The 72,089-nt window shown below is 41.6% G+C and overlaps 1 protein-coding gene across 1 annotated transcript; it reads right to left on the bottom strand.

Annotated features, from left to right (window-relative positions):
- Positions 1–55,837: 55,837 nt before the first annotated feature.
- slc6a1b (solute carrier family 6 member 1b) lies at positions 55,838–68,484 on the bottom strand (the record flags this gene model as incomplete). The annotated part of the gene is made up of 14 exons (XM_083939449.1): positions 68,210–68,484; positions 67,736–67,867; positions 67,366–67,466; positions 66,840–66,949; positions 66,244–66,376; positions 65,302–65,436; positions 64,027–64,130; positions 62,275–62,399; positions 61,344–61,456; positions 60,907–61,038; positions 59,504–59,606; positions 59,228–59,328; positions 58,195–58,362; positions 55,838–55,951 (listed from the first exon to the last, which is right to left on the bottom strand). The coding sequence occupies exons 1-14, from the start codon at positions 68,454–68,456 to the stop codon at positions 55,838–55,840; spliced, it is 1,818 nt and encodes a 605-aa protein (XP_083795575.1). The 5' UTR covers positions 68,457–68,484.
- Positions 68,485–72,089: the final 3,605 nt, after the last annotated feature.

The following is a 72,089-nucleotide window of genomic DNA, read 5'->3' as shown; positions in this document are numbered from 1 at the left end:
GAGATCACCGGCTTCCAGCGGAGAGGTGGGAATGCAGCTGAGGGGCATGAACGGCATGCAACGAGTTGAACATGTTTTTCAATAGGTTCAACTCTAACACCTCCATGACCGGCGGCCCGTCTACTGCTCCTACAAGCAACAATTCCCCACCACCCCCTACCATACACCACCCCCATCACCCCTAACACCTCCCCGTCCTCCACTGACATTCACCACAGACCTTTTCACATCTCCCACCAACAGGACATCCTCTCAGCCGCCACAGCACCCCACCACCTCCTGCAGCAGACACCTCCCTGCCCCACCCTCATCACCTCCAATTCACAACCCACGACTGACATCCACCTCAGACACTGACCTCTCACATTATGAAGGTCAATGAAAGACTGGTCCTGGCATACCTCAAACCGCTGGTGTGCCCATCGCAAGACACACTGCAGTTTGCATATCAGCCCTGTGGGGTTGATGATGCAGTCATCTACCTGCTGCAGAAGACGTATTCCTCCCTGGACAGACCCAACTCCTCAGTCACAATCATGTTCTTCGACTTCTCCAGCGCCTTCAACATGATCCAGCCCAGACTGCTGAAGGCCAGACTGGAGAACATGCAGCAGGCCGCAGTTTGTGAGATTACGTTCCTCTTCACCACATACATATCTGACTTTCAGTACTGCACTCAGTGGTGTCATCTGCAGAAATTCTCTGATGACACGGCCATTGTGGGGTGTGTTGAGGGCAGGGGGAAGGCAGAGTACAGGGTCCTGGTTGACTGCTTTGTGATGTGGGGAGAACCACCTGCATCTGAACGTGGAGAAGACGAGGGAGATGGTCATGGACTTTAGGAGGAACAAGCCCCTGCTCTCTCCAGTCAGCATCAGTGGGAAGGGAGTGGACTTAGTGGACTCTTATAAGTACCTGGGTGTCACACTGGACAATAAACTGGACTGGTCAACCAATACACAAGCCATCTACAAGAAGGGCCTGAGGCGGCTTTACTTCCTGAGGAGGCTCAGGTCCTTTAATGTCTATCTATCTATCTATCTATCTATCTATCTATCTATCTATCTATCTATCTATCTATCTATCTATCTATCTATCTATCTATCTATCTATCTATCTATCTATCTATCTATCTATCTATCTATCTATCTATCTATCTATCTGTCTATCTTATGTAGCAATGCTTATAAAAAAAGGGCCAAAGTATTATTTAGACATACATTTTAATTTTATTATTGAATTTCAAAACATTACAAATTGAAAACTTTAACATTGTAAAACTCTTACCATGGACTCTTACCGGTTGTTAAGTCTGACGTAACACCCTTTCAAAATACGATTTCCGGGTCACATCGCTCCATAAAATAAAACAGATAACAACGGCCAAACATGAACATGAACAATTACGATTATCTCCTTCATCAGTTAGACATCTCTTTCATCTATAAGAAAGAGGTAAAATGACAAACTTGTTGTTTTTAAAAACTCAGATCTGTTCAAACAACAAGAACATAGCACTGCGGTGTTGTAGAAATATGATGCTTATAATGCAATATAGCCACCTATCTCCTCTGTGTTTTCTTCTTTGGTTCAGTCACACCCGGAATGTGGCGCCACATTGCTGTGCTCGGATAAAAGTCAGTGCAGCAAATTTTAAAGAGCAGTGACGCTTACGCTACATTGCTTCTGAGGGGAACTATTTTCTACAGCAGTTACGTGGGGGAGCTACTTCAGTGCGACACACAACAAATCAATGGTTTATTGCTAATGTTTGCTACTGGCATAATTTATCATTTTATAGCTACTGCGATGTTATGTTATATCATGCATGATTTTTTGCACGAGCACGACCATCGGGACAAACATTTACCCGCTCCGTGGCATGTAGCCCTCAAAAACTAAGTCGCCTGAGGAAGATTTAAGTTGCATTTGGTGAGTGATGACTGCTAGTTTACAGTCCTGGTGGCCAAGTTTGCCTTACCTTGGCTGCCGGTCAGGCCTGGTTCTAGTACAGTCTGGCCGCTAGTGGAGCCCAGTTCTGGTGGTGTATGGCCGCCGGTAGGGCCTGGGCCAGGTGGTGGTACTGTTTTTAACTGGTTCACATCCTACCTTACTGAGCAACGTTTCTTTGTAAGTATTTGTTCCTCAGGAACCTATAATATAAAGTGTCGGGTTCCCCAAGAGTGAATTTTAGGTCCAACTAATCTTTACATGCTTCCCCTTGGGGACGTCATCAGGAGGCACAGCATCAGCTTTCATAGTTATGCTGATGATACGGAACTGTACATCACCGTGTCTCCTGATGACACAGGGCCAATTGATGCCCTTTTTTAACTGTATTGTAGACATCAAGTCATGGATGGCAGCAAACTTCCTGCAGCTCAACCAGGACAAAACGTAGGTTTTAGTCATTAGTCCTAAAGGCCAGAGAGAGAAACTTTCACTAATGTTACAGGATTTTAAAAATCTGTAAAATAATCTGGGTGTTTTTGACTCTGAGCTCTCTTTTATTCCACACATCAAAGACATAACAAAGATAGGTTTTTACCATCTTAAGAATATAGCAAGAGGCTGCCCGTTTCTCTCTCAGGCCAACAGGGTGCACGCATGCATTTATCTCTTGTCATTTAGATTATTGTAATGCCCTGCTCTCTGGTCTTCCCACAAAGAACATGTACAATTTATAAGCTACAATAAGCTACAGAACCTCTATAGCCGCTCTATGCTGAGCCAGAGACAATAATAGCCAAGAAATAGCCTGTCTTGTTTGAGAACAGCTGACTCTAAATGGACTGCTGCGAGACTGATAGAATTCTAAAAACGGTATTCTTCTACATTAACAGGTATTAAACCTTTATCCAAAGTTTAATAAACATCCTGTTTTACTTGGTGTGGTACCCTAGATTTGTGGTAAGGTAAATCCTAAAAAGTAAATCCATAAGTAATTCAGTGATAAATCTTTTTAAGCCATAATACGTGTAGCTATCCTACATTATAATGGTGCCCCGTGTGAGGCCAATCAAACCACACTCTCTGCAAGTAGAGAAGTATTATTGTCAGAATATCAGCGGGTATAAAAATACCCTGTAATTCTGAGATTGGTTATGTTAAAACACTGTGTTTTAAGTCATCAACAGTGGCCGCCGAGCCGTCTGTATTGTGTGTGAACTGCTGCAAGATGCCCTGCGGTGAAATTAACTCTTTCTGTGTTATACTGAATACAGATTTTGACTGACAGCTAGGGTCGTAGAGGAGGCAGAGTCAAGAAACTCCTTCTAAAGACTACAAATCGGCCATTTTGCTGTAGATTGTGAGGCGGAGCAAGCAAGCGCCACCTAAAAACTACAGTCGGCCATCCTGTCTATAGTCAGTCAAGCTTAGACAGACCACTTGACATGATGAAATACTACATCTAGTGGTGACATTCTGTATTTACAACCTGGACCATCGAGGCAGAAGACTTAGGCCCACGTAAGACTGAAGTCTATTGAAAACTTAACCTTATAAAAACACACTGAAATTTGTCATACTGCATTGTTGAACTGATGTGCTTGTTGTGAAATTGCAATCATTGTAAACAACACTTTAATTAATAACTATTGTTCTTTTAAACCTTTTAGGTTTATGACAATTGCTCCTCTTCATTAAAAACTTTAAATATCTTAAAGTGAATAAATCTAAAAACCCTTAACAGCCAAGACACACTTTAGGAAAGTGTTTTGTAAACTGAAAGAACATATTCAAATAGCAATTGCAATACACACACTTGAGTTGTTTTAATTGCAATACACACACTTGAAGAGTTTAATTGTAAATACGCATTTGATATTGATTCTTATCATATTACTGATATAGTGATTGAATTAGGGATTATTTGACATTCACTGTCACACCTTTGTTTAGGTTTTCCCTTAAACGTTATTGTCTTGTGAAGCTGCTGTCACTTGCCTGAGACCCTGGTCCACTCTCCCTCCAGCCCTGACTAAGGGTGCACTTTTAATTGAGGTCCAATTGGGTCGGTTACAGTGAAGCATGACCTGTTCAACTGTGGCGCACCCGACACAGGAACCACTGTTGTAACTTCACAGGGCGGGAATCTGTTGGCCAACTATTTTGAGTTCACTTTTTGAGAGTGTTGCCTGCCAGGGCTGTGGAGAGGGGATTAGAGAACATACATTGTGACGTGGTACAACTGGACAGTGACGCCATGATTTACCTTTACAAGGAGTGTCACAAATGAGGCGGTAATTTCCCATTGCTTTCCAGTCTGCACGGTCCTCACTTCGATGCTATAGGAAGCCCCTGGGAGGAGTGTCTTAATTTTGATGGTTGTTCACCAGGCACTGTCAATTAATTTTGACAGTAAACATGGGTCTCAACTGTCCACTTCAGTGTCATTCTTCCAAGGACCAGCTTCTTGGAGTTACTTGTGGTCTGGTCTGTAGTCTGGTTATGCAGGGTGCCACCGATTTGAATTTGAAGTTTAGGCATCACAGCTACAACTTTTCCTCCTTCAAAACAAATGAGGTATTTAACATCTGTACACAGGGTGTTCAAAACTAGTTTGCATCACAGAATAACGTACAATTGTCTTGTCTCTTTTTCCACAACCTTACCCAGCCCTATTAGGATAATCAAATCTAAAATATTTACACACCTTGATAAGTGAAATTAGCTAAGGTAAATAAATCAAAGAAACTACTTAAACAAAACAAAATGTTGCTTGGTTCCTGTTAGATTTGCTTCAATGCTAACCAGTGTAACAGACCCCCAGGACCACTTGGAGACAGCCTTGATAGACCTCACCGAGGAGTTGGTACCAAGTTATGTAGCCATGCTACGTGACACAACACCTCCTGACCTGGAGCTTGTTTGTAGAACCATAATGACACCACTTAAAGGTAGGTCCTGCGACAAGACGCTAGCATCTCTGGTGTTGTTTGGCAAGCTTAGACATACCACACAACTGTTAGAACAGGCTACACATAGACGCGAGGTACAGCTACCAGAGAATAAAGCCCTCAAAACACAATTTGAGGAAACTAAGCGGTCTTTAGTAGAGACCGAAAGACGAGTTTCTGAGTTGGTAAGACAAACTTGAAAAACAGGAGGTACTCTCAGTAGAAGGCAGTAAACTTCAGCTTAAGTTGATGGTTGAGACTGAGGATCTCGTTAGACACCTTGAGTTGCGTGAGCGACAGTGCAATGATGTAGTGACGAGCTGAAAAAGGCACTGGCACATATTGAAAACCTTGACGCTCACCATTGAAAAGCAGCTAGAGACAGCTAAAAGCAAGCTTGAAGCTTCTGAAGTAGCTAGAGAAGCTGGACTCAGACATCAGGAGTGCAGAGAAGCTGACTTAGAGGAGCTTCTATACGCTGTTGAGATAGCTCAACAATGACAGAGAAAAGCAGAAGCTGAACTTCAGGATCTCAAGCAAGAGATGAAAACCAACTTGGAGCATAACGTGTATGAACAAGACTCTCCAGCTACCGCTCCTCATGAGGAGGAGGTAGAAACCAAACCCCCTGAGAACATTCCTGAAACATCTTGGTGCCCCCAGCCTCTGTTTCATATTCTCAAAATAGTTTGGAACCCCTCGAGCAAGGTAAGCATCCTTCCTCATCTCATGACAAAATCTATCTGATTAGGGTGACTTCCAACCAATGTGTTCATATGGTAACCTTCTCACGTCAAAGGTGACCGTGGTAACCTTTGTAAAGCTTCGAAGGATGATTTCAAAGGTTATACACCCACACCAGACTTGACCAATGCCTTGACAATCAGACAAGGTAGGCAAGAGACCCCTCAGGAGTACTATGAGCTTCTCCACAAGCTGTACTTTGGGTCTAGAAACAACACTGAAATGGGAGAAGAATAACACTTTAAGCAGCTTTTTGTTAGGAATCTTTATCCTATGACCAGCCATCATCTTGGTGTTATGGCATGTCCTGAAACCCCCAACAACTACGTGATCTAGCTATGAAGGGATTTTCCAAACAAAAACAAACTATGGTGAAAACTACAGAACCTACCAGTGTCTTGAACATAAACGCTCCTTCCTCAGACCTGGAGCTGGAAGCCAAGGCTGGCTCGATACTCTTTACATACTTACCAGTCAGCAAATAGGCAGAAAGGTTACTCCCCTCAATAACCTGTATCAGGATGAGACCAATATCCACAACTGTTTGACTCAAACCGCTATACCTCAGATTTTCGTCAGGGTAGGTCTCCCCCTAATCGGTGGAAAACCTGGCAAAACCGAGACTATAGGAATTATGACCGACTGTCCAGGGTGTACCCCGCCTCACGCCCGATGACAGCTGGGATCGGCTCCAGCGCCCCCATCCCCCCCCCCCCCCCGACCCTGACAGGGACAAGCAGTTGCAGATGAATGAATGAATGTGGGTCCTGGGACTACCCAGCGGGGTAGACAATACCCAGAAAGACGCCGTCGCAGTCCGTCTGTCGATGAAACAACAGACAAAAAGAACAAGCAAGCAGGCAATAACAAAGCCGACAAAACAACAGGTATGTCTAACAAACCACTGTTGGGTGAAAAAGACATTGAAAGCATTAGACACCTAATCCGGGGACTGAGTAAGGAGGAGAGGAAAAAGGTGGGACTGTTTACAGTGATGGCCGCCATGCCTGCAAACCCTGCCTCCTCTCCGAACACTACCCCTAACCAGCCTGATGTGGTGATAGAGGAAGAGTTGTATCTAGGTTCTGATGAAGTTAAAAACATGGCTCTGCCGAGTCCAGTGGCCCAGGTTACTACACCTAAACCACCAGGAAAGAAGGGTGAGGACCCAGTCTCAATTGCAGTCCTAGTGGTCCAGGTAAACCCAAATGCGGCCCCAAACAGAGGTCGGTCTGTCTTTCAGGGTGACCCATCTTTTCGACAGTTCTTAGGTGACTTACAAGGAAAAGGGGTTGCCAAGAAATTTAACCTGTCAACCACACTTGAGGATGAGCTTGAACATGTAGCAGCAGAATGCTTTTATATCTGGTCATTAATTGAGGGCCAATGGTAGACACCCATGGTAGGCGGAACGGAGTATAAATAGGGCAGCTCTCCCCGGTGCTTTCTTTTTGCGCTCCTGTCTGACGCGGCACTTCTGGTCCGGAAGTTTTGGCTCTCAGCAGGTAGGATTGCACGCTGCTCGTCCTAACCACGTAGCCAGGTATTGACCCTGTTGTTCTTAGAGCACATGTATGTTTTGCTGCAGAGCGGCTGAGCTGACATGCCCCGCTTGGTGTGCGCTGGTCCCGTTGTGCTGCGGTGTCTTAGTCGATACATGTTTAAGCTAACGTTAGCATGGTTGCAGGTAAATGCTGGTAGCCGCATGTGTCTCTCGCTCTCTCACTACCCTGTGTGTATTCGATCCGGCCAACAGGTACATTGTAGTTTTACTGTGGCACTTGGAACCGGTATGGTAGGCTCATTCTAATAATGTTTTGTGCTCTTTTTTAGATGAGATACGGCCATTGGGCCAAACGATCCATGTGATAAGAGAAGTCACGATCAGCTGACCGCTGCTGCTTTGCCACTGCCTTGCTGCTGCCTTGCCGCTGCTTTGCCGCTGCCTTGCTGCTGCCTTGCTGCTGCCTTGCTGCTGCCTTGCTGCTGCCTTTTGGTTAATTTGATTTAATTAGCTACTGCAATTCCTTTGTTTAGTACAGGAGTTGTTTAGTTTTGTTTGCATCCAGTCGGTGCTATTTGTTTTCTTTTTGTGGTTTATACCGGGCAATATATATTCTGTTTGGTTTAAATCATAATTCGCCCAGTGTCCATTTTTATACTAGTTTTGTTTCACTGACTATTCTTTTGTTTGTTTTCTTTCAGAGGCCGGTGGTGGTGGTGGTGCTACTGGCGTTAATGTGTCTTGTGTCCACCCTCCGCTCACCACAAACACAAGGCACTTCTTGACTCAGGGGCAGATGTCACCCTAATGTCCTCTTCGCTTTTCAACAGGCTACAGGGAATGGTGCGTCAATCCAACAGGAACGTGAATATACAACCCTGCTTACTAGAGATACAACCTTACTCATCCACAGGTGAAACTGAATGCAAAGGCGGCAATTCACTTCACCATCGGGCCTATGAGTCTCATTCATTCAGTGTACGTGTCTCATTTAGGGTCCATTCCTATTCTAATCGGTCAGGAGCTCCTCAATCGCTTCAAGCCCTTGCTTGATACAAGTGTTTACAGCTCTGGGCACAAATGAGGAGGCCTCTTCCTTTGACCCCTTCCCAAATCGCTGAAACTCAGAACTACATGCTTGAGACAGATGACCTCACACCAGTCTACAGGATCAGCCTCAGACAACTGACAAAAGCAGAAAGTCAGAAGCAACCATATGGCCTCAGGGAGAGCCCTCGATTCAATGAGACAACTTCTTATGCTCGCTGAAAACTCCTCTGCGATGCACACATTCTGACCACAGATAGTTAATTGCATCAAGCTTGAGTAAACTGACGTTGATAATGCGGTTTTAGCCCTCTGGTCTGATAAATCCGCCATCAGCAAAGGACTGTACCAGTCACTGACACGTAACAGCTCAAACATTCCTCTTACGAAGAAGCATTTCCACTTCCCTTGGACCCTATAACACAGTCTCCTCTTGAGGCTGTGGAGGTTTGCGCCTTAAAGGTTCAGTTGAACCTGAAAAGCTTAAACCATCTTTTTCTGATCATCCCAGATATTCCATACGTTGATAGCAACATACTGACTAGACTGGATGTGCAGGTGGACATGATTAACATTCTGTGGTCTCTGACAGGAGTTAAAGACAGTGACACTGATTATGACCCAGAAAACATGAAGTGTGGACAGACTATCCCAGAAGAAGACCAAGCAGAGAACGGTGTGCTGTTCACTAAGCCCTCAAGAGCTATAGCTCTCTTCTTGGCAGTGGAACTCACAGACGACTCTGCCAAACAGGATGAAATGGTTACCCAAACTATTACCGTCCTCTCTCTTGACTCGCCACAAATAACATTTTTCCTGGCACTCTCGAACTGTGTCAGGCAAGTGTCCTCAGAGACTGCTCTACTGAGAAACCAGACGAAGAGTTCACAGCTCAGGTCGAGCAGGTGGTGGCACAGGCAGATGCCCTAACCTGTGAAGACGAACCTGATAAACTCTGCAAGGTAGTCTTCAAGTACAAAGTGTCCTTTGCAAAAGATTCTCTCGACTGTGGTCTTACCACCATTCACTCTGTGTGTATCACAACCGCGCCTAATGCTCCAACAACCTTTGTGCGACAGTATAAAATCTCACTAGCATCCTATGAACCTGTACAGGAAATCATAGATGACCTATTGGAAAAAGGCATAGTTCGCACCCCTCCGGCCGGTGCTAAAACCAAATGGCAAGTGACGCCTGACTATTGACTATCACAAGCTCAACAAGCAGATTCCGCTGTCCCGATGGCCTTTGACTCAACTGGGACAGGAGCTTTTACTCCATGAACTTTTCTTCCATGGGCATAGCATCAGGGTTTTGGACTCTGCCTGTCCATCCTAATGACCAGCACAAGCTGGCCTTCACTTTCGCAAACAGGCATTATACTTTCACCAGGTGCCCCTTTGGTTATGCCAACTCACCTGCTGAATTTAACATTTTCTTGAACAAGGCGTGTCCCTATGCTTGCAGTCGTGGCACCCCCATCTACATGGATGACTTTTTTTTACGGAGTTCAACTCTGGACTCCCACTTAGAGGAAATAGACCATATTCTCAGACAGCTAACTGCAGCTGGAGCAAAAGTCTCCCTCCCTAAGTGCCAGTGGTGTAAAACCAAGGTGAACTACAAAGGCCTCCTTGTTTAGACAGTTGAACCGCAAGCAGACAGTGTTCAAGGGATCTTGAACATCCAAGCTCCTACAATTATGTCTGAGTTTCGCAGTTTTTTTGGGATCTTATAACTATTCCCGCCAGTCCATAGAGAACTATGCAGACTTAGCCATTTGTTTGTCTGGGAGGCGCCACAAGGGCAAGCCATGCAGGCTTTGAAATAAAGGCTGTGCTCCGTCATGGCCTATGTCAGCAAAACCTGACTGGCCCCCAAACTCAAATACAGCGATTGTGAAAAGGCACTGCTGGGGACAGTGTGGGCTGTCAAACACTTCTCCAACTACTTGGGTGGACAGAAGGGCATCGCCTCTTCTTGGCTTGCAATTACCTTGTAGAGATACATGATATGCAAATCTACTGGAAGAAGGTCAGAGGCCACTCTTGTGTCCCTAGACAGGACAAACTGCTCCTCACAGTGAACACTTATAGCAAGGCTCTTTGACAAGGCCATTCGCGAGGTAAACTCTACTGTCAGTTGTTGTGGTCATTTATGCTCACACTCAGCTAGTTACCACGTTAATGAATGACATGTTGTGAGACATAGGATCGTCAGTGGATAGTTTAGCGATGGGTAAGATTCCCCCATACCTCCTTCCCCTTTCTCTGGTGCAGGACACCCTAATAACCACCAATAGGAAAGTAGTCACCCCTCTTTAGGCCAATTTAGCATATTCGCTAGGGAGTGCTATTCCCATTCATGTCGATCCAGAACAGAGAGAGAAAGGGTTCATCATCAAACTTCCTATCATTGCTCTAGAGAACATTTACCGACTGAACATATATGTTAGAAGTGCAAGCTTTGCCACTCATCGCCTACCATGATAACAACCCCGGACTGTATTTGGCCCCAAATCTGAGGATGTGCACAACAGGGGGGATTGTAGGGACTCTTGTGACACTTTCTCCCACTCCCTCTACATTACAATACTCTCTCTCTGATTAAAAGGAGTCCTTGATGTAAATCAACCAAACCAAAGTCACACTTTACCTCTAAGAGTACCTCAAGAATATGAGTTGTCTTTAATGTGTCCTAACGTGATCAAGGGCATGTGGCAGATCTCTGAACAGGTGAGCCGTCCCGTGATTCTTAAAATCAATCCCATCTTTTTGCAATAATTTAAAAAAGTGTCATAGACATCCTAGGCGGCGGAACCCCAGGCCCAGGGCACTTCCGGCCCTTATATATTATTTATTATATATTAAATTAGCAGACACAGAGAACTCTTGCTCTCTTCTTCTGTTTTGCCTTTCTTCTCCTGCTGCTTTTGTCTTTCTCATGTTCCTGCGTGTTCCTCTTCTTCCCTGCTCATCTCTTGCTGCATTGCTCGTTTTTGTTATTTGCTACTAAAGTTACTTTTCCCTTTTTATCACATTTTATTGTGCTAGTATAAGTCTTTTATGTTAGCCATGAATTTTGGTAACCATAGTTAAGCCATTTCGTGCTGATTTTACTGCTTTGTCCGGCTGGCAGGCAGTATTGAATTATGCACGATATCAGCTTAACAGAACAGAGTCAGAACTCTTTTTTACCACCGAATAAACCAAGACTTCAAAGCCACCTGAAGAGGGCCCTGAGCCTCCCTGAGCAGTAAAGCTACAAAATATCCATAGCTGCCTCAGTTGACCTGCGTCCACGGAAGAACCCAGCCAAACAGCATCAAATCTTTGGTGAACCACGGACCCTCCGGCGGCTCAGCCTACTGTGAGACACCTAGGCAAAACGAACTCATCAAAAGTAAGGTTGATGTTCTTATCCCTGTTTCTGGTTAATTGTTGGTGGTTAGGGTCAGAGTTTTTGACCAAGTTCTGTTCGAGAAGTAAAGCCAGTCTTGGGCCATCAGTAATGTGTAAACCAGCCATTGGAATTAGTGTTTCAGATCGCTTCAAGTTCTGCCACATCCTTTTCTGGTTTCATGCAGGTTATTCCTTACTACTTATTCCCTACTTTAACAGTGTTGCATTACCATGTATTACCTTATCATTTAGTCAAAAGTTAATGGTCAATGCTTGGTATACGGACTACTGCATTCTAAACGAGACTGATTGAATTCTAAATCTAAATTGATTTGCTATATTAACAGGTATTAAACCTACAACAAAGTTTAATAAATATCCTATTTACTTGGTGTGGTGCCCAAGATTCGAGGTAAGTTAAATCCTAAATTTTGATTAGTCGAGATAATTCATCGTGGTGGAGATGTTTGTGTGTCACTGTGCACTGTAAGGGCTGTGTTGTCTGGAGCCTAGTGCTCCTGGTAGGGACTTCCATGGCAGAGTGATCTCAGGCGAGGGGCCGGACCAAGAATGGTTCACAAAGACTCCATGTACAAACGAGGAAGAGAAAGAGAGACCATGCCCGGAGGAAACCCGGGGCCCCACCAGGGGAGCGCCTGTTGGCCGGGCTTGCCATGGAGCCCGGCCGGGCCATCCTGTGGGCCCACCACTCACAGGAGGAACCGCTGGGGTCGGGTGCGCTGCTGCACAGGTTGCAGTGAGGGGCCTTGACGGACCAGACACGGGGAGCAGAGGCTGGCTCTGGGGGTATGGAATGTCACCTCTCTGTCAGGGAAGGAGCCGGAGCTTGTGTGGGAGGTGGAGCGCTACCAGTTAGATCTGGTGGGGCTTACCTCCACACACAGTCTCGGTCCTGGAACCGTACTCCTAGATAGGGTTTAGACCATATTCTTCTCTAGAGTTGCCCAGGGTGTGAGGCGCCGAGCTGTTGGAGTTCACCCTGATGGACGAGAGGGTCGCCTCCTTACGCCTGCGGGTGGCAGGGGGGAAAACTTTGACTGTTGTTTGTGCACATGCACCAAACAGCAGTACAGAGTATTCAGCCTTCTTGGAGACCCTAGATGGAGTCCTGCATGGGGCTCCAGTAGGGGACTCCATAGTTCTGCTGGGAGACTTTAACGCCCACGTGGGCAATGATGGAGACACCTGGAAAGGCGTGATTGGGAGGAACGGCCTCCCTGATCTAAATCTGAGCGGTCGTCTGTTATTAGACTTCTGCTAGTCACGGATTGTCTATAACTAACACCGTGTTCAAACATAAGGATGCTTATAAGTGTACGTGGTACCAGAGCACCCTAGGCCAAAGGTTGATGATCAATTTTGTGATCGTATCATTTGATCTGAGCCTGTATGTTTTGGACACTCGAGTGAAGAGAGGGGCAGAGCTGTCCACTGATAACCATCTGGTGATGAGTTGGGTCAGAGGATGGGGAAAGATTCTGGACAGACCAGGTAAGCCCAAACGAGTAGTGCGGGTGAACTGGGAACGTCTGGAGGAGGCCCCTGTCCGAGAGATCTTCAACTCACACCTCCGGCAGAGCTTTTCTGGCATCCCTCTGGAGGTTGGGGGCATTGAACCTGAGTGGGCAATGTACAAAGCTTCCCATGCTGAAGCTGCAGTGGTGAGCTGTGGCCTCAAGGTTTTAGGTGCCTCAAGGGTTGGTAACCCTCGAACACCGTGGTGGACACCGGTGGTCAGGGAAGCTGTCCGACAGAAGAAGGAGGCCTTCCCGGATATGTTGTTCCAGAAGAATCCGGAGGCAGTTGCAAGGTACCGACAGGCCAGAAGGGCTGCAGCCTCTGCTGTGTCAGAGGCAAAGCAGCGGGTGTGGTAGGAGTTCGGAGAAGTCATGGAGAAGGACTTTCGGGCGGCACCAAGGTGCTTCTGGAAAACCACCGACATCTCAGGAGGGGGAAATGGGGAACCGTCCAAGCTGTTCACAGTAAGGACGGGACGCTGGTGACCTCAGCCGATGAGGGCGGTGGAAGGAGCACTTTGAGGAACTCCTTAATCTGACTAACACACCCTCTTTTGTAGAGGCAGAGCTGGAGGCTGATGGGGAATCATTGTCAATATATCTGGGGGAAGTCACTGAGGTAGTCAAACAACTCCACAGTGGCAAAGCCCCAGGGATTGAAATGCTGAAAAGCTTTGGGTTTGGAAGTGCTGTCTTGGTTGACACGTCTCTTCAACATTGCGTGGAAGTCTGGGACAGTGCCAAGGCAGTGGCAGACTGGGGTGGTGGTTCCCATATTTAAAAAGGGGGACCAGAGGGTGTGTGCCAATTACAGGGGTATCACACTACTCACCCTCCCTGGTAAAGTCTACTCCAAGTTGCTGGAACCTCAGATTGAAGAGGAACAATGCAGATTCCATCCTGGACGTGGAACAACGGACCAGCTCTTCACTCTCGCAAGGATCCTGGAGAGGGCCTGGGAGTATGCCCTTCCAGTATACATGTGCTTTGTGGATCTGGAGAAGGCATATGACCGGGTCCCTCAGAAGATACTGTGGGAGGTGCTGCGGGAGTATGGGGTGAGGTGGTCATTTCTGTGGGCCATCCAATCTCTGTACACCCAAAGCGAGAGCTGTGTCTGGTAGTATTATTAAAACACAGAATATTTCAGGAATTAGACAGAGACTTTGCACTTCTGAAACCACATAAACATAATCACAACAAGATACAAATAATGCATACACTGTTACACATTTCCAAGAATGTCTTTCAACAGCCATTTGCGATGAAACATCGAAATTTAACTGTTTTTCACACTTTACTTAGTCCTGTTCCTTGTCCTAATCACTGAACTTCCCTCTGTCTCCAGAACAGAGACCGACCCTCCAGTTCAAATTGCGATCAGATTTGAAGAGGTCCTCCGTCCTGAAGTTCTTGGTTTTAATTACCCTAGGAGGGTTTGAGGTTGTAAAACACACCTTATCTCACATTGAAACAAGTATAAAAACGTCATATCTCCCACTCCCTTCCTGTGATGCTGAGCAGAAAAACAGAAACAAAGGACTCACAAAAGAGCACTTCCTATCAGGGTTCCTACACCTAGCTGTAAGCTTTGTCAAAGAGGAAAGTTTTACGTTTACTCTTAAATATGGGGACAGTTGCCCTCATTTATCAATCTTGCGTGAAAACAGGCGCAGGTCTGAGCCCAGAATTGGTCGTACGACAGGACACATGTGTGATTTATGAAACATTCGTATCTGACCAATCTCAGCGTACGAATGAGCGGGCCTTGATAAATGTGGCGGCTGAATTCGATCGTCATTAACATGTTATGCCCTTAAATATTCCTGGTTCGGAGGCCTCGCCCACTGAGGTCAAACATGGAGAGGAGAAACGCTGGGAAGAAAAGACACTTTTACGACACAGAGATCGGCATCCTGACATCCGAGATGGAGCAAAATAAAGATGTGCTTTTTGGCAGTCTTAAGAGTGGAATAAAAGGGGCCCATAAAAACGCTGTATGGAAAAGAAAAAATGGAGGCAGTCAACCCCGAAGCAGCCCTGTGCGTGTGTGCGCACTGTTGAAACTGCCCTCCTGCTCTGTAGCGGGGTTTGCCAGTGGGGTTATTAGGTATTCCGTTAGAGGATAACCTTTGTCACCTAGAAGAACCATACCAAAATGTTAATCATCTGATACCTTGTTTGATTTAATGCAATTTATTCAGGGTAGCCACTTACCAAGGAGATGACTTTGGCTCTGCAGTGCGCCTTCCTCCAGCCACGCGGCAACACATTCATTCATTCATTCATTCGTCTTCAACCGCTTGTCCCTGTCGGGGTCGCGGGGGGCTGGAGCCGAGCTGTTTTGAAATATAAAAGAAACCTGTGTCCTCTGCCACGTTTAAAAGCGATAGCTTGGCATCACAAATCACCTGTACATTTATCGAGTGGTAGTTTTTGCGATTGATGAATGGGTAATCAGTCATGGATGGTGCAATTAATTGCTCCAACAACAATTTTTTATTCGTTTTAAGAATCCGTTTTGATCAGTACTTAATATGTGACTGCTTATGCTTAATGACAGCTGAGGTTTGTTAAATATTTTCAGCCAGATTTTGCTGTGCTGCACCACAAATCCACAGGCTCAAATTTGCGTACACGATCTCAGACCTGATGTAGCTCCCGCTCACGTCCAAATTGATAAATGCTGAAGTTGGCTTGAAAATGGTCGTACGCACGTTTTTCTGCCGTACATTCGTTTGATAAATGAGGGCCATTGTCTGCTTCTTGAATAACACTTGGGAGTCAGTTCCACAGGAGAGGAGCTTGGTAGCTGAAGGCTCTGCCCCCCATTCTACTTTTGGAGACTCTAGGAACGACAAGTAGTCCTGCATTCTCAGCGACCCGATGGAGCCTGACCAATAAGCCTGAGTTTGACCTGGCAAAGTGCATCCCCAAAGTTGGAAAGAATTCATGTTTTCAAGGCTACGACAAAGACTGTCTGGAGCTGAGGGGATGCCTCCAAAAAAGAGATCATCTAAGTTGGCAGGAAATACAAATGTCACACTAAAGTGAGACGACTCGAAGTTGGTTGGATGGATTTTGATGAGGACGAGGAAATGTAAAAACAGGTGGAATCTGTAAATGGAGTCTACAGTCATCTGGACAAGCCTTTGAGTCACAAGCTGCCTGTCATGTTCTTTGACCTCTCCAGTGCATTCAACACCATCTGTCCGGCTCTACTGGGTGAGAAGATGGCTGCGTTGCAGGTTGAGGCCCCCATCTTGTCCTGGATTGAGGATTACCTGATTGGCAGACCACAGTATGTATGCCTACAGAACTGTGTGTCTGACAGGGTGGTCAGCAACACCCCAGTGTCCCCCCACTGGGGACTGTCCTCTCTCCCTTCTCCCCTCAGACTTCAACTATGGCACTGAGTCCTGCCACCTTCAGAAGTTTTCTGATGACTCTGCAATAGTTGGCTGCATTGGGAAGGGGGATGAAAATGAATACAGGACTGCTGTGGGCAACTTTGTCACTTGGAGTGACCGGAATCACCTGCAGCTCAACATGACTAAAACAAAGGAGCTCATAGTGGATCTGAGGAGGGTGAAAACACCTGTGACCCCTGTCTCCATCCAGGGGGTCCCTATGAACACTGTAGAGGAGTATAAGTACCTGGGGTGTACTTTAACAACAAGTTGAACTGGTCTAGAAACGCAGAGGCTGTCTACAAAAAGGGCCAAAGTCGACTATTTTTCCTGAGGAGGCTGAGGTCCTTTAACATCTGCTGGACGATGCTGAGGATGTTTCATGAGTCTGTTGTGGCCAGTGCGATCTTCTTCGCTGTCACATGCTGGGGCAGTAGGCTGAAGGTCGCAGACACCAACAGACTGAACAAAGTGATCAGGAGGGCTGGTGATGTCATGGGGGAGAAGCTGGACACCCTTATGACCGTGGCAGAGAGGAGGATGCTGTCCAGGCTCTGGTCTATCTTGTGGCAGATATTAGGCAAGGCAAGGCAAGGCAGCTTTATTTGTATAGCACTTTTCATACACAAGGCAGACTCAAAGTGCTTCACAGCACAACAGGTCATGAATTCAAATGCATTACAGAAAGACAAAGAGAATAAAAACATAGACAATAATCAAAACAGTGTGGACGTTAAAAGTGCGAAGATTTAGCAGAAAGCTAAGGTGAACATAAAAGTTTTCAGTCTAGTTTTAAAAGTGGTCAGAGTGGGTGAAAGTCTTACATCTTCAGGAAGTTTATTCCAGCTGTTTGTTGCATAATGACTGAAAGATGCTTTCCCTTGATTTGAGTTTACTCTGCGAACCACTAACAGATTGGTCTCAGAGGATCTTAGTGATCTAGAAGGCTTATGTAGTGGGAGCATATCAGTGATATACCTCGGCCCTAGACCATGTAGTGATTTATATGTGAGAAGGAGGATTTTGAAATCGATTCTCTGACGTACAGGAAGCCAGTGTAATGATTTAAGAATTGGTGTAATGTGCTCACATTTTTTGGTCTTTGTTAGAACTCTAGCAGCAGCGTTCTGAACAAGCTGTAGCTGCCTGACAGTTTTTTTGGGAAGACCTGCAAGGAGACCGTTACAGTAGTCTAGCCTACTGGTTATAAAGGCATGGACAAGTTTTTCTAAGTCTTGAGCTGACATGAGCCCTCTAAGTCTTGTTACATTTTTAAGGTGATAATAGGCCGATTTTGTTACTGATTTGATGTGACTGTTGAAATGTAAATCAGAATCCATAATAACCCCAAGATTTCTGGCTTTATCTGAGGTTTTCAGGGACAGTGATTGAAGGTGTTGGATGACTTTAAACCTTTCTTTCTTAGCACCAAAAACAATTATCTCAGTTTTATCCTCATTTAGTTGAAGGAAATTTTGGCACATCCAGTGTTTGACTTGCTCAATGAACTGGCACAGAAGATCTATGGGGCGATAGTCATTTGGTGATAGCGCTACATAGATTTGGGTGTCATCGGCATAGCAATGGTGGTCAATGTTATTATTTTGCATGATTTGTCCTAGTGGGAGCATATAGATGTTAAATAAAGTCGGCCCCAAGATTGAACCTTGGGGGACTCCGCACGTTACGTTGGTTTGTTCTGATACAAAGTCGCCAATGGAAACAAAATAGTTCCTATCTTGTAGATATGACTTGAACCAGTTTAGGACTGTGCCTGAGAGCCCCACCCAGTTTTCCAACCTGTCCAAAAGTATTGAGTGGTCGACAGTGTCAAATGCAGCACTGAGGTCCAATAGCATTAGTACTGAAGTTTTGCCAGAGTCTGTGTTAAGACGGATGTCATTTATAACTTTAATAAGGGCCGTCTCTGTGCTATGAAAAGGTCTAAATCCTGACTGGAGGTTGTTGTGGCAGCCAGTAGAAGCCAAGAAGTGAGTTAGTTGTTGGAGTACAACTTTCTCAATTATTTTACTTATGAATGGTAGATTTGAAATTGGTCTGTAGTTGTTGATAATAGAGGCATCTAGGCTCCGCTTTTTTAGAAGAGGTTTAATGACTGCAGTTTTGAAGGCCTTTGGGAAATTGCCCGATTGAATAGAGTTATTAACTATTTGCAATACGTCTGTTGATAGGCAGTCGAAAACATTCTTAAAGAAGTTGGTAGGTAAAGCATCGAGACAGCAGGTGGTTGGCTTTAGATCGGTCACTGTTTCCACTAGAGTTTTAGAGTCTATGGCATTAAAGCTTGCCATCATTGCTGTGTTATTTTGGCCTAAACGGGGTGGTGATCCAACTTTTTTGTTTGAGATATTGATGGCACGTCTGATGCCTTCAATTTTATCAGTATAAAAGAATGCAAACTCATTGCATTTCTGTGTGGAATGGAGTTCGGCTGGTATTTGTGTCGGGGGGTTGGTCAGTCTGTCGACAGTTGCAAATAGGGTTTTGGCCTTATTAGTGTTGGTGTTTATGATATTGGAGAAGAATGTTTCTCTAGCACGTTTTAAGACTAAATTGTAGGCCTGGAGCCTCTCTTTATAGATGTCATGGTGAATATGAAGTTTTGTATTTCGCCAGATTCGTTCAGCCTTCCTGCACTCTCTTCTCTGGGCTGTTACAACAGCAGCTTTTCTCCAGGGTGCCTTTTGCTTACCAGAAATCGTTTTAACTGTAACCGGTGCAATGACATCTATGATATTCACAATTTTGGAATTAAAGTTGTTAACAAGATCATCAGCATGGCATGGGTTTAGAGGTGGTAGCGAGGAGATGGCATTTTTAAAGAGTACATTAGCATGTTCATTGATGTAGCGCTTTTTGACATTCTTTGATTCTGTTTGTGTCTCCGGAATTAAATAAATATTAAAGAAAACACAGAAGTGATCAGACAATGAAAGATCAGTCACAAGAACATCAGAAACATTGAGACCTTTTGTGATAATCAGGTCCAGGGTGTGTCCTTTACAATGAGTAGCCTCTTTCACATGTTGAGACAGGTCAAATGTATCTAAAATAGTAAAAAGTTCCTTTGCACCCTTGTCATTCGAATCGTCAATATGAAAATTAAAGTCACCAGTTATAACTAGGCAGTCAAAGTCAGTGGAGATACTAGACAATAATTCGGTAAAATCCTCGAAAAAAATTTGCTGAGTATTTAGGTGGCCTGTAAATAATTAACAGAAGAATTTTGGGAGAGCATTTCAACACAGCACACAGGTATTCGAATGATGTAAAATCACCAAGTGACATCTGTTTCCCCTGAAATATGTTTTTAAATATAGCAGCAACCCCTCCCCCCCTTTTCCCAGATCTACATACATCAATAAAGTTATAGTTGGGGGGTGCTGTCTCGATCAGAATGCTTGCACTGTTATATTGCTCCAGCCATGTTTCAGTTAAAAACATAAAATCAAGTTTGGAAGTAGTAATGAAATCGTTGACTAAAAATGATTTGTTATTCAGAGACCTAACATTGAGCAGACCCATCCTAATGGTGTTATTGACAGGCTTCGATGTTGACTTTGATTTGGAGAGGATAGGAATGAGATTGTTTAGGTTAGCAGGGTGTCTACGTTTCCCAATGTTCACTCTCTTGGTAGTCACAACAGGAATGTAGAAGGTGCCAAGCTTTGACGTAGGCAGCCTTGGGCCCAGCTGATAATGTGGTCTACTGCTGAACCCTTTTCTGTATCAGTAGTATTCAGGACTGCTGTCAGGGCGGGGCGGGGGTGGCCATGAGGGGGTTTACGTAAGAGGGGTGGAGTAGGGCTGAGGGTTTGTGAAGCACGCCTTCTTGGAGGGGGGGGGGAGGTGGGAGGGAGGTGCCACTGAGATGACGCTGAGGGGGGGATCGCTTTGGTCGGTCAAGGGGGGTAAAAATAGGAGTAGGGCGGGGAGTGGGTGGGGGTAGCTCCCGGAACTCCAAGGGGGATAAGGGGGGAGAAAGGCTTACTTGAGGAAGGGAGAAGGATGGAGACCTGGATTTAGTCTTGATGGGTGTGGGGGAGGGATCTTCACGCCCATTTGAAATGAAAGGGGAGGTAGAGGGGGATGGACACATCTCCTCTTTGCTCCAGTGTCTCTCATGGTCAGCGCTCTCCTTTTGCAATGGCGGTCCTCCTTCGACGTTCATGATAAGCTGTGTTGTGTCTGTCTTTTCCGTTGGTTCCTCTTGTCTGTTGTCCTTGGCAGTGATGATAGATGGATGACGCAGGAAGTAAGACATGTTGGTCATGAAAAGCTTTACTCCCAGCTTATTTAGACAAAGTCTGTCTGCCTTAAAAAGATGCCTGCGGTCCCAGAAAAAGCTAAAATTGTCAATAAAATGCATCGAACGAGCAAGAAAAACGCTGGAGAGCCACTCATTCAGCGAGTAAAGTCGACTGAATCTCTCAGCTCCTCTCCTGATCGGAGGTAGAGGACCACTGATAAACACCTCAGCATTCACAGCGCTGACTGTTTCAAAGAGTTTATTGAAGTGCTCTCTCAGCTCCCTTGATTTTTGTTTTTCAATGTCATTAAAACCAATGTGCAGAATGATATTTTTCACATTTGGGTGTGCAGCCACAATATCCAGAATTCTTTTTTCCAAGTCGGACACCGTATCCTTCGGAAAGCAGAGTACTTTGGTGCTATTATTGCTTTTCATATCTTTTACAGAAAAGTCACCCACAATCAGATTTTCAGGCCCACTTGTTAGCTTTCTCGGTGGTTTTAAGTTAGCAGGTCTTACCCTTCTGAGTGGTGATGGTGGGTTATTCAGGCAATCAGAGGGGGATCCATTGTCGGGCAACAGTGGAGCAAACCTGTTCTTTAGTTGAACACTTGCTTGCTGGGGAAGTTTCTTGGTACTTTTCCTCTTCTCAGCTGTCCGCTGCTGTGTCCTACGTGGCAGGGGAGTTGATGAAGCGCTATGCCTGGATAGAGATGGTAGCGCAGGCCAACCGGTCAGATCAGAGATATCGGGGCGCTGGGTCCTCCCGGTTATCCGTTCTCCCTTGTCGCAGGGAGGTGGTCTTCTCTTTGGCTTTGCCCCAAGTGTGTTCCAGGGAGGATTATCGCTGGTAGATTTATTACCCTGTACAGGGACCTCCCGTTTCCTCGTAGCTTCATCATTGCTAGTTAGCTGGGCTCTGGCCTGCCCCTGTCCACTGTTTTCAGTCAGTGCTAGAGTGGTATTGTTGTCACAATATCCATTCACTTCTATAAATACTTCTAGCCGATTTATTTTTGTTTCCAACAGCAAAATCTTCTGTAGTAGTTTGTGGTAATCTTCCATAGAGAAGGGAGGCATCTTCTGGTGATTACCTTTAGCACTGTAGCACAGGCTCAGGCTTATCTTGAATGGTAGGCCTCCCTGCCTAGCGTTGAGGAAGTCGTAAAAATATTGAAAAATGCCTCTGTTATCTAAAAGAAATATAATCCCACTGGTTTTGTAAGTATCCAGGAGCTGTTGCTCTTTGTTTCTTATTGAGGAGAAGCAAATAGTAGCAGATAGTAGCAAAAAATGCAAGCAAAGGCGAGAGCAAGCAGAAAAGCGTCCGCACTGTAGCAAAGCAGGAAGCACATATTAGAGTTATGTCTGAAATTTTTTTTCCCCCAATGGTCGTTCCCAAAAACCCCAAAAGTTTTTCAAACTATTCAAGTCACATTGAGAGCTCACAGATACATGTTAATGTTTCTAATACAGTAAATTAGCTGTATAACGAAAGCAAGGTGAAAATGCTTTTTTTTAAAGACTTTATCCGTGCACCAAAATGAAAATGAGACAGCAGCCCTCGGTAGGAGTGGAGGGTGATCACACAACAAGCCAGCCCTCAGAAGTAGATCTCACTGACCAGAATTAAGCTGTTGAGGATCTGTTGGTGGAGAACAGAAATTCAGAATCAACACACCACCATGTTATTAATGATGGAGCTTCCACGAGTGGATATTTGGAATTGGACGAGATGGGATGGTCTGCTAACTCTGGGCGAAGACGAAGATTCTCAAAAGGTTATTTTTGTAGATGAGGGCAGGCTGGATGTAACTGAAGATGAACCAAACCTTGAAACAGTCTTTCCAGTAAAGGAGGATGATGCACCTTATCAAACAGTGAATCAGTCACTGTCTGCTCCAGTGCTTGCAGAGGAGGCAGATGTTTCCGCCCAAGCACTTTCTGAACCACAATATTCTCTTGTAACACTTATTGTATGAAGAGTTCACTGTCTCACTGACATGATCAATGCCTTCAAGCACCCCAAAATTGTGGCATCTGAGGTCTGCATCAAAATGCGTTTACCAAATGGAGAGCTTGAACAGGCGGAAGGAAGTGGTGTCTTGCGAGACTGCCTGTTGGAATTTTGGATTCTATGATGGCTGCACACTGGGAGTTGAAGTGAAAGTCCCCTTCTTCAGGCAAGACTTTCAGCAGGAAGAATGGCAGGCTTTAGCCAGAGTGTTTGTAGTACGGTGGAAACAGGTTCTAGGTGAAACTTGCAGTATCATTTCTGTAAGAGGTGCTGTATGGCTCGACGACCAGTAGTTTCAAGGATTCTTTTTTGCTGTACGTATCACCTGAGAAAAGATCTGTCCTTATGGAGGCTTTTGAGAACTTTAATTCTGTGGACACATGAATTACTGGATGTACTTAATGCACATGAATGTAAACAAGTCCCTACCGAGGACACTCTGCTCCCTGTTTTGTCACAAATAGGACACAAAGTAATTATTCAGGCCCCAATGTGTCTCATTAAGTGCTGGTGTCCTGTTATGGTTTCTGTAGCTAGTTTACTGCTAACAGAAGGGCTGCATCATTTCATTGCACAAAAAAAACAACAACCAGTGAAGGCACTAAACGTTCCAGAAGAGATGACAGCAGCCCAATCAACAGTTTATCGTTACCTGAAGAGGTACATTAGAGAAATTGAGTAAAGTGGGTAATGGATGTGGTGTAGGTAATTGATTTACAGTTGTCTATAGCAACCCCAGAATGTGAGCCTTGAGCGGTGTTTGTCATGAACTCCTCCAAAGCTAACTTGACGGCAAGTAGTTCACGGTTCCCAACGTCGTAGTTACGTTCTGCTGGGGACAGTTTCTTGGAGAAGAAGGCACAGGGGTGAACCTTGTTGTCCTTAATTGCTTTCTGCGACAGTACTGCATCCACTCCTAGATCCTAAGTGTCCACCTCCACAATGAACTGGCACAAGGGATCAGGCTGGACTAAAACAGGGGCGGAGGAGAAGCGCTTCTTCAGTGTCTGAAACGCATCCTCCGCAGAAGACAACCACACAAAGGGAATAGTAGGTGACGTTAAACTGGTCATCGGGGAAACCACCTGACTATAATTCCGGATAAACCGGCGATAGAAGTTGGCAAAACCCAAAAAATGCTGTAACTGCTTCCTGGATGAAGGCGACGGCCACTCTGTCACAACTTGTACCTTTGCCGGATCCGCTCTCACTTGTCCACTCTCCAGGATGTAGCCCAGGAAAGACACTGTCGAAACGTGAAACTCGTATTTCTCAGCCTTCACAAACAGCCTGTTCTCCTGTAATCGCTGTAGAACTTGGCGGACGTGCTCGACGTGTTCTGACAAGTCCCTGGAAAAAAATCAGGATGTCATCTAGGTAAACAAACACTGAGCGATTCAACAAGTCACGGAAGACATCGTTCACTAGAGTCAGGAATACAGCAGGGGCATTGGTAAGACCAAAAGGCAACACCAGGTACTCGAAATGATCCAGGGGAGTATTGAAGGCGGTCTTCCACTCGTCACCCTCCTTAATCCAGACCAGATGGTACGCGTTGCAGAGATCCAGCTTAGAGAAAACGGTGGCACAATGCAGCGGTTCAAAAGCAGAGTTAATAAGTGGCAAAGGGTATTTGTTATTAACCATAATATTATTCAGACCGTGATAATCAATACAGGGTCGTAGAGTCTTGTCCTTCTTGGCCACAAAGGAAAAACACGCTCCCAGCAGAGAGGCGGAGGACGGATAATCCCAGACTTGAGAAAGTCATTAATATATGTCTCCATTGACTCACGCTCAGGTCCTGATAGATTATATAAACAACTGGTAGGAAAAGTTGACCCGGATAACAAATCAAGAGAGCAATCGTACGGACGGTGAGGTGGCAAGGATTGTGCCTTCGTCTTGCTAAACACCTCGGCGAGGTCATGATACACTGGTGGCATGGAGGACAGATCAGGAGGTTCAGGCAACGAGGGACTCGGGTCACTGATGCACCTAGCTTGGGCCGAGCGAAGACAAGATGAATGACAACTGCTACTCCAACTCACAAACCTGCCTGTAACCCGGTCATTTACAGGATTGTGAGTAAAGTCCAAGAACTACGGGGGCATTAGCAGAGGGCATAACGTGAAAGGCTATGGTCTCAGTATGATTAGCAGCTAGCGACAGAGTTATGGGGATCGTCTCGACAGAGGTCTGGGCTAGCTCCTCACCACTGAGACCATTAACCCCTAGCGAAGAATCTAAAAGTACGGTCGGTAACTGGCTATTACGTACCAACTCGGAATGCAGAATATTAGTACCCCTGAATCGATTAAGGCTTGAAGAGGGTAATCTAATCTCTGTCCTCACAGCTCAAAACAATGTCCAGGTTAATACGTTTCTGAGGAAGAGCAGGGACAACAGATCGACTCACCAGAACCCTGTCTGCAACTGGTGAGCCTGGGAGTTTAACCGGACCAGGCAGGAGGCCATTTGATGGTTAGGAGCCCCACAGTAAATACACAACCTCCCTCTGAAATGACGTTGGCGTTCTGCCGGGGTTGGATGATTACGACCCAGCTGAATCGGTTCCTCCCTGGCAAGAGCGGAGAACTGAAAAACACTGGAGTTAGCTGGGTTGCTAGGGCGACTGATAACGGGGTGCAGCGCTACTGCGAGTGGGATATGAGATACGGAAGGTAATGGCAACTGGTTGCTGGTATCACAGTCGGAAACAGGGTGATCAAACACTGAAAGCATCTCACTAGAAAATTGCCGAAAGGTATCGTATTGTGTCTGAGGGTTATGCCAGAAAGCTGCTCCCCAGGCACGGGCCCTACCTGTAAGCAAACCTAACACATAGGCTATCTTAGAGCTATCATTAGCGTAAGTGAGGGGCTGTTGACTGAACACTAGTGAGCACTGAAAAAAGAAAATCTCTGCACTCACCCAACTTTCCATCATAACGCTCGGTACATAAGGTTCCCGGGGCAGAGGAACATTCACTGGGGTAGTGAGCGTTAGCAGAGGAAGCTAGGGAAAGGGACCACGCCTACCAGTAACAACAGACAAACAAAGGGAAAGACACAAGCAGGGGAAAACAGACAGAGTGAGACAAACTCACACAAAAGGAAGAGGGCCTGACAGGACAGAAATCCTGACAGTGTTCTCAAGGTGTTTAAAATGTATTGAGTTTTTTACACAAGTTGCTAAAACTTTAAAGAGGTTTACCTAATTTATTTTGTAACTATCAGTAGTCAGTAGTTTGAAAGCTGTTCTTATCCTGCATACTCAAATGAATTGATCTATATTATTATTACAGTTTTTTATAGCAGTGGCTCTCAAAGTTTGAACATGACGTACCACCAAAATATCAGGCTCTCTCAAGCCCCAACACTAAGACCAATATTAAAATTCAGAAGCGTAGGCCTACACTATTTAGCAACAGACAGGAAGGTTTATTTCTGATCAGAAGATTATTTATTGTGGTCTTCAGCCACAGCCACGCTGTAGGAAGAGGTAGCATCAGAACCCACTTCGCTCTTAACTCATGAACATGACTATATAGCAGGCTGATATTAAAAAAAAAATGACGGGAAATGTTAAACTTGTTTTAAATTACATTTAACAGATCTTAAAAGTTCAAGTATTTTCATAATGTTATATTAATTTAGTAATTAATGTTTCCTCTTTTATTTTGGAGATTCCTTCAAGTACCACCAGAGAGAGCTTGAGTACCACCAGTGGTAAAAGTACCACAGTTTAAGAACCAGTGTTTTATAGCAACCCCAGAATGTGAGCTTTGAGTGGTGTTCTGAAGGTGTTTAAAATGTATTGAGTTGTTTACATAAGTTGTTAAAACTTTAAAGATGTTTACCGCAATTATTTTGTAACTATCAGTAGCCAGTAGTTTGAAAACTGTTCTTATCTTGCTATTACATACAAATTACATTTTAAAAAGATCATCAAACCATTGTTACAACATGTTGATGTCTTCTCTGTTCCATATATGGTACTATATCTGTGAGCATATATGTACCTACAGTATATGTATGTGTACATATATGTGCATATAGGTACTTACATGTATATTAAGTACATTTAACACCACCCATAGTTATGTTACACGTCACTTTCTTAATGTGTTGTGATTTGTTATGGAGGACACAATACTTGATCAAATGTGATTAAAACAGACACACAGGAAACAAGAGCATTGATGATACAACCATCAAAATTAGACTTAAGATAATTGCAAAAAATAATATGTACAATATGCCATGTACTAAAGTACTATACATGTTTTGTATGCTTTTGTCAACTACCTGGGAAATGGTAGAAGGGAACTCTAATTTTGATTCTACCATTATTATTAGGCACAAATCAAACAAATCCAGGTCACATGGGGATGAACATAAAAATGTGCAGCTGTGTTTACATGCAGTCAGATCTTCAGTTAGTGGAACAAGACAGTCTTCTGCACCACATGTACATGACATCCGGTATCCCACTTGGCATCTTGGTGTTCTTGGAGGGCCTAATACGGTGAGCATTCCAAACACCCTGGATGTCATTTAATAGCTCCTGTTAAAGGAACAAGAACAATTAAGACATAGCTGAAACACTGTGCATTTTTTAACAGTGACCTTTGAATATAACAATGCAATAAAAGTTGCTTAAATTGCATTGTGGCGTGTCTTATTTTCACAACAGTTTAAAGAATTAATAGCTACACCACACACATATTAAATAAACAAAAACTCTGTGGCTTTGTCAATGAAATCCCCAGAGAAGAATGCCTCATCCTTCGGTTCTCCTAAAGCTGTGATCCAGGGTTTGATTCTTTCTTTTCTCATCACTCCCCACCAGGTCTCAATTCTCTGGTTCGCAGTACTCCCATGACATAGCTTCTCTCCGGTGCTCTATCGTCCACGTCATCTCTCCGTAGATACTGTTGAATGTCTCTGACAACCACGTTCTTAATGCCCAGTGCCCAGTCTGTCAGTCCGTACGAGCCTGGGGAAGCCCCCACAGCGCTTCAGTGTCTCCACAGAGTACCGTCCGATGACTTTCGGGTCGCTATTGGTGAGAGTGGTCCGCAGCCACGTGACTTTGTGTGAGAACCCATCAATGCAGCCGTTAATGCATATCCCGTATGGCTTTAGTTTGTCATATGAGTCTATGTACCACACAAAGTTAGGTCCCTGAGCAAAATATTGCCTCTTTGGGAACCAATGGGTTCCAGCAGAGAGAGGAGGATCCTGACATCTTCTTTTCTTATTTGAATTCCATGTTGTATACACTTTGTATACAGCCACCGATAAACCTGATCCTTTCCAGAGCCTTGCAGTTGGTCAACAATGAAATCTATCCCGGCATCCAAAGCGTACCTACACCGGTGCAGTGACCTGGCTCTCAATAGTCTGTTGAGATACCTCTCACTAATAATGAATCCCTGCAATGCAGGCTTTTCAAAATGTCTTTGTAGTTCATCCCCAGCCTAAAATAAAACTCTACCATACTATCCCTGTCCATTGTGTGACAGTGTGACTGTTCTTGTGTGAGAAGGTGCTCTATTTGCTTGTCCAGCTGTCCAGGAATAATATACTATTATGTTTTAGTATTTCATGCAAACCATATTCCTATTTCGTGACCATAAATTAGTATTTCGGGGGAACAAACTAATATTTTGTGGCTACAATTTATTTATTTTTTCCCGCATGTCATATCTGGGGCTCCGTAGTCAGACAATACTGTGTACAATGTATTTTTTACCCTTAACGTGAGGCCACTCACAATGTAACATAGCAGTCGCTGTTGCTGAAGAATTGTTAAAAACAGGCTTAATTGAATAATATGTTAGTATACATCTTAAAATATTCACTAGATCACTGATACCAACACATTTTACTTATAAGTACTTATAAAATAACTTTCATTTTGGAGCTTGAATGACATTGAGAAACATAAAAAAGACATTTCTGTGATGACAAAAAATTTTGTGCATTAACTTACCTCACGGACAAAAAGGTAACCCTTTTGTTTTTTCACCTCAAAATTAAAAAATGGCATAATTAGTATTGCTTACGGAGCCATTGTGCCAATTAAATGATTGGTCTGCTACACATATGCTCAATTTTCTCACACAGACAACTCATTTTCCTTTATTAAATAAAGGCAGTCTATTCATATAATGCTATAATAACACTGTCATTGGTGACCTATATTTATGGGGGTAAACCATTAATCATACAGCCTGAGGGGAGAGCAGCAACCTGCTATAAACCAAAGGAGGCTATTCAGTGGGGGTACCAGGGGAGCCCCTGTTTCTCTTTGGAACAATAACACACATTACTAAATGCTGGGCCTATGGAAGGTACACAAGGGATGTGTGTGTGTGTGTGTGTGTGTGTGTGTGTGTGTGTGTGTGTGTGTGTGTGTGTGTGTGTGTGTGTGTGTGTGTGTGTGTGTGTGTGTTGTGGTAGCCCGCTGGCCCCTTTGATACACAAAGGACTTGTTTGGAAAGTGAAAGATTAGGTTTAGGTTTCTGCTCAACCCTAAATACACCAGAGTATCTTTCCCCATGTGTTTTGGAAGTCAAAGTTTCAAATGAATTAAATCTAAGCTGAGCAAGGCAATGAAAACAAAAATGACTGCAAGATCTAAATGCAATAAAGTCAAGGCTGTAGTTTATAGGGAAAAATGTGAGCACACAAGCTATGTGAACTAATTCAAATTTAACTCCATTTAATCAGTTATGCCTTTAAGCGTATGGTAAACAAACGGTTGACAGGTCTGAGATGCTTCATAAAAAATACTGTAGTTTCTTAGAGACGACTGTCCGTTGGTCTGTCTTGGTTGTTTAGTCAGTTAACCACTTTGGTCCAGACTGAAATATCTAAACTACTATGGAATTAATTGCCATTCAATTTTTTACAGGAATTCATGGTCCCCAGAGGGAGAGAGAGAAATGTCTCGACAACTATTGAATGGATTATCATGAAACTTGGCACACACATTCATGTTCCTTTGGGATGTATTCACTTTGATGTTTTCCCCTAGTGTTCATAGAGCACCATTATCAAGTCAAATATTTAAAATGTCCAATAGTTAGCTTTATGTCTAAACACTTTCACAACTAATGAGATGTACTTCAGCCTCACCTGCACTTAGCGTTTGGGGCTAATTGGCACATGTTGACATGGTAACACACTAAACTAAGATGGTAAGCATTGTATCTAAATAAGACAATCTGTGCTTAGGGTAGCGTTTTAAGTAGTGGTTTAAATTACCTGTTTTTGTGGCAGCATAGTCCTTCTGTATCAAATGCCAAATGCCCCAACTTTACAGCTAAATCTCAACCAAAAAGAAGAAAGAAACTGACTATAAACAAGCATACTGCCAATATCAGTAGGACTAACTTTCATCACAATCTTCCCTGATGGAAGCATATTTGGTTGTGCCTCTGGCAGAGAATACTAACATCATTACGCCCGCCAACCAGAACAGCTTAACAGCAGGGAGCCATGTTCTCAATAACCACTCTCCCACTGTTTCTCGTTAGAGATTAATGAACTCTGTGTCAAGCAGCACTTAATTTCATTTTGCCCTCAGTAAATGTATATTCATCATTAATGGATAAGCAAACATGGGAACTTGTCTTACCTCATTGCTTGCACTGGGCTGTAGTGTCTTATATGGGGATGATTATTGGTTTTTAGCTCTTCAGTAAAATACCAATATGACATTTTTTTAAACACAAAATGTTACTTTTAACATTAAAGTGTTATATGCCATAAGTTTTAACATAAAAGTGTGTGTATGTGAAAATGTAGACTGTCACTGTAAAGAGATAGTTGCATCAATTTAATCATACACTCTCATACACAGTTCATATTAATGTGTGTCTTTAATTCTCAGTTTCCCCCTTTGCTTATGTCCACTATGTGTTTGCAACGTACAATGAATATCTCAGCGAATAAGTCACTATATTGCTAGTGAACACATTAATGAATATACATGGGCAGTCTATCAACAATGGGTATATTAATGAATATATGTACATCATAAATATGATAATGCCCTCCAAAAAAGCCATTAAGGACAGAAGCATCCAAAGCCAGACTTCCATCTGAAGGGAGCCCTGATGCTAATATGTGTTAAACAGCCAGGTTAGAGTATCCCATTAAGAATGGATGGATGGATGAATGGTGAGGGATGGATGGAGGGGACACTCGAGGTCATACTCATACTAGGTCATACTCATACTAGGTCTCTCTCTCTCTTTCTCTCTCTCCCTCTCTTCCCCCCCCCTCTCTCTCTCTCCCTCCCATGAGTCAGAGGCAGTCAGGCTACTCCAGATCCTATGGTCCACTGGAGGGTGAATCTGATCCAGCCAACTCCAAGTTGTGGCACAGTTAACAGACACATAGTAGATTCACAAATATCAGAGGCTGCATTGTTTGAGGGCAGCAGAATCAGTTACTATAGTTGCCTAATGCTAATATATTATATAATATGAATCGGAATACATGCATGCATGCAATAAATGACCTATATTGCTTTGTCTTAGGGTTATGATGAGTATGGATGAGTGAGTCACATGTGTTGAGGGAAAATTAGTGTTAACCTTTCTGGAGGTGTAATGGTCCCAGATTAATGAGAATGTTGGAATGGGGGCTGGTCACTCGACAACCCAAATAACCCGACATTCAAGCAAAACCTACCTAAGTACATGCATATATCTCTTTAATAACACTTACTCAGTATAATGTATTTACTGTATGAATTGTTAGTTCTACTGATTTCAATGCTGTGGGAAACAAACATGTATGATAATCATTAGCTCAGTTCTCTCACATACAGCTTCATAAGCATCATTCATGTGAAGAGGGATTGCTGTTTGACACTTTGGCCTGACTCATGACTACTGACTTTGTCCCTTAATCTTCTTCTATGTTTTATTTATTTATATCTAGCTCGTTTTGTCTCTATAAACTCTTCTCAACCTCCCTTTTCCTCACCTCTTTTTTGAGTCTATACTGTGTCTGATTTTTGTAATGCTCCATTAGTACATTCAATGAAATATGAAATACTGGTATACACGCTATACAGATTAAATTAAGTTAACAGTTTAGCCGACACATTTCTTATTAAATTCTTCTTTTCTGGAGGGTGATCGATCTTAGTGGTGATGTAATGCCGTTGGCATTAGACAGCCAATGTAGTGAAAGTCTCGTAGGATTTATTCCAATGACAAGCAGGAGTCAAAATCAGAGTACTAGCGGAAATGAACCTGTATAAATACTACTGGGCTGGTTAGGGAGAGATGGGAAGCAGGTGAATAAGTGATTGGGGTGGTCAGTGTGTGGATGGATCTGGAATGACATGAGTTAGTAACAGAGCAGTTTTCAGGCCACCAAAAAGCAACCAGAGTCTAAATGTTTATTTGGGTTTTTCACATTTGATTTGCCACACATTAGTATCTGTAATAGTTAAATCATCAATTAAGTCTGACGTTTTTACATGTCTTCTTTCACTTACTGCTAATTCATCACACCACCACTTAGATCGATTAGCTTCCAGAAAAGAAGAAATAACAAGAAATGTGTCAGCTAAACTGTAAACTTAATTCAATCCTTATAGAGTCTATAAAGGTATTTTATATTTCAGTTAATGTACACACACACACACACACACACACACACACACACACACACACACACACACACACACACACACACACACACACACACTCACATACACAGATTAAAAATAGTCTTTTGATGATGATCTGGCCAAGACATAACTTCTGTTTTAAATGTGTCAGACATGGCTCACATTTTGGTACCTCACCAGCACCTCTCCTCCCATAATTACTAATGAAAAGATCACGGTCTGCTGCAGAGTCAAAACTAATTAGTTATTGTTGTGCGACTACACGCCTGACCTGTAAGTCACTGCATAAGAAACTTAATTTAATTTAGATCCAGGCTGCACTGATTTAAAGAGATGGTTTCTTCTGAGACCAATGAGAGTATTTGGTGACTAACCGTATTTCATCATACATTCTGGGATAATATCTGCCCCCTGACCAGCAAAGGTCACGTCCGTAATATGTAGGCTACATAATATGAGACAAACCCACTCGATTTCCTACTTTATATTAGCTTGGCACTACTGTAGATTCTGCACACTGACCTAAAGCAAAAGTCCTGTGAGCCTGAAAGATTCAGCAGCCTGCAAACAATATCAAGAGTAATGAGTTAACTGCAGCATGAGACTATTAATATCAACAGTGCTGCTATCAGTGCCTCGGGCATAAGAAGGTCATGTTTACTGATTTCATGATTGTGTCTATGCATATTAGAAAAAAAATAGTTGTCAATTTTGATTCAACTTTGTGGTAATGAAAAATTTAACAATTATCCAGAGCTTTTAACCCCATGGGGCCAAAACTATTGACTTAACCAGACTGGGGTTAAGTGGTGCGTGTTGTTTGATATAACAAGCATTTAATTGATTTGTCCTCCAGCAAGACCAAATTATTTTTGAAGAAAACTAGCTGTCCCCTAAAAAATTTTGTTTTGAGAGAAACATATTTTCTTATGGATTCCTCGTACCAGCGACAGGCACATGTTGTGAAACAGTCACAGTTATTGAAACAAAACTATTTGGTTAGGTTTAGGAAAATATTATGGTTAGGGTTAAAATAAGCAATTATGTATGTAAATTAACATTTGTAGGTATGTAAGTTAAAATAAGTCACGAGCAGCGGTTTCCTTTGTCAGGCAATTCCTATTCACTGTTCGTATAAATAACTAGAAATAGTAATGCATTGTTTTCGTGTGTAATCCACTTATTTATTACTGTAGAAATGTCATCAAACACAGGACTTGTTCGTGCCCAACCACTTTTTTTTTGTAATGCTAATCAAGTCATTCAACGTAACATATTAAAAATAATGTAATGTTTCGTAAGATATCATACAAACCTGTTGGTGAGAGTAAGTTGCCTGGGTGAAAGTCCTGTGTTCAACCTCCTCCCCACGTTGACTACTAGGAAATGTATTTGTGATATGTCAAAAACAAATGTAATCTGGGACAAAAACTACCAAAACGTTATTGTGAATGCATGTTTAGTTGTTTGGGAGCATATTTTTTTTAAGGATACATGGCTATATAGGTTTATGCTTTTGGTATAAAGATAGTTTTGTATGTAATGTTTCACAATATCAGCTTAGCTGACACTGACAGCCCAACATATATTATATCCAAAATATGTAAAGATGTCTGAAATAATGACAAAATGTTTTCCAAGTAATGGCCATTATTTAAACAACTGCTATGACACTCCCCATTCCCTCAGTCAAGTTGTTTGAGGATCTGGGAGATTTGCAGCCTATAGAAACCCTTTGAAATGACGGATATGGCTCATGTCTGCGTACAATACCAACAAACTCAAATCTTGTTCTGTGGATTAGAAAATAAGTGAATCCTTCTTGAGAGAAGCACTGTTGACTCTTATAGACTTTAGTTACACAGAGCATAACACACCACAAGAATAATTCATATCAAACAGCATCTTAATTCTGCACATGGGCCCGAATGGTGAAATAAAGTATATTGTCTTTGTGTATTTGTGATGCCGGCTATAACTGCAAGTGTACTGTTTTGGAGGACATTTTGTCTTCCTGTAACTGTATTTCTTTCAGCTTCAAAGAGGTTGCAGGCCTTGGTGTATTTTTTTAATCCAGCAATAATGGGTAAATGGGTCTGAAAATTGTAGTGTATCTGTTTAGGGCAGCACACTGAGCTACCAAATGCACATTTGTAATGGCGCCATTGTGATCCTCTTAGCAGCGTTTTTGGTATAAAAATAGGTGCCAGAAGGGTTCAGTGAGGCTCAAGAGAACAGGAGAGAAAGAAAAAGAGAGACATTGCATTACATTGCACAGAGACAGACAGTCCTGTCATGGTTATTTGACAGCCAGTCTGTGCTTCTGTGAATCATGTTGCCTTGTTAGCTATTTTTACAATATATTTGGTAATTACTGGTAATGATGTCTCATGTTTTTTTCTGATTTGTAATAACTATCATTGAATTTGTTGTTCAATAGTGTTAATACACTTTCACAATTGCTTCTAGTAAAAACCTCAGAGACAAACACCTCTGTTCAACCTTTATTGGATGTTTAGTGTATTTCGCATACACACACAGTAATGTGAACAGATTCCTTCTTTTTTACTGCATACTTATAGCATATCAAACATGGCTTTTGCTCAAGTATTGTGATGTGTTTACAGTGAGCATAAAATACCTGTAATCGTTTAACGCCCCCATGCATTAGTGAGCTGTGAACACCAGAAAGAAAGAAAGACAGAGATTATTGGTGGAATAAAGTTCTTTGACCAGAGGCTTTCTGGACAGCTTCTCTGTATTCATGGAGTGCAGTCAGCCCCCCCCCAGCAGATACAGCTACAACAGATGCAGAGGGTGAAGAAGAAGGCATAGTGATGCAGACTAGCATAGCATAAAGGCATCATGGATCATCAGTTTCCAACGCTGCCGGGCCTTGTGCTTTTCTCCCAACGCCACTCAGGGCATTCACTAACTTTATGAAAAGAGCCATGGATTAATTCCTTCAGCCCTCTGGTGCCCACTGCACTATGAAATGCAGTAAATGCTAAAGACTGAATGCTATGAGAGCTTTCTTTTCAAAAACCCATCGCCCTCAGCCCCTTTTGCGTTATGCCTCAGCTCACCGAAAGCCCTGAGAGCCTTACAAACTGTGACACAGTGACACAGAGAGTATAAAAGACGGGTTTCTGTGCTGAACATGATCGTTGTGTAAAAGACTTGACATTGTTTAAATGTCACTTTTTCTGGGAGCAGCCACTGTGTGTTTGGTATTTAGCTGTGGGCTTTTAAAAACAAAGAACAATTGAAATATAGCTGCATTTGCAAAATAATAATAGCTTAAGTGAGCTTTTACACACCTCTTCCATCAGTGACTTCATAAGATCATACTGCAGGAAAAATTAATTTGAATGAATTAATAGCATCATAAGTCAGATGGGAACAGATGAGGCTAAAGGTGTGTACGATGATGGTATTGACAGAAATTGCAGCCAAATGACAAAAAAAAGTGTTTAACTGATGACACATGACCTTATAATAAATACTTTGATGTAATGTCAAGGAAATGAAAAAACAGAACATACTGTGTACTGGAAATATTGGATCATGAGGAACCAGGGGAAAGACACATACAGAAACCTTACACATTGGAGAAGTAATTATCTACAATCACAGTGGCTGCTCCTACAGAGGAGCTGGGTGAAGTGGAGATGGGGATGAACTTCCTCCATTCGACCTCACTCAACGATGTTACTGACCTTGAACCTGCCCTGATCCCTGGGAATTTACCGGGGCCAGACTTTCACAATTACAGCTGGGCATCCGTAATGAAAGTAAGACAAGAGAAAGAGGATCTCTGATTGCTGGAGATCCACCAAACACACACACACCCACACCAAACACACACACACACACACACACACACCCACACCACACACACACACACACACACACACACACACACACACACACACACACACACACACACACACACACACACACACACACACACACACACACACACACACACACACACACACACACACACACAGACACACACACTCACAGACACACACACACACACACACACACACACACACACACACACACACACACACACACACACACACACACACACACACACACACACACAAACAAACAAACAGAACGGTTTTATTTGGATAACCTTCACAAATGAAAGACCACAGAGACAGACAGTCCAGGCTACACTGTGAAATTGGTTGCTCCAGAAAATCAAGTCATGTCTCACAGTGTGACATTCAATTTCTTGTCACCTGTTTGGAGACAAAGCAAGATGCATTAAGATTTCTGGAATCAAATGTTTAAGTCAGCAGAGGCACCATGTTGTGATAATATTTCAGTAAGGTGTTTTGGTTGTTTAAGTGTTTGGACCACACTGAAGTTCACTAATAATTATTATTATAATTTACAGAATTAACATTTTTTGACCAAAAGGGGCTGGTGCTGACATCACTTGTCTGTCTGCACATTATTTTTCATTTGTTCTTAATGACCTATGTAACACACCTCTTTAAGACGAATAACCTCAGGATATGGGATGATGTCCAAATTTGAGCTACAATTCACCCAGCCAGTAAGCCAAGGAAGCTATTTAAGAACAATAATAACCCTGACCCCCCAAACGACCCCTTCTCAGAATCAGAATCAGAATCAGAATACTTTATTGATCCCCGGGGGGAAATTCTTTTGTTCGAATGCTCCGTGCACAGTAGAAAACTCTAACATTCTCAAACGAATGGTTACAGTCAACACAAAGACCTTGATTCATGAGTCAGTAGGCAGTAAGGAGGAGCCAGTAGCTCCACCCAACAGATCCATCCCAACAACATTTTCAAGCATGGTACACACAACATCAATTTTCAATTCTTTTATCTCTGAATGAAAATGAACAGGACTTTCATCCCGGAGACCACAGTTTGTGTCTCGTGTGAAACAAAAAAACAATGTTTACTTATTTTAACTTGTGCACGTAAGTTAAAATTTGCTAACATAACGTACTTAACTAACATCACACAAATAAATTACATAAATAATTTTGTATTTTAACCCAAACCACGGTCATTTCCTAAACCCAACAAAATTGTTGTGTTGCCTAAACCTAACCATATCCTGCATGTTAAAAAATGACACCAAATGGGGGAAAAACATATAGTATAGTGTCATAGAAACTAAAAGAAAGCTGATTTCCTTACACCCAGGATACTCCATAAATATGTGCATTTTCATATTTCATCATCATATACATGATGATGGCATTATTCATATTTGGCAAGTCTTACTTTTCTTTCTTTTGATCTGTTATATCAATATTTCCATATTTATTCCAACACCCTTTACACCATTTTGCATGCTGTTTACGCTTTAATTGTGCAGTGATTATATACTGTATGTACTACAAATACATTTAATTTGTACATAGTAGTCAAATGTTTATGTTAACCTTTGTTCAGCTTTGTTTTCCTTGTTGTTTCCTTAGCTGTATGTCTATTTCTGTATATGTTTATTGAGAGCAACAAAAAGCTGGAGTAAAATTCCTTGTATGTGTTCACACTTACTTGACTATTAAAGTGGATTCTTATTAAAGCTGATGTTTGTGTGTATATCTGTGGTGGAGCGGGTGAGGGTTATAGATCATGAAACTGCAGTATGATTAACTATTTATACACACAGATTACATTTACCTTATTTAATTCCCTTTTCAAATTTTAAATAGTGTGTATTCGAGCACATAATTTATCCAGAAAAGAAGAAAAAAAGAAACATTTGCTAGAGTGAGACTTTTCAGCCTTGATCTTGACAGAGACTCATATAACATCAGAAATAAGCTATAGGTCATGACGGAGCTGCACCTTCTCACTGTGCTTTACTAATAGGAACACAGGATGAAATAGTCCAGAATCCTCCTGCTCAGATGTCTTGGAATGTCTCGCAATGTCTCCACAGCCCACGGCTTACTTCCTCCTTTCTGTCTGTCTTGATCTCTCTGACTTTCACTCTCCCTGCCTTCCTTCTCCCTTTTGCTCTTTTCTCTTCCTCGCCTCGGCTGAGATAAATAGGAGGTATTTAACTCTGATGTGAGAACATAATCTCTAAGTCTCCTGCTCAATAAAAACTACATTTGTCGGTGCCACAGTGCTTTCTGCTCTGGGTAATTGTGCGCCATTGTCTTGCAAGGCTGCCTGGAGATATTCCTGCTGCAGACAAGGAAGCAAGGTCGGTGGGAGGGGGAATTTCGTGCCATGTGGAAATGAAGAGAATGTGTTGTTCTAGTATGTGACACATGCGGCGCCCTATATGATTAATTGTGCCATTAGCAGATGCAACCAGTTCCAAGCTATTTGGATCACGCTGATCTGTAATGTCTTCATTTTTGTTATGTTTTTTGTAATTTGTGACTTAAGCTTTAGTGAGAGATCATTACATTTTATCTGGGGTTGATTGAAATGTATACATCTATATTTTCCACTGTTAAATAGTCCATTCATTCATTCATCTTCAACCGCTTGTCTCTATTGGGGTGGCGTGGAGGGGGGGGGGGGGGGGGGGGGGGGGGCAACCAAAGTGGTTGAGAAAGAAAAAGAAAACAAGAGGAACAACATAGTAATTCCGTATGTGGCTGGGGTATCAGAGAAAGCCTGGAGGTTCTTCCAGTAAAAACCTCAGAGACAAACACCTTCCCACCAATGACTGTCATTTTAACGATGGTCGTTGGCACTTGGAGCACAAAGGGTTCCAGTAACATCATTGGCCTTGTGAGAGGTTAAATACCTGGATCTCCACACCAGATAGTTGGACCAGTCCCAGCCTGGTCAGATGCGTACATGAACTAATGAAGCCTCTTGGATGAGAGGTGAAACGTCTCCCTAGACAAAAAACCAAGTCCAGTTGCTTTTGACTGAAATTGCTTTGTGGATAACGATGACCTGGACAAATGAGAATATTCACAGGCTATATTCCCCGTGGTTAATTTGTAAACAACCCAAGGTAACACCAGAAACTGCCTTTTAGATTTGGATATAAACTTTAAAAAAGTAACCATTGAAATATGACTTGAACATTTGTATTCTATAAATAACCCCTCAGTGGGTTTCCTGAATGGCTGCAGTAAAGTGCTCTCTTTGTAATCAGTACTCTGTTAATGGACTCGCCTCACTGATGACGGGGCTTGTGAAAGCGCCTAGTGGGGAAGAAGGTGCTCACCTGCTTTTAGTTGTTCAGTTTTCTATCACGCAAGCATCCTACTCCCCACAGCCCACAATCAGTCACCCTGAAAAAAAAGTCTCCAGAAAGAAGAATTAGTGGTTACACATTGTACCCCTAGTTCTGTGAGCACAAAGAGACTCTTCAATGACCTCCATAAACCAGATGAAATGGGAATATATAGTAAAGATGCTAATGATTTTTTGTTGCTGATTGGGACTGGAGCCGATGCCAGCTGACATTGGGTCGAAGGCCACAGTGCTAACCACCACACCACCGTGCCGCCTGTTATTTTATCATGGTTTTTTAAATGTAATAATATATTTTTAAACAATTTACCTAAATAAAAATTCAAAAATTCTTATTGTCAGTTAATGGTTAATTATTTACATCCCTGATGTATAGATCCATAAATGATCATGACTGTACCCAAATTTGGTGAGCAGAAAGTGCCAGGACAAAAAGGTCAGGGTCTCCCACCCGTGCACATTGAAACATAGTTCTAGGGTTACAAAGGATAACCTGTGATCTATTATACACAGGCTTTGCCCTGATATAACTGTTAGTTTACAAATGCAGACCACATAAGTCAAGCTATGTGAACCACCACCATAATCGTCTTATGTGCAGGAATAACGGGCAATGGCGGAAACAGTTTGTAAGCAGCTAACAGCCAGAACGTGATGGACAGCTCCACCTCCTGAACTAGGTGGACTTTCAGGGCTGTGATAGATGGGTACATAATTAGGCAATACACAGCTTGGAAGTAAACACTGCCTGAGAAAATACCTTCAGGGGAAAGAGTCTCCAAGGCATTAAAGTTTTTATAATAACATTGGTAAGATAAAGTTTTGGGGTTTTCCTCATGAGCCTGTAACAGTGGTTTTGACTTTGTCTTTTCTGTAAAAATGTGTGTTAATTTGTAAGCATTTGTTTGATTAGGCCTCTCTTAAAACAATATTGCTGGAAGATGATGATGAACCCATTTTAATTATAAATGAAGACAACATATTAAAATTACATTTTTTTCTTTTGGTGTTGTTATACAGCATAATGTATTTCCTATTATACACAACATGCTGTGCCCCTGGAAGCAAATATTTAGACATGTAGATGTGAACCAGAGTGCATTTGGGCTGTGAATCATCTCTTTGTGTCCAGAGCTCTCTACCTTCCCAAGCCTCCCAGTCATTCAAATGGTAAACTAGCAGAACCAACTCTTAATTCATTGGGCAGCATTAACAGTCCAGTCCAGCTCTCAGCACTCCAGCCTGACTCACTGTTTCCCACTACTTTCTTCAAACAGAGAAAAGGGAAGCATTTACCATGTGAAAAGAGACAGAGAGGACAGTTAGAGAGCTGGCTGTGGCACGCTTAATCTGTAATCTGTCTCTGCCATTTTTTCTCAGAAGCATGTCCTATTCAGAATTGGTTTTTGTTGCCAGTCTTGTGTTCTTGCACTCCTACCAGCAACATTAGTTCTCATCTTATTTTAAAGTAGTACAAGTAAGAAAATAAGAAATACTATTTTAACCAAGTTCCCCAAAAATATTAAATGTCATTCCTGAGTAATAAATCTGTTGGGATCAGGTACACAGATAGATAAGATAAGATAAGATAAGATAAGATACACTTTATTATCCTTGGAGGGAAATTTGTCTTGGACCCCAATGCTGTCACATAAAGCTGCTATACATACAAATAAATAACAATACAAATGCAGAAAATTCATACATATAGGCCACAGGCCACATATGTCAAACAGCATACAGTGCAATTCACACACACACACACACACACACACACACACACACACACACACACACACACACACACACACACACACACACACACACACACACACACACACACACACACACACACACACACACACACACACACACACACACACACACACACACACACACACACACCCTCCCTCCCCGCCCGCTGTATAACCATGGGTCATGGTCAGTAGTACTATTGCACAATTTGTTTGGGTCTGGGGGCATTTAGGAGCCTTATTGAGGTGAGCACAAATGAGTTTCTAAAGCGGTTCAGACTGCAAGTGGGGGCTCTGTAGCGTCTACCTGATGGTAGAAGATACCAATGAATGTGCGCTAATGCATGACAAGTTATATAACTCCTCTTTAAAAAAACAAGTCCGGATCACAGTATGTTTTTGGTATTATTGGTGTTGTCTTTAATCATGTCAAAAGTAGTAATAACAAACCAGAATCCCACACTTTAGATTATATTACATTCAATCCTAATCCTAATAGTCCTCCATTCTGCATATACTATATATACAGTATATATAGGGCCATATGAAGTCTTGCTCTTAATTATACAATTCGGTTTTGATTGCTATATGTGGGCACATTCTCTCCCATACTCCATATGTGCTCTCCTCAAAGGATTGTCTTTTGGCAACAAATTTTCAAAAACAAAAACGTAACACATAACACGGCCCAAATGACTTTTTGTGCAACACAACCACGTAGCCGCTTCCTTTACTGGAAACACGTTGCCATGTAACATATGTAACATACTGTGTCGGCTCTGGAGAGCGGTGTAATTGAACCTATAACAATTTCTTACTACGGTTAAAAAACGCTCTAAATTGTTTGTATTTCTTTTAATCAATCATAATGATCTTTGGTGTCACTAAACTCAGGATGCGGTGATGGTAAATTTGCAAAATAGTGTTAAGAGGGAATATTTTCACGTGAGGAGGCAAGCCATGCCATTGAAATGGACTAAATCCCTGTAAAAGAAAACATGTAAGTCGACTTTGTGAAAAGACTTTTACTGATAAAAAGGACAAACTTTGATCATGGCCCTTGAAGTGAAGCATATACTTTAGCTCTGGAGGACCTCACTGGAACAATTTAATGATATAATAGCTGTATGCAGAACATTATTACACTGATGTCACAGAAGCTGGTGTGAGGTGAAAACAGATAGGAACATTAGTCAAGTCAGTGTCACTGATGAATGCTGCTATTGCATGATTCAGGCGTATACACGCAGTCTACATCCTGAGTCAGACTTATAGTATAATCATAGTTTAATGAAGAAAGTTGGACATACAGCTCATAAAGAGGCAGTTCTCTGACCTCAAGAAACAACTGGCTAAAAGCTTTACTCAAACGTCTTTTCAAATCATATTATCTCCATCATAAAATTGTACAAGAACTACAATTCTTGCTAATGTATCACAATTTCATGAAAGGTCGTGGGCCTTAAAGAACATCTGTCTGCAAACATAAAGTGACTGCAGGAGATGTGTGCCTGGCATTCAATACCATGTTGCATGGTGAAACCCATGTTAATATCCAACTGCCTCTCGAACATCCACCTAATTACATCTGATTTCTCTCAGCACGCCCTTTGGCAACGATAAAATCGACGCATGAAGCAAAGACAAGTGCATGTTCTGCTCCGGTGGCTCAGGTTATGGGGAATGGAAAAGAGAGAGAGAGCAGCAGGATGGGAGGGTCTCATTGCAATCATTAGCTCATCTGCTCTGGATTTGCATAATTGCAGCCTTTAGAAACTCAAATAAATATCCCTTGCCTGCAACTTCCTGCCAAATTCTAGCCTGAATTTAAAGGATAATAGATATGATGAGTAAAAAGTATCCACTTCTGATGGGATGGGTTATTCTGGCTCTAAATGGTGTGTTATAAAAAGTCTCTATATGAGTACATCATTTTTGGAATCTCTTTATGGGTTTAATTTTAAGAAAAAAAACATCTGTCAATATTTTTTTCTGCATTGACTATAGAAATAATTTTGTGTGTAGAAATCTGATGGATTACAGTGGGTGTGTTGTGTGTGAATCTGTAATAGAACTCTGTATTATATATAGACTGTTACGGGCCTTGATAGTTTGATAATACTGAGTGATGGGCTTGCATCTGAACTGTTATGGAAATAATTATACTGTAAATAACGTTTGTCTGTGTGTGTTTTTGTGTGTCAGAGGGCTTGACAGCCGAGGGCAGGCAGGCATGACATCAGATTTCGTACTCTCTGCATAAGCAGCATTAGGGAGAGAGAAAGAGATATTGGGGGTGTTGGCATGATGCATCCTTGGTTGGCTGTTGTGCTATTGAGCAATGATCATTGCACCGTAGAGGACATTTATTCAAGGATATCTTTTTGTAGCATCTCAGTTTCATCCCTAATATGGGACTGTAGAGCAGACTCTAAACTGATATGTCTGAGTTTCAGTGAGAAATATTATTTGGTTGGCTAAAGTATTGTTGTAATGTGATTTTGTGCACAAAACGATCAATTGTATATAGAGTTTAGCTAGCATCGTGGCTCTAAGGATGGCAATGTCAGTCGGTTCTTTTGTCCAGCCTAAATGGAAGGATATGGTAGATTATCGTACAATTTGGTACAGTCATCACATGGTGTCCAGAGGGTGAACTCCACTGACTTTGGTGATCACCTACTGTAGGTTTTCATTCAGCACCTCACAGGTCAAACACTTTTCCAGTGAAACATGTCACTATCTACTTCATTGATTGACACAATTCTTTTGCACAGATATTCATGGTTCTCAGTTGATGAATTAAAATGACTTTAGTCATCCCCTGACTTTTACTCTTGGACCAGGGCATTTGTGGTTTTAAGTGAACCTATTGGCTGTGGACTCTTAGGATGGGGTTATGCTCAAACTCACTTACGCTCCGGCGGCTAGCCAGAGGCCTCGCACCCTCACCAAAGTCACAGTAATTCACCACACGGCCACAGATCTAGAGGCACTACTCGACTTGGGGGCAGATGGGAGTCTGATGGACTGGGGCCTAGCTAGGAAGCTAGGACTTAAATCTGAACCGCTAACCAGACCCATTAGGGTCCCACAAGGGCACTGAATGGTAAGGAGCTCTTCACTATCACACACATCAGCAAACTTGTCCAAATTAACATTGACTGCCACCAGGAACACATTATTCTATATCTAATCACTTAATCCTCTCATTCTCTGCTCTTGGGACATCCATGGTTGTGTCAGCATTACCCTCATGTTGAATTGCAAACAGGGAAGATCAGAGAGTCTGAACTCTGTTCCCTCCTGTTATCACCACCTTCTGCAAGTCTTTAGCAAGACAAAGGCCCTGTCACTTCCTCCTCACCGATCATATGACTGTGCCATAGATCTGCTACCCGGTGCTACTATTCCCAAGGGATGCTTGTACCCTCTCTGGTCAAGAAAGGGGCGCTATGAACACCTACATCTCTGCGTCACTAGAAGCAGGTTTAATTTGTCCGTGCTCACCTCCAGCTGGGGTGGGGGTTATCTTCGTTAAGAAGAAAGACAGGTCCTTAAGATCCTGCATCGACTATAGCCCACTGAATGACACAACTATAACGAACCGTTACCCTCTCCCCCCATGTCTTCTGTTTTTGACAAGCTCCAACCAGCGAAGATTTCCACCAAGCTGGACCTGCGCAACGTATGCAACCTGGTCCGAATAAGAGAGGGTGACGAGTGGAAGACTGGATTCAATACACCCAGTGGTCACTGGGAATACAGGGTCATGCCTTTTGGGCTCACCAATGCCCCCGCCGTGTTCAAAGCCATGATAAATGACGTTCTGGGAGACTTCCTTGACCATTTTGTGTATGTTTACCCTTGATGATATTCTGATCCATTCTCCCAACCGTAACTCTCACCAGGACCATGTAAACCAAGTTTTGAAGAGACTCTTGGTCAATGACCTGTATGTTAAAGCTGAAAAGAGTGTGTTGCATGCCGACACTGTCTCCTTCCTGGGCTTCACTGTAGCCCCTAAAAGAGTGCAGATGAATCTGGCTAAAGTTGGTGCTATGGCAGATTGGCTTACAACTGACAGCCGCAAGAAAGAGATTTGGGATTTGCTAACTTTTACAGACAGTTCATCAGAGGCTTCAGCGCAATAGCCTCTCCTCTTCACGCTCTTGCCTCCTCCCAGGTGCTGTTCCGCTGGTCTCCAGAGACAGAGAAGGCCTTCCGGATGCTTAAGCACCTCTTCACCTCGGCTCCCATCTTCACCATGCCGGACCCACAGCAGCAGTTTGTGGTGGAGGTGGACGCCTCCAATGAAGAAGTAGGGGCCGTCCTGTCTCAACGCTCAGAACAGGATGGCAAGATGCATCCCTGTGCCTTTCTGTCGCAGTGACTGTCCAAAGCAGAAAGAAACTATGATGTCGGCATGTTCAGTCTGTGCCCGGAATAAGACATCTCCGTGGACTTTGTCACAGGTCTCACAAGGTAATACCACTGTACTCACAGTTGTCGACAGATTTTCTAAGATGGTCAGGTTTATTGCAGTTTCGAAACTACCATCCGCGAAGGAGACTGCGGACATCATGATGACTAATGTTTTCTGAGTTCATGGGTTTCCCAAGGACAATGTTTCAGACCAGATCAGTTCTTATCACGGTTCTGGAAGGAGTTCTGCTGACTTATTGGGGCCAGGCCAGTCTGACCTCGGGATACCACCCGGAAGCAAAAGGCCAGACCGAACACAGCTGGAAAACAGCCTCCAGTGTGTAGTGTGCCAGAACCCCTTAACATGGAGCAAACACCTGGTCTGGGTAGATTTTGCACATAATTCACTGCCTACATCTGCCACCGGCCTCTCTACCTTTCACTGTGCCTTAGGGTACCAGCCCCCACTCTTCCTGGAGAACGAGATGCAAGTGTCGTTCCCCTCTGCCCATGCCATGGTCCAACGTTGTCGGCGGATTTGGGCAGCTGCCCGACAGGTATTGAACAGACAGGGAGATCAAATGAAGAAAGCGGGAGACCGCAAGAGGCGGTCTACTACCGTCTACCTGCCCGGCCAGAAGGTAAGGCTCTTATCCAAGGGTCTACGTCTCAGGGTGCCATCTAAGAAACTGCCACCACAGTTCATGGGTCTATTCCCAATCACCAGCCTCGTCGGACCTGCAGCGGTTCAACTGCATTTGCCCCGGTCCCTCCGTGTTCACCCCACCTTCCATGTGAGTCAAGTAAAGCTACATCAAGTAAATAATGCCATATGTTCCAACCTTAATATCTTGCTGTAGCTGAATCTCAAACAAGCATTTTTCACATTCATGGTATTGGTACTGTGAATTTTTTCTCATTATAGTTCTCCCTTCCACTTTTGATACAGTTTAATGTTACGTGGGTAGTACTCTCTAGAAAATTGTGTGAAGTACATGATGCTTCTTGAGAGACACAAGCACATTAACAACCTGGCTGAGTTAAAGAGCACTGGACTGATGAGGTGATGGCCCTTGAAAGCAAAGGGAACCCTAATTAAATTTTCTTCAACAGTAAGATAAGGTTTTTAGACTCAGTGAAAACATCCCGCTTCTCCTAAAAATAAGGTTTAAGCACATGCTGTCATACAATATTGGCTAAAAACATTGTTTTTCAAGATTGTCAAAGTACGATGATTTTGTTTGCCCAGCCTTCCAGCTATTCTCATAATGTAATATTTCCTAATATGTGTTTCCTCGATAGGATATGTAGACTTGCTCAATTTTGTTTTCTTCGCTTCAGTGTAGAAGAATATGCCTCAAGAAAAGGGGGCTGCCTCTGAGCTTTGAGACACAACGCAACGCCAGCACTCCTAGTACATTTGGTGATAAATGTGGCATGGCAAACGACCCCAGAGACTGGAAGGGATAGGACGGGTTCATTGGTTGAGGCTCTGGCAGAGCAATCACTCACTCACTACCTGAGAGAAGAAAAGAAAAGGAAAGGAAAGAAAAGAAAAGAAAAAAGAAGTGGGGAAGAGGCAGTTGAGACGGAAAAGGAGGAAAGAAAGAGAGCAGAGAGAATGAGTGTTGAGATCTGTTCGGGGCTCTTTACTCTTTTATGTCAGGAGAAACAAGCTGTTTCCAGCTGGAAGTCACGCTCCCTGTTTTGTCACACAGGCCTCCTCTGTCTCCATTCATTACTAAAACACAGAGATGGTCTGAAACTGCCACAATGCCAATGCAGAATTATAACTATATGAATGATTGTTGCAGTTTGTTATTTTTGCAACATTTCTCAATAAGCTGTTTGAAGGAAAAGTCAGATCCTGGGTAGTTTTTCTTCCCATTGTGTTGACTGAACAGTGTGGGATACTTTTAGCCCCTTCCTGGTTCAGTGACATACTTTGTCTTCCTGTGCTGTGCAGTAAGACCAACAGCGTAGTTCACCACCATCTGCTTAATTATTAGCATGATTGGTGGAGTGCAGCAGCTGCTGACCATGTATTCCTGAGTCTGATGTCCAATAACTATTATTTGGGGTCTATGCAAAAGAAAAAGGCATCGTAGTAAATAATAATAATTATAATGATGTTTAGCCAGACAATGCAAAATGTATTGAAGTGTAGTGCAGTGTGCCAAATATAAAATGAAATGCAGTGTTCACTGTGGAGTATACTGTCTGTAGAGCATACAGTCACTGTAACCTTAAGAAATTGTCTTCGTAAATATAAAGATAAGCAAAGACACACAAAGTTGCCACCTGTGTTGATTAAATGTTTATTGATTAGTTTCAGGTATGATATTATGATATTTATATAGAATTAGAAATGATTTGTTAATTATATTTTTGTAGAATTGAAGTCAAATCAAATGGAAGATCCTGCTGTAATCAGATGGATTTTCAGGTCACGGCAGGGTTGAATTCCTGTGACTACCAGAAGGCTGCACTGTAATATGGCACAACAAGATAATCAAAATCATCTTTTGATTTCGATTAAGTCTGTATTGTTTGATGGAGTGCATGGAGGTTAAATGAACGTCTTCAAACCCATATTCTGTCACATCGTACACCCATTGGAATGAACCGCAATAATGGTCTGTACTCCAGTGATGGATACAAAATCTGTATTCCTGACGTCATCTCAGATGGGACAAATACGCGTCACAACCCTTTGTTGTAGTGTGTGTGTGTGTGTGTGTGTGTGTATGTTTGTGTGTGTGTGTGTGTGTGTGTGTGTGTGTGTGTGTATATGTGTGTGTGTGTGTGTGTGTGTGTGTGTGTGTGTGTGTGTGTGTGTGTGTGTGTGTGTGTGTGTGTGTGTGTGTGTGTGTGTGTGTGTGTGTGTGTGTGTGTGTGTGTGTGTGTGTGTGTGTGTGTGTGTGTGTGTGTGTGTGTGTGTGTGTGTGTGTGTGTGTGTGTGTAGTTCAGGCAGGGTTTGGCAGGGTAGGCCGTGCAGGCAATTAAAACTGCTCATTAATGCTTTGTTAGACAACACTCAAGCTAATCCCATCATATGGCAGGCAGTGATAAGGGCATTTGCTTCTCTCACTGCCTGTCTGTCTGTCAGTCTGTTGGGAGCAGATATGCTATCAGTAGCCTGTTTTAAACGTGAACAGAGGGAAAGCCATCGAGGCTCACTAATATTCTGATTCAGCTTTGATCAGCTGGAGAAAACGAGATCCAAGGCAGTATTCACTAGATGGACTTTAAAAGTTTAGGGTCTGTGTAATACTGTAGCTGCAGACATCTAAAAAAAATATCTTCCAAATTAAATTACAAAATACATTGCTTTGTTTGTTTGCCCTCTAGACTGACACATAGAAGCATTTTCTGATCTGATGCACCTATCAGCAGGACAATATAACTTGTCTGTCCCTTCCAAAATCCCTGACAAATCCCTGTTGTATAATAAATTGGTTAATTACATTACATGTTCAGTATTTGGTTAGGTTTAGGCATAAACACAACTTGATTAGGTTTAGGGACAAAGTATGGTGTGGGTTAATGTAAATGATTTGTTAAGATTACAGTGAAACATTATCATTTAGGCTAAAATGACTACCTTGTTAAAATACTTGTGTCGTCATAGCTACAATACCAATCATTTGGTCAAGGTTAGGACGCAGTCATGGTTGTGCTTAAAAACACTATTTTGACTGTTTGGACTGTTGAAAATGGGAAACAAAGAGTAATCTCTCGTATTGAAGTCTTGTCCATGAAGTGCTTTAAACCTAATCAGCAAAGGATTTGTCAGTGTGTTTCACTGGCTGACTTTTACCCCCAAAACTCCCATACCCAATCAATATTACATGCTGTTTCCTATTGCAAAGTCATTTACATAACCTCACTGCATCTTTCACATGAAAGAACTGTGGAAAGATACAGCCTTGCAGCTATAAGAAGAGCAAACAGCATTTTCTCTCTCTTTTTTTGCCTCATTGTGCTGCGCATGTGCGCCAAATGAGTGAGTTGCACTTGGAGAGCTTGCACGCTACTGGGAGCCTTGGCCAAGCCGGCATGGAGGGAAAACAGATTACCATTTCCACAGTGTGTGTTGTTGGGGCCCTCGAGCTGACTTCTGAGATGCTACTACCTTGCTAGAATGGAGCTGTCAGAGCTGCTCCACTCATGTCTGTGTCATCACCGCAACTAACACTTCTACTATAGCCGCATGCTCAGATGAATAGACACAGACTTATATTTATGCATATTCAAAAGGACACGATGAATCACATGCATGCATGCACACAGACTCACACATGCTTAAAAGCACACAGTCATCACCACAGTACGACTGAGGATGTGTCTGACCAGGTATAAAATCGCTCTGTTCTCTCTCTTTCTAAATTTCTCTCTCGCATTCTCAAGCACAAACATAAATCGTAAATTGACTACTTATATAGCGCCTTTCTAGTCTTCTGACTATTCAAGGCGCTTTCACAGTGTTTGTCACATTCACCCATTCACACAGGCATTCACACTGATGGCAGTGGACATCTACATCTAATCTAATTCACACCACATTCACACACCCATGCGCAGCATAGGGAGCAATTCGGGGTTCAGTGTCCTGCCCAAGGACATGTGGACCGGGGGAGCTGGGGATCGAACCACCAATTTTCTCGAATGGAGGATGACCCACTCTTCCACTGAGCCACAGTCGCCCCAGACACATACTGACACACTATTGAATAACTTGCACCAGTTGCTTTCAATGCTTATGAATAATTAACTCTTGAAACCAAGATATGCTTACATACGTTTAAACACCTGAGAAATGCCAGAGAAATGGATCTGAATAAACACACTGTATGCTGTGGCACCAAACAGGCAGTGATTTTATAATATTTTATATTAATATTTGCTACAAAAAGATATAGGCATCTCTTTCTCTGTTTATTGTTTTGGAAGCTGGTCAGATGCAGAGGGCCGTGGCAGACCGGCCGATATTTGACGAGTTTGGAAGTTGTATCTGAGAGCCATGTGGAGGCAATCCCAGCCCAGACTTTTTTTTCAGTAGTTTGAGCACAGCCCCTTTACGGTCACTATTGTTACTGTGTTACTATTTGTTGAAAATTGCAGTATTTCACATTATTAAAATCACCTATGAAAATGATCTCTATTGTACTTAAACTAAGCATGATCCCTTGTACTTATATGTGATAGCTAGGTTTACTTTTTTCATTTCAGTTCACAAGATGAATGTTCCCTTCTTTTTCTGACATATATAGGTCAGGTCTTAGGTGTTATTCAGGGAAATAGCTGCAATAGCTGCACACATACTGTATATAAGATTCCACATAATATATACCATTGGGCTCTTTGTTTATTATCATCTTTCCCTAATCTCTGCTGTGCTGAGCTTGCAACAAAGAATAAGAAATTAAATATAAATATGTAGGAGCCAAGATGCCAAAACTCTAATCATGTTCTGCAATCACATAATTATCTATTCCACATGATTCGGCTGTCTTGAATAGAGTAAAGCCTGTGAGCTAGTCCAAGAAGACAACTGGAGTCTGCTGCTATTCTCACATGACACACAATACTTGCTGCATTAAAAATCCAACACACCCTGCATTAGAGCATGTATTTAAGCTGCTCTACTCAGTCTTGTGGGGAAAGAAATCTGCTGTCATAGAAAGGGAAGGAGGATAGCTCGCTTAACAACCATCTATCAGCAGTCTTTGTTGCCTCGGAGAATTGATCACAGAGCTTGTCACCAGCAGCGACATGGTATTGTTTTCACCTTGTGAGCCTGTGTGTTAGTGTGTGTGTATATGTGTGTATGTGTGTTTGTGTGTTTGTGTGTCGTCATGGCAGACAGTGGTTCTGGAGTAACCTTTGTATCCGGAACTAACACAGTTCCAGAGTTTCAATCTCTGAGTTTAAAGATGGGTGTTGTCCGAGTAAGGGTGTTGAAAGTAGGTGGTACGAAGCAAGGGACCAGAGAATTCAATTATTTTTTATTAGTTTTTCTAGTATTCTAGTATTATGTCATTCCTTTTTAGCACACTGAGTGGAATTTTTGTATTGACATTATATTCTGCATTTTTCTTGCACATTTGAATGTGTTCAGTGAAAGTTGTCGATCATTTTAACAGTTGCAACTGTTAAAATGAGAATGAAGACTTCCAAGACATCTTAGATGTACAAAGGCCACACTGAACAAACAGTTAGACAACTGAAGACTACAACATTGGAATATGCAAGACAACATAGATTTTCTAGGTTCTAGAAAAACTGTTGGTGGTGCTGTATATAAACCAAAATCCGAATGAAAATGTTTTCATTTAAGTATCTCAACTGCTTAAGTGCTTAATTCGTTTGAAACATATTGAGGCTGTAGTTTCCCTGGGTCGAGATGCTATTATTGTCACAAGGCCAGAGCTTCGACACCAAATGCCTCATAAGACTTACAAGATGCCCCACTTGATCTTGGAAAAAGACAAGCCATAGAAACAGTGAGACAAAGTAACGCTGTAAGAAAATCTACATCTTTGCATACATGAAATGTGCTATAAAAACAGTTGTCTACTGATAAGACAAAAACAAAAAAAATAGTTTCGTTTGTTAGTGTTTCAAGTGTTAACACTTGTTAAGTAAAAGTGCCGAAAAAAATGACAGTAAAAAACATTCTTTGAGATTACTGTGCTTCCCTCCAACAACTCAACAAGCATGTAATCCAGACATGTCATTTAGACATGTTATCCAATTATTCATGCCTTTCTGTATTCTATGTGCAGCACCAAGATTTTCTTTTTCATTTTTCAATTCTCATACATTTTTTAAAATCAAGATATCTTTATTCTGTACTTCTTTCTCACTGTGCATTTCATGATGATTTGGTAGCTATTTGGATTATGAAAAATGTAGGCTAATTACAGTAACAGCAGGCAAATGGATGGTGCATTGTGTTTGGGGGGTGAGGGGATTCGGTTGTCAGCCAGGATGGCTATAGTGTCTGTGCTGGCACAGCTCTCAATGCAGGTTTCCCCGTGATAGAGCCATGTGAAAAAACATTTTGGCAGAAACGTTCTGCTAAGTTTACAGAGAACATCTTCTGGACTGATCGAACTGAATGCATATGCATTTCCACATGTTATATAATGAACATTAGCATCACTTGGCAGCTCAGTGCCATACAAAACCATCTTGCTAAACAGAAACGATTCCCGTACCTTTAAAGTCAGTGCTTGTAGTTATTCAAAGAGTCACACATCCGGAGTCACACATCCATTTAAGTCAATTAATCTATTGTGAATCTTTACCATTGGCTGGTAAAAAAAAGTTAAATGAATGGACACAAATATTGGATTCTGCCCTAGAAAGATCACAAGACACCGACGTTATAATCTATAGGTCTTTATTTATTTTGCAGATAACAGATATTCCACTCATGCTTTTTCATATAACACCATCTAAAGACATTTATTATATTTTTTTACATATAATATTTTACATTAGGCCCATGAAACAGCTAGAAATATACAAAACAATATTATCTGACTAGACATTTCTATTTCATTATTATTATCATTATTATTATTATCATTATTATTATTATCATCTTTATTATTACTCTATTCTGTTATTGTAATTATAATTTTTACAGTTGAGAGAGATATGTGCTTTAGTTTCTGAGATAATAATATTATTGCAGAAAACAGCAAATAATATCACATTTTTTTGTTCAACATTTAGACAAAAGAAAAGGAAAAAATCAGGTTGTACAGACATTCACAGATAAATGTATTACACAGTCCAGTTTACAACATCATTCAAGAGAGAAAACTGCAGTATGGTAACTTTATACAAAATTCACGTAACTGTTTGTAATTGCACATTTTAATTCACATATCTTTGAAAAAAAAAAACATAGATAAAAGATAATAAACGGGACTGATTCAACCTGATTCCTGTCGCATGTAGCTGCCACAGAAGCACATTTTCTCAATCTTTCTTCATAGTAATACAGTGATATCTGTGATCTGTCGCAAAGTCAGCTTCTACATATGTTTTTATATTGCCGAGCAAACTTGATATGTGATAATAGGTTTTTCTTCACCCTATGAATAGGATTAGTTTCAGTGGTGTTGGCCTACAGTATATAGCATCTGGCTTTGTTCTCTTGTGGTAACAGTGCTTTTTTCCCGGCTCTGTCCTCTGGCTGAGCCAAAGTTTTTCTTTTCTAGTCTGATATTGGAAATCTGCACTCGCCACAGAATAGAAACACGCTATGGCTTCTACTAAAATGACTGAGTGAAGGCCGTCACAGTTCATTTACACTGAAATAAATGATGCTCTGGACACAGAATAGAAGCAACAATTTGGATCAGCTTTCAAATGTGCCCAAGAATGTATATATTTTATATTGGTTCATGTGTTCATGTTTTGTTGCTGCTTAAGATAGATTGTTGGATCAATGGGAGAAAATGGCAGAAATTTGTGTTTTTAAAAAAAACCCAGCATTAATCGTTTCAGTGTTATTGGTCGTATCTGAGATAATTTGGTCACGTCCACCATTGTTCCTGAGGAGTGGGTTACTAAATAGATATACAAGTAAACGCTTCCAGCCAGAATAGTGGTAGCTATCCATCAGGAATCCATCAGGCAGGTCTCCACTGCAGCAGCCACTGCAGCTTATTTATTATCACAGTTTAAATTCTAGTCTGAATTAGCATTGGCATGTTGAAACACAACTCTTGGCTTTCCACTTGACTGGTTCTCAGGAGAAGGAAAATCTACATTTTACAAATAATCTTCAAAATATTGTACGCACAACACAAATGTGGGATTTCTGTACTGGCTACACCTTTATTGCTAGAGGTGATAGATTACAGATCCAAATTGTGCTTGTAGACGAAATGCTATATTTGCTACTGTTGCTCTTCAGAGATACACAAGGAGATGCTTGATTTAATCCATATATAATCAGTGGGTGAAATTTCTGGACCAATATTTAAAATGTGAGTATGATTTTGGTCCTTCTCACTCTCACATATAGAAAACGTGCTAAAAATAATTCTACAAAAAAGATTCAGACAACATACAAAGTTATTGTTCTTTAGAAAACAAAGAAACAATTATAACAGTCTCTTGCTATGTATCCTATGTAAGTTATTTTTGCTGTTGTCACAAGTTTCAATCGAGCCTAAAAAAAAGTTGGACCTTTCAAAATTTCTTACTGTACTTGTGCTTTTCTAAGGAAGTCCCAGACATGGGTGGTAAACAATTCAGGTGAACTGCAGGATCCTGCAAGGGAGTGATAGTCTGGCTAAATTATATTTTACACATACAAGCAGATTTGGCCTTACCTGTTGAACATTCCCATAATGTCTTTGCCATAAATTGGTGAATATTCAATTTTCACTTTACAATCTTTCAAATCGCATTTTTTTTCACTTACTACACTGCATTCATTTAATGTATTTATTTAATGTACAAGCAAAATGCATTTAACTAATAATTTTTCTTTGTACAGTAATTGTAGTTTAGTAGATTAACTAATATCTTCAGAGTAGCACAATACTATGGAATCAACGTGGGCCTCCAAATTTAAATTATATATTCAATATACAGTTCCTAAGTCACATTTCCTTTCCTAAAACGACAAACTTTTTTGCATAATGAAATTCATAATATCACAACAATGTTGCTGGGTGTTTTGTTTTTCCTCGTATATTTTATAACTCTGTATTATACAAATAAACAAACAGAAAAAACCCTAAAAATAACTGTGTAATCAGGTTGGTCTCACGTGTCCCCAGGAGGTAGGTGAATAAAAGCAGACATGGAAGTCTGGTGGTCGTTCCCAACCTTGATTATGTTTTTTCTGTGTAGATTGCCAGTCTGGCCTTCAAGACAGAGAGATGGACAGAAGTTTCTAGATGTAGGCTTCCTCGTTGGCAGGGTTCTGATTCTGGTTTTCTGTCTGCTGGTCTGGGCCATTTTCCTGAGCCTTCACCAGTGTTGTAGGCTTGAACATTATCCGCAGGCGCTGAAAGAAAGAAGCACAGATATCACTCAGCTAAAAAAAAATGCACTGATTATGTATGAATTACAATTAGACAGTGCCATACTCCATTGGTAATGTAGGGAACAAACAGCTGCAAAGTTTTTGATGAAACCAATAAGCTGTATCAAAACACCACAGCTATACAGCTGCAAGCGTCATGAATGCACAGCATCAGGCTTTAAGTGTAAACTTTCTACAAGATACTCTCAGAAAAGACATGAATGCGTTTCCCTGATGTGATGTATGTTTATATACAGTAAGTGATATGAGTGGGGATGCCATCTCTTCTCAGCAAAATGACCAAACTGTATGCCCCTTGTTAATCTACCACCCCCCCCCCCCCCCCCAATAGCGTATAGAGTACAGGGGTAGAGGGGTTGTTTAGTTGAATATATTAGTATATTCTGTCTGATTCATTGATCCTTTTATGACTGAGGTTTGTGCAAGCTGAAAACTATGGCCCCAACCATGGCTCTGAGATTTCAGCACCCTATCTTTGCGTCTATTGATAAATACATGGCGCCGTCCATGGTGCTGAAGCAGCAGATAAATATATATTTGAGATTTTTATCGGAGTTCTGCCCTTCTGTCAGTTTTGTCCTGGTAGATCCAAGTATCTAAGTCTAAAACAAATACATGACCAAAAGAGGCGTTAATGGAGTGGTTCTGAACTATGGGTAATGCTGGACCGGGATTCTGCAGCACAGTAGACAGAGTGTAGAGTGTTTGTGAAACTAAGCTTCCGCCTTGGTGCAGAGCACTAATCAGTTGGCTGATTGCTACAATTAGATTCAGCCATCAGCTGGTACCGCAGGATCTGACACCTGCACATCGCATCTGACAGCTTCTGTTGCACTACCTGCAATTATGGCCCATTTATTCTGTCAGCAGTGGCTATAAAGCTATATCTGTCACAAGGGGCCATAAAAATGTAAGGTTATTATTCAGGGCATTGTAGATGACTGCAAATCAAAATGCTTTTAATGTAAATGGCATTATGGAAAAATGTATTATGTGATAAGGATGAGGATTATTCGATCAATAAAACTGCAGTGTACCATTCTGCTGCTGCATACAAATGAATGTAATTTACTGAAAACTCAGTGGCTGGTATAGCGAAAAGGCATCTAAAATTCTTTCAGGGTCATATTTGTATTTTTTGAATCAACTACAATAGGTTTACATGCTTTGATCTTTAAAAAACACATTATATTTCTCGTATTGTCCATTTCTGTAGCACCCATGCAGCACCTCTGTGTGCTTCTGCCCCCCCCCCCCCATTGGTCGGCTGGTCTGCTCTGCTGGGATTGATCAACTGCATATGCTGCATAACGGGAAATGATATGCCGCGTACGGATTCAGTTACCTCAGCAGCTGAAACACCGTCTATATGGAAGCTAGCCACATTAGCTGCGCAACATGCTAACGTTAGTTTTAACAGGTTAACTTCCAAAATAAACACCAAAACAGCATAAAAGTGGCCGAACTCACAGCTTACAGTTTGAGCCTGTGTGTAGCAGCATAACCAACAGGTGAGTCAGGATTCTTATACGTAGACAAATCCCGGAAATTCTGAGAAATCTCTAATAGCGACCGAGACCCTAGAGTTCAGAGCTGAGCACAGCCAACCCACACGGTCGGCATGGCTCACGTCTAAATGCAAGTATTTCATTATTTGACACTTTGGTATTATTAAACGTGACTATAAAACATTCTAACTACATTCATAGGTCAGAAAAGATGGAAAAGCATGTTTTACCAATCCTTTTATCGCTATTTTATTCTTCAGGGCAATTTACCACATCTTTGCTGAGCAAGGCTATGTGTTTGCTCATTATAAAAGCATTGAATCACAGTTCAGTGACAATGCACAGAGTAAAATCCCATCTGGCTAAGCTGCAGATTAAAATTCAAACCAGCTAATAAATGTGTGACATGCTCAGAGGTGGATGCAGTGATGCATATGCCCGGGGAAATCTGCATTACACAAACCAAAACCCTCAGTATTTATATATCAGTATACGTATGTGTAAGTGTCAAAACATTTAATTTATGTGTATGTATATAGTGCTGTGTTTAAATTCAATTTGTATATATGCAGATATTTGAACTCAGCATCTAGTAAATCTACTTGCTTTGTAGTATTCATCGCTTCTGAGCAAATACAGAAAAATGGGTCAAATAGTATAATTTAAGTCAACTATTAGAATCCGTATTGATCTTACCTCTTTATATGTGCCTTTGAGTGTGAGGAACATGTAGCCCATGTAGCCAGGGATGAGGGTCATGGATGAGAGGGCCATGCACCACCCGACCCCCTGACCCCAGGCTGGAAATACGTAGTCACCCAAGGTGAGGGGAACCATCTGCACTGCACTAAACAAGAAGACTCCCTGGACAAAAGAGGACAAAGAAATAGATCAGCTCAGCACCTTTATCTTCATGTCTACATTCGTCTAAAATCTAGGCTTTAAACATGAAGAAATATGACAACTGACACACTAAAGTAACATTTAGGTATGGTAAGATAGCCATGCTATTTAACAATGCTGCACTGATAGTTAATCAAGCCAATCATTACATCAAGCAAAAGTTATTAAATAAAAGCAATTACTCATTTTGTTTATCATGCACTCGACCATCAAGCTAAGAAAAACAAGGACACTTCTCCCTCCCACTTTGTCCAATGGCCGCTTGGTCAGGACCACTTGTGTCAAGGTTTTACCCCTTTGATGTCATTTTTTTTTAAAACATGCAGGGTATGGTAAGGTTAAGGCAACAAAGGTACTTTGTTAGGTTTAGGAAAAGAACATGTTTTGAGTTAAAATAAGACGTTAATATGTTAATATATACATAACTCAATGACTTTTGGTTTCACCCAGGACATGAACAGCGGCCTCCTGGGTGAAACTCCTCTGTTTGTCTGACCCTACCATCCATCCAGACCTCCTCCTTACACAGACTTTGCTATTCTTTATATCATGTCATCTCACTGTCCTGCAGTTATGTTGCTGAAAGCTTGTCCAATACAGACACTAAAGGAAGACTTGTGTGTCAGTATCAGATACTGAGGGCCACTGACCAAGCTTTCATATTTGATGAGTCGGGAGTGAGAACAGGTTGAGTTTAGGATATGAAGATCATAGCAATCATTCTTAATAAATAGCTTAACCTGAGACCTCAAAAGCTTAAATATTGTTATATTCCCTGTTGTTGTCTGGAAAATCATGCATGTTAGCCACAGATAATGCCACTTACAGCCACAATGAGAGGAGTGAAAACAACCCAGCAGGCCTTCCACCACAGACAGGGCCTGTATCCAATCATTTCCTCAATGTTGTCATAGAATTTGTTCACACCTGGAACCAAAGATAAGGTTGGATGTATACAGTTTTAGTGCACCGTAATTCATGTTTTCAGGTATGTTTTCTAGTCTGCATCTTAGATTTTAGATGTTGGTATTTAGCTCACTATATATCAGCAAGCGAAATACATTTTTTAGATCATCCTTACTAAGACATAGGAGTGGCTTACCATAAAACCATGAAATTGAGATGCACTCAAAGAAGACCAAGAAGAGCAGGCACATTCCACTAGCTGAGTAGTAGTCAAATAGCTTGAACACGTACAGTCCACCCTGTAAAACGACATAAGCAGAAAACAAAGGAAAATAAGATAAGATAAAGGCGAAGGGGAAACGTTGAAGAAGAAATTGTGATTGGATGTGCAGGACAGTAGCCTACTAAATCAGTCAAGTGGAATAACATCAAGGACCAGCGCACTGGTGGCTGTGGCTGGTTGGATGTTATTCATTAGAAGATTCATTGGTGAAGACAGAGTTGGTGCTAAGACTACCTTGTGTAAGCTATGTTATTGTGAGTGTGCAGCCCAGGCAGGACCAATATAGATTAAGCATCTCGGTAAGACATTTCATATCTGTCCATAGTGTCTTATGGCTCTCAGGCCGTTATGGCGGACTCAAAGGGACCTGCTACAGTTCGTCAACTTGTACTCTGTTACTCTTGGTTTATTTTGTCCGGGGCAGGACATGCGGCATGATGGATATCCAGTTTGGCAGAAGTAAAGGGACAATGCAGGGTCTTCTAGTGTCATTGGCAAACAAGTACTTGGCCTGCAGTGATCCCTCCATGTTTAGCTCACAAGTAGGCCAGAAGTCTCTTTGCCAACTTTTTGCTGACTTTTGGCTTCTTCACAAGCTCACTACTGAAACGTATGCAGCAGTGGCCAGTCGTAATGTTGTTGTTAAATGCTAAAAAATGGTAAAGAAAATACTTTTAACATCTCAGGTTTCATCCTCTGTGGACCATGAACATATACAACACATTCTGGAAATACAGCCATTAAAGATTCTATGTCATGGACCTTAAAGTGTTAGTCTAAGGTAAATTTTGGCCTGGTGGTGGTGCTACAAAATAACTCAGGTGTAGATGTTAGACATTTTCCTCTAGAACAAAGTGTTGGACAGATGGACAAATGGACAGACCGTGTCACTAATCTTTGGTCCAAATTAAATAATTGTTGCGAACCTTTGTTTCATAGTGTTTCATGTAAGCAGACTGAAAGAGGATGCTAATTGACCTGACCTTTTTTACTTAGATGCTCACAGTATTGAAAATTACTGGGTCAGCTGCTGAGATCACATCACTGGTGTCCTTTGGATGCTTAGAAGTCTGTGGACAATGTTTTATTTTCTTGTTACAGTGCCAAAGTCAGAAATGTTTAATAAAAAATGTCAAAGTGATGATGCCTGCTTGTTTTCTTTTTTTAAATTGAAGGAATGCACACTTAATATTGACCTAAATATGGAAACAGATATCAACCTTGCCATTTAGTTGGAGATTGTTGTGTTTCTGAACTAACTATCCAGTAATGTATCTGCGAGTTAATGGATTATCCAATAAGAAATAAGTATTTACCTGTGTGATGTTTGACAGTCCAATGATGTAAGAAATAAGGCAGACGACTGCGATGAAGATCTCTCTGCGTCTTCGGAGAATATGAGGGAATTCATCAACTAGCGCGGTGATGAAGCCTTCCACAGTGCAGAACTGAAGAGATTGCAGAGTCACGTCAAATCTGTATTTTACTATCTAATACAGTCAATGTGGTTTGAAACACACTTTCATGAATGAAAGAGTAACAGCAGACATATTACACTGTGTTACAGAAATAAGTCATTTTATATGGCAATTACACATTATGAAGGTTTCCATCCAAAAAAAATAGAATCCTGACCTTAAACATGAAAAATGTTCTGCATTATTCCATTCTCAGAAGTTTAAATATCAGCACTTTTCTATATGAATATGCTTAAAAACCACAACTGAGCCCATTTTTGTTGGGTAACCTTTACCTGGCTGTCGATTCCCAGCATCAGCAGCATGGAGAAAAATAGTATGGCCCAGAGAGGAGAGATGGGCAGCTGGGTCACGGCCTCAGGATAAGCCAAAAATGCCAGGCCAGGTCCTGACAATAAACAAATGTTATAGACATGGTGATGTGTACTAACAATGGGACACTATTTCTTCAAGCTGGAATCGGGTTGGGTCTGTACATATTTATTTTTCTTTGGTTTGTTTGTTTGTTTTTAAAATACAGATGTTACAGTCTGTGTTATATTCAAAATAATAATAATACAATTTGTGTTTTCAATTGGGCTTAGGCCCAAACAGCTGCCATAGTTTGGACTGGGACAGAAACCATGCAGATTCATGTCGGGTTAGGCCTGATTTGTTTTGGGCCCAATTATAGCTCTAGTTCCCATACAAAAAAAAATGCATTTACATTTCAGATAAAAACACATTTTCCATTATCGATGTATGTTGTGGTGAATTGCATTTTAAACATGTTAACATGTGAATTGAAACACACAACTTAAAAAAAAAGTGGTGGTTTGGGTTAAAATTAGTACATTAGTTATGGAACATCATTTTTAGGAGACAGGGCTGAAGAAATGGCAACAAAAATATACTCAACAACATACTCAACCATAATAAAACTGAAATACTGGTTAAAACAAATTGGCCTTGGAGGAACAACTTGTGAGTGCTGAATGTCAAACTTGAGTATTTACAAAAGACAGGAAGTTTTTGAAAACCACTGTGTAATTTTCCTTTCTAATAAACCCAGAAATCACAGCTGACATATAGTGAGAAGCTAAAACCCTTTCCTTTTGACTGAAAGAATAACAGCCAGCAATTTCAAGGGCTAATTTTTCCACAATCACAAGTATCTCTTGCCTTTGCCTATTGTCACTATCGAGTTTCGACATTGATTGCAATTACCTGAGGCTGCCACATCAGCGATGGGTCTCTTTGTTACATTAGACATGAATCCCACGATGGAGAAGATGACAAAGCCAGCGAACATGCTGGTGAAGGAGTTGATGCAGCAGACGATGATAGAATCTCTGTAGGGGAGAGACAATGCACAAGGCAGCCATTGTCACGCCTATATCAATTCCTTATCAACCTGTCACACATTGTGGCGAGGTGTGGGGGGAAGGGACGGTGGAGAGCCATTTTGCAGTTACACAGCAGCTGCATACATTTATATTGACCTATTATTTTAAAATGACGGTAAACTCCAGCAGTTTCAAAATAGTTGGAACCACAGATTAATATTAAAGAACAAAATCAGAGAACAAATTATTAATACTTGACTTATTCTGGAATTGTTATTTATTTTATTGTTCAGAATTTGATAGAATATCCACTGTAACACTGGTGTACTAGCACATTTTTTAAATAAACAAGGCACTTCAACAAAAACCTTTATTTTGTGAAAAAACAGTGAGAAAAATAAGTGAACAGTAACCATTGTGTCAGAAGAGAAGATTTCAAAAATGTTTTCTCAGGGCTACAGGTATAAAAAATGAATAGGAAGTGTAGAGGCCACAGCTTTGAATGACTTCAGCACATCTGCGCCCACAGGACATCACTAGTTTCTCACACTGCTCTGGTTTGATCTTGGTCCATTCTTCTTGCAGTCTCTTCCACAGTTCACTAACTGTAGTGGGTTTCTTAGACATTACTTTGTTGCCAAGGATTTTCCAAAGATTCTCTATGGGGTTTAGATCAGGACTCTGGGCTGGCCATTTCGTTGTTTCAATATTCTTAGCTTCAAGGAACTGTGTAACTTATTTTGCAGTGTGACAGGGGGTGATTATCTTGCATGAAAATTACAGGTGATTGGGAGACAGTTGCAGTGAAGGTATTGCATGTTGCCAAAGGAGGTTCACATAAACATTTGCATTCATGTAGTTTCAATGCAGCTGTACAAAAGGCCCAACTCCTGCTGCAGAAAACATCCCACAAACCATGACATGACATTGCTAAAGAACAACTGAACCCAAAGTGTCTAAAGAAGTCAGTTAAATTTAGAGGAGGAAGTGTCAGTCAAGATCTAAACCCCAAAGAGAATCTCTGGAAAATCCTTGGCAACAATGAAATGGCAAAGAAACTCACTAAAGTTAGTGAACTGTGGAAGAGACTGAAGGAGAAGGAACCAAGATCAAACCAGAGCAGTGTGAGAAACTAGTGATGTCCTGTGGTCGCAGATGTGCTGAAGTCATTCAAAGCAAGGTCCTCTACACTTCATATTCATTTTTGAATACATTGTTTATCACAATCTTCTCTTCTGACACAATGGTTACTGTTTTTTAATTTTGATCACTGTTTTTTTTCACAAAATTAAGGTTTTTGTGGAAAACATGCTAGTACAGCAGTGGTAAAGCCACAGCCGATATTCTATCAAATACTGAACAATAAAAAATACAACAATATTTCAGAATAAATCAAGTATTTATTTTTCATCTCCAGTGTATGTAGTAGTGCTGCAGACCAGTGTTTATCTGACAATGTGACAGAGGGTGAGGCAAACACCTATGAGTGTAAGGAGACCAAAAATATCTGCAATATCTGACATCTGCACAGTATCCTCAAATAAAAAATATGTGAGTGGCTGAAAAGGTATGTTCAGTGACATATTCACATTTCCATGTGATCAATTAAGTCCAAAATATCTTAGACACCTACCTGTATACGTTGTTATTGAAGGGATTGTAGCTGCCAAGAGCAATCAGAGAGCCTAATCCCAGCCCGTAGGAAAAGAAGATCTGAGTGGCAGCATCCAGCCACACCTGTTACACAAAGATTAGAAAGAGGTTAAAATAACCAGGTGTAGATATGAAAATAGCAACATTTCAATTTATTTTGCTGATGATATTACCTTGTTTGTCATTTTCAGCCAATTTAACTGGTAAACGTAGCTCGGCTCTTGTAAACTTTTAATGAAATGCCAATGCTGTCTTGTTACACTTGATCCCATCTGACTGCATCTATCCCATTTGCATCGCTTTTTGATCGACTTAACTCAACTGCATTATCTAATGAGGTCTTCAAACCTCATCTAGCTTCATCTCATTTTCTTCTTGAGCTTTATTAAGAACTTTATGATGTGGCTAAGTAATTAATTCACAATCATTACAGAATAAAACAAAAAAATCAATACTATGATAAGGGGTTTTACTTTTCTGGATATACGTGCATCAGCCTAAATAGCACCGGCACACTTCAACCTTTCAGCAGCTCTGTGAGATCTTCTGTATGGTATACATTATTATTAGCCTGCATCCACATAATAAATACAAATATACATTTTTATAAGCCTTTTGCTCTGCTGCTCAAGGGAAAATGTGTTGAATAGTCACTGATAGCTACCCTGTCTTCTAAAAACCTTACCATACAACAAAACTGCATTCTCAGTTATGTGTCAAGGTAAAGGTATTTTTGAGAGAGTGACGCATGGTGTGAATTGGGCACCGTTTTAAACACAGGCTTAGTGTTGTAAATTGAAACAAATAAAATGCCATGGTTTGGGTTAAAATAAGTATATTTGCTATGTAATTCAACTTATGTACGTATGATTATGTAAAGTATGTGACGTAGGTTAAGTATGTTACATAAACAAGTCAATGTTGACTTTTGGTTTAACACAGGATGCAAACAGCAGTCTCCTGGGAGAAAGTTGTGAAATTCCTTGGACTTTGAATAGAAACATATTTCGGCTACATCAAAGACAAATATAACCCTGGACCCTCAAAACATAATTGAGAATGTAGTTTGCTATCATGCAATTAACAGTGAGTGTTATTATCTGTAAGTAATAAGAAAGCCCGGCTATGGTCTGTAAAACACCTCCCACCTATCCTCTGCACCTGTCACCTTTATTTTACCTTTTTTATTTTATGAGTACAATGTATTTCTGAACAGAACCAGTTTTAAGACATCTAGGCCATAGAGCATGCATACCTCAGACTCCTTCAGTTTTTGAAAGTCTGGTGTGATATAGAAGAGGATTCCATCCATTGCACCAGGTAGAGAGATGCCACGGCAAAACAGGATGAACAGCATAAAGTAAGGGTATGTTGCTGAGAAGTACACCACCTGTGGGACACAAAGTTATTAGTTATTATTTATAGAAAAAAAACAATTTTGTCTATCTAGGCCAAAACTAAGTTGTTAAATTGCACAGCTAGTGGGGATGTTTTTTTAACTTGGAATATTTGTCCTACAAGGCCATAAAACTGTAGAAGTGAAAACTGCCAAGTTGTTCAACTCATCATGACCAGTGTTACAGTACTGTGGCACCATCCCGACAGCACAGTGCATCACAGTGACCTAGTCAGCAATTCCCCAGAGGCGAGATGACCCCAGAATGGTTGGGTTCAGCACACTCTCAGTGCACTATTTCCCTCCTTATCTGAACCAATTTTTGCACTGTGTTATCAAAGTCAGCACAGTTCAGATCTTTAATAAATGAACCGAGATAGAGATGCTCAGTATCGTACAGTAACTATAGAGTTACTGTCATTGACTCTACTACGAATAAAAATAAATTCTGCCAGATGTAACATAAACAAACATTGATATAAAAAGTGAATTAGGCTAATCACAAGCATAATGGTTTTGTAGTGTTATATCTCAGTAGGTGGAGCATGGCTTTACAGTAGTCAAGTTTAGTCCTTTGTATCCCTTTGTGGAATGTGTAGGTGCTTGTCATACTTAAGGTCCTTTTAATTAAAGGAAAAGGTAATGTACAATGTTTTATAAATAAATTAGAGCTCATCCTAAAAGTTTATTATGAAGTAATATGACAACGTTATGTAATCCCTCCATTCAAGCAATAATCAAAAACGTTACTGTACCAATTTTATGCCATTGTTTCCGTCTTTGTCTTTTCCCTTTACTTACTTTGCCAGTCCAGGCAACCCCTTTCCAGATACAGAAATAGACGAGCACCCATGCAATGGCGAGTGTGATAGCCAGTGGGACCCTGATCTCTCCAGGCTTCTCCAGACCGTCGGTCATCTGGTGCATGTTACGTCTGCAGGGAAGGAGTAAAGTAGCCTTACTACAACAAACAAATGCATCCTTGATCTCATATATGCAACACGCATGGGTGCACATACGAATACGTGTCTGAATACTCACAAAAAGCCCTCTCCCTGGCTTTCTTTTCTCACCCCTAAAGCTTTTCTAAGGCGACACAGTCAAAGCAAATCATGCTTGCATGCACGCATGTCTACACACAGTTGTTTTTTTTCAATCTATGTTTGAGGCCCTTTATTATGTTTGCATTTTCTTCTCTTCTAGAAGTGTCTACATAGATGTATATTAAATTATTTGGTGAACCATTGGATCCTTAGATTCAAATGGCACCTATCAGACCCCAACCCTGATCTTCATTATGCCGTAATGTAGGGGTCATGACCTTTCTGTGTAGCTTAAACCTGTTCACAACAAAGTAGTATCCTTGTGATCTAAACAGACTGTGATGTCCAGCTTACTCCCAGAACTCCACCACAGCACTGGTGAGGTTTCTGGTGTCTGGAATGCTGTAGTTGGTGAAACAGCGCTCTGTGTTCCAGGGATTGCCACAAGTTCGCCATGGCAGCTCCTGGAAATTAAAGGAAAAAAAGGAGAGAAAAATCACACAGACAGCTCTTTTAACTTGGACCACTCTCCCACCGCCGGGACCCATTCTCTCTGGCTGTCAAGCAGCCAAGACCATGATACTCATTGAGATTTCATGCTTTTCTCAGAGGAGTGAATGCCTCATCGCCAAATGCATTTATCAATACCTTGTGTAAGGCGCTCATTATGTGGGAAAGGAAGTAATAAATCTCTGTTAAGGGCTGTTCACCCTTAAGCCTATAGAAGAGGTGCTGGAAAAAAGAACTTGCCACATAACTGAAAGGGTTATTATGCAAAAAATACAACCTGGGCAAAAAAAGAAACAAACTATGTGCTTTGTTCGTATTTAAATAAAAAGTAAACTACCCCCCACCCCCCATAGACATATCAAATACTCACAGTAGTGAAGGAGTTGTACAGATAGTAAAGAGCCCAGGAAATGATTACAATGTAATAGATATTTAACCAGAAGGACAGAACGGCAGCAGCCAGACCCACACCTGAAACAACAGAGAGTGATGTTAAATTGTGCTGAAATATTTGTGTTGACATAAAACGAGAATAATTATACATGTAAGATTTGTTTGTTAAAGTTGTGGTAATTCACAGACCTCTTGGCCTCTGTTAAGTAATTACAACAAGCCTCAATTCATGACGTTGTCTGTCTGTTAATAATCCTATTCTTCATGAAGCAGTCTTTAACATAAAAACTATAGTTTAGTTAAGATACGTTACTGATAGGATTAAACGTAAAAGTGGGGTCTTTTACCTTTGAAAATGGGGGCCAGCTTCCACACTCCGAGCCCTCCAATAGAAGTGTACTGACCAAGGGCCGTCTCCAGAAAGAACAGGGGCATGCCAGCAAATACGAGGGTCAAAAAGTAGGGGATCAAGAAGGCCCCTGAATAAGAGGTGAGAGGTACATATGTGGTGAATGGTTACTATTTACATTCATCATAATCCAAACAATATATACAATATATATATATATATATATATACAATATACCACATATATAACATATATATGGTAAAAGGAATATTTTGTTTTACGCTGCGCCCCAGATCGCCGTGTGGGCTTTCGCTTATGCACAATTACGCAGGGCTTATATGTGGGGAAAATACACTTTAGCTTTATTTGAATTAAAAACAAAACTAGGCAAACTGGCAGGGTTTGATGTCGAGATCTTTGCACTCCTGTTGGTGTATGGATAAATGGAGAATTGCCAAGAAATCCTGATTACCTCCTCCGTTTTTTCCACATAAATAAGGAAATCTCCAGACATTTCCCAGTCCGATTGCGTATCCGACACAGGAGAGAAGAAAGTCAAATCTGCCACCCCACGTTTCTCTCTCGGGTATCTCATTCTTCGTCTTCTGCACTTTCACCACCAAGGTTTTGGGTTTGTCGTTTGGCGTGGTGGTGGGCGCGTCATTCACCGTCTCCGTTAAGACGTGTCCGTCTGAAGCTTTGGTCCCGTTGGTGGCCATGGTCACTGTGTGTGTCGGAAAGTCCTGACCAGTGGAGACGAGGGGGTTTCAGCACCGGTCAGGCAAACAGCAGCTTTTCCAACCTGTACTCCCAGCTCCCAGATAATTGCCGGGTAGAGACGACTAATCGGGGTAATGACAGTGATCAGGAGCAGCTTAGCAGCGTTACAGCAACCCTGGAAACACAATTTAATATGTATACACATAAATATAAAAAATCATCATCAGACATCAATTAGATAAGATAATTTACTTGCTCCCCATGCCAATTAACTTGATTCAAATGTTTTGTATCATGTCTTAATTTAATTTGCGTAATTCTGCCCTAATTGTTCAACATACATTATATTAATATACATATATATTATATAAAGGAAGATGGGATACTGAATTTAAAGAAATGCATTCAGAATAATATCCACAACAATTTGCTCTCTGGAAGGAAATAAATAAATAAATATCTGACCGAATTGTTTATTAAGGTGGGCAATGTCCTGGCCAATCTTGAAACAGAAGTTTAACATCACTGGTAGAATATACTTTTACACGATTATTATGCATGCGTCCTTTCTAATTGCATGACATCTCTTCAGGGGTGGAGAGGAAAAATTTGCCCCACGGGATCAAATAAAGACTTCTTATGCAATAAGAATCACTTTTAATTGCCTGGAGTGGATGCATGTTTGCAGAAATTTAGAGCCTGCTCCTGTCGTTGAGTCATTGTGCTCTAAATTCAATGGTCCACTTCCTACTGCTCTACTACAAGAGCACAGCAATTTAACACATTGATGAGTCAGGCGCGACGATGTCTAATGAATCACCCGGAGAGGCCAATAACTCACTGGAGTTTTTGAATAGACATTTTCATCAAATATCTGCAGGACTGAGTTGAAACTTTTCTACGTAATCAGCGTTAATGCAAAACAATTGGCTACACAAGTTTAGCACGGTTATGCATTTAAAAACGTACGCTGTTTATTAGTATGTATTTTTACTTTTTAAAATCCAAAATAAACATCTGCTCAAGATAGTTGGAATATGGAGCGCACTCTCTGCGCTATTCCTCAACTGAAGTGCGTAAATGCGAAAACCTTATGAGGCAACACTGTTACCAATCTTTTGATGTTTCATACACAATAAGCATTTTATATCATATCTGTTAATAATAGTCCACGTTCATGGGACATTTAACTTCAAAGAGATGCACCTTCGGCACAAAATGGGATCTAGGGAACAAATTAATTCTGTGTATATTTTCCACACAGATAACACATTTACATTTTACATAGTTAAAACAATTGTCTTCAGGACTGAAACATCAAATACGCTAATGACCCTTATGAGATGCGCCTCTTCTTGCGTCGCCTTCAAGTGAAGTGCAGTTGCACATCCGTGCACAGAGCCAAATTCAGCGCATCTGCACATGCAACATTCCACAATGGTCCTCGCATGTAATGAATATGTCTAAAAAAAGACTGATACATCCCTGATTCATATACAATGCGTACTGTGAAAACAGAATACTTACAATAAAATGTTATTTTCCAGGTTTCTTCCCAGACTGGAAAATCTTTATTTTTTTAAAAGTTTCTTCCTTGCACTTTTACAGAATAACACCAAGGTAAAAACTTTGCATCCGACGACAGCGAGCAAATATATGATCCTGAGAGAGAAGTATAGCGAACTAATGCGTATTTGAGAGCGAGGTGCTGTCCTGAAAGGAGTGGTGCTGAAAGAGAGGAGGGGAGAGAAGACGGGGAAAGGAGTTGCCGCCGTCTGAGTTGAAGCGAGAAGGGACGTAACATTGAGCGCAGGATCCTCACTCTCATCTAGATAGCGTCAATGTCACCTCAAAGTCGACCCTCCCCAACTCTAACATTTCCACCACTCAGATGGAAGCGGGTTTGAGAGAGGAGCATCCTCTTGTCTCAAGGTTTATATCCTTACTCCTGCAGCTATTTTTTTCCACATCATCAAGTTCTGTCTCTCTCTCTCTCTCTCTCTCTCTCTCTCTCTCTCTCTCTCTCTCTCTCTCTCTCTCTCTCTCCCTCTCTTTCTCTCACCCTTACTGACTCACTTGGAGGCCAGTTGATGCATAATAACATAATGAATAGATAACATCAAGTTACCATAAATTACACCTTTTCACTATTTTTATTTTCTAAACTTACATCCATCAAATGTTTTGGTGATTAACATGAAACACTCTGGGTAAAAAATAAGAATGTTGCATCAAATGCAGCCACCACAAAGCAGATACAGAGGAAGATGCCAATAGCTGCTCTAGCTCCTGGATAAACATGATAAGAGGGTCCCAGCCAATAAAGGGAGTCAGGGTGTGTGAGATAAATTGAAAACTCTGCTTATAATCTTCTTAGCCAGCTGCCCTCCAAAATGAAATACCCTTGTGGAACATCCCAACTGAGCATGTGTTAATGCATACTCTTACTCCCAAATTGAGATAAACTTTTGCGGTCTCACTGGGAGATTATACTCTTGCTGGGTAAGGATGAGTAAGGATTAAACCAGTGTTAATTTTAAAAGAAAATCTACATGTGACTTTGGAAATTACATATGTCGGACCGATGAAAACTTTGATGGTTGAACTGTCGGGTGACACCTTAACATGATTTGTGATATTTTTGTGCCAAAGCAGGTTCTTTTTAATCTCAAATACCATTAAATGACACTGCTATGGATGCATGGAGCATCAAAAACATTTAACATATACCTGCTTTCTACCATTTCAATATTCTTATATTCATTTGCTCCATTTCTTTTGTTCTTTTTGTTACCGTCTGCCATGCTGTAGGCTGCGCGGTACTGATACAGTGCAACAGAGAAGCCACATCACTGACAGAAGGAAAGAACGCCCAGATGGTGAACCAATGAGGGGTGAGCTAACCTTCTTATGATATAAATTTAAATTTTTTTAATCCCAACTGGTTGATTGGCCTTCAGGCTGTGGCACCTCAGATGTGCAAAAAGCCTCTCGTTGGCCTGCAGCTTTCACACGAGGGGAATTCAAAATGCCACAGTGATGAGAGCTGGTGTAGCTGCGCTTGTGGCCCTGGCCCCACCTGATGGTGAGCCTGTGTGCAGTAGAGCTTGTAATTACAGAAGGAGGTGGTAGTAATAGACATTAGAGTACAGGCAAACAGACAGACAGAAAGCTGGCCCCCTGTCAGTTTCACCGCTCAGATATGGGGGACAAAAATGCTCTGAAACTGTGCAGCAGATTACTGCTCATATGAGGAAGATAGAATGGTAATGCAGATGATGATCACAGTGATAATGATCGGGGATCAAACCACTGACCCTGCAATCAGTCATTAGTTTTGCAGGTATTTGCTCATAAACTAAAGTATTGGGCAACTTATCATTTTGACCTGATGATGGTGCTCTATGAAAATTAAAGGGATAACCAAATGTATACTTCATCCTGATGTCGCATGAATGTCTGTCCCAAAATTCATGGCAATCTGTGTGAACGTTGCTGATATCTTTCTGTCTAGACAAAAGTTTTCGACCGACTAACAGACACAACATTGCCATCCCTATAGCCATGCTGCTATTGTAGCTCAAATTTAAAACACATCTAAAAAAAACAAACAGACCTGTAGTGTTATGCAA

This window comes from Echiichthys vipera (genome assembly GCF_963691815.1).
Source record: "Echiichthys vipera genome assembly, chromosome: X".
In the NCBI taxonomy this organism is placed as follows: domain Eukaryota; kingdom Metazoa; phylum Chordata; class Actinopteri; order Perciformes; family Trachinidae; genus Echiichthys; species Echiichthys vipera.
This window is presented reverse-complemented; position numbering and strand designations above follow the sequence as displayed.